We start from the raw sequence: 57,393 nt of genomic DNA on the forward strand, positions 1-57,393 counted from the left end.
AATAAAATAAAATAAAGTGAACCTTTTTCTAAGTGGTACAGTGTACACTGAATAGTATTGCATCAGATTTTTAGGATTTATTTGCTACTTTGTTATGTTAGAATTTCCTGCTCAATTTATCAAAGGGATTATAAATACTGTTGTGATGAGCATTTTGTTGTTTCCGAATATTTTGAGTTATTTTTTTCAGCTTAAATTCTAAGAATTTTAATTCCTGATCAGAGGAGATAAAAATAAGAATTAACAAATAGCTTTATAAAAATCTCACTTATCCCTGTTGCCAGCAATGTTTGAGAATCTCAGTTTCACCATAACCTCACCAGCATTGGGGTTATGATTGTAGATGTTATGGTATTTTAGTACCATATTATGACATTTATTGCTGTAGTTACATTTGGCTGTTAGTATGGGCTGATGAATTGTCTAAGCATTTAAGAATTATATTTACTCTTGTGTGCTTTGCCTGTTTGAATAGTTTGTGTATCTATTGTAGTAGAGACTTTGTGATTAGGTTTGTGTGAACTTTTAATATAATGTGGATATGATGCACCTCTTTGTCACATCACTACAGACACGTCCCTAGTCATGTTCCTATTAGGTGTGCTATTGAGGGAGGAGTTCCTGTCCTGTGGAGAGACTGAGAGTGTGCTTGCCTGGAGGACCTTAGAGATCTCCTCTAACCTGGACGTCCCAGACAGGGCAGCTGCTGACAGAGGGGGGCTGGGGCTGCCCATCTGGGCAGACCGCTCCTTCGCCTCCCACGCTCTGAGCAGGGATGCAGAGGTCGGGCCCAGTGCTTAGGTACCATCAGGGCGTTTGAGAAGAGTGCTGAGTAGGGGCAGACACAGGGCAACCTGGGCCGGTCCCGTCTCCAGTAGACAAACAATAAGCAGTGTGTGAAGGATGAGCTGGGAAGTGCAGGCACGAGTCCGGGCACGAGCTGTGGTGCCCGTGGTGTAGCAGAGCCGGTCCTTCCCAGTGTGCTTGATGACACCCATTCCAGGGACAGGGAGCACATGGGCAGGCCATCTTTGAGGGTTTTATTCCCACCCCAAGGATCGGCCTGTTTACTGGCTGGCAGATATCCTCAGTCTGTAGGCTACAGTGAAGAGCCAGTGAATGCCATCTTAAACTCTGTTGGCTTAGTTTGGAGAAATCCTAATAGTTGTTGCTGATTTTTCATTGACTTGACAAGCATGTATCAGGTGTGTGCTGCATCCCAAGTGTTTAACAGTAAAAGTGGACAGTAGGAAAATGACGCTGGCATAGAAGCCTGAATTCTGCAAGTTTGGAGAGCATTCTCTTTCCAGCTGGCCTGCTTTGTTGGTTGGTTAAGTCTGGGCTGTCATGTGAGGTGGTGAGCCTCCTGTGTTTGTGTTTATATTTCAGATGCCTTAGAGCTGTGTGACGCTGCTGCAGAGGGTTCATCCTTGCAGCTCCCGGGGCACTCACCTGTCCTTGCCGGTGCTCCAGCTGGCCTCTGGCTCCCATTGAAGCACCTGGGAAGCAAATCAGCAGCCTCCCCACCTGGCACCGCCAGCAGCCCAGTCACGCCATGGAGGCCCCGGAAGTGCCTGTGGGGTCGTTGATTGACTTTGGGACTGAGCCACCACCTTCTTCTCCCCTGGAGGCCCTGCCACCACAGCTACAGGACAGGGACAGCTCGCTGGGCGATGGTGCTTCAGAGAGCGAGACCACCGAGTCCGCGGACAGTGAGAACGACATGGACGAGTCACCCTCCCACCCATCCTGGGACCAGTACCGCCGTTCCTCCTCCAATGACTCCTTCTCATCCAATCAGAGTGCCACGGATGAAGAGGCCTTGGAACTCAGAGAGTTCATGTGCAGCTATGTGGAGAAGATCTTCTCCGGAGGGTAAGGACGGTGTGGATGGATGGATGGGCGGCAGACAGAGGCCTGCGCTCTGCTCTGGCTCTGTCCCTGACCGAGTTTCCCAGGGCTTCCACTCCTACCAGTTGATGATCCTCAGCCCCTGCTTCATGCAGAGTTTGGGGGATGAAAATACCAATGCTGGGTGCCACACCAGACCCAGTAAGTCAGAATCTTTAGGGGCAGCACAGCATCCCAAAACATAAAGGCTTCACAGGTGGTTGTGAAGTGCAGCTGGTGGTGGGAACCTCTGGGACGGACATCACAAGGCTTGGCAGCTCCAAGGCCTGTGCCAGCACCGTAGGTGAACTGTCAGTGTTGACTCCAAGTCTGTCTGTGTGTCACCTTCATTCTCATGGAACTGTTTCACCTGTCAGTGATACCTCTACTAGACATCAAGGGGGAGGGAGAAAAACCACCAACTTTATTATATTCGATGTTCTTTTCTCTTATTAACTAAGACTATATATACATACGAGTGTTAGAATCAACTTGATGACACGAAACAACAACAAATACATACTTAAGAGTCCCTGGATGGTGCAAACAATTAATGTGCTCACTGCTAACCGAAAGGTTGGAGATTCGAGCCTACCCAGAGGCACGTTGGAAGAAAGGCCTGGCAATCTACTTTTGAAGAACCAGCCATTGAAAACCCTGTGGAGCACAGTTCTGCTCTGACACATAGGGGTCACCATGAGTTGGGTTGACTCCACAGCACCTTGTGTGTGCATGAGTGTAAACTGTGTGTACTTACTACAAAACATAAAAGCATAAAGAATAAAAAAATAAAGTTCACTTCCAATCCCCAGAGCACTATTAAATTTTTATGTGTGTTACTCCAGAAGTTTGCCTGGCCTTCTGAAGTCAGATGTTTGAAGGAGTTGTCCCTGCTTGCTGTCACCTCTTTTCCCCCTCCTTCACTGCTCTGACCATGCCACTGAAGGCTCTCTTGCCTTGTTATTGCTAAACCCAAGGGCCACTTGTTTTGCTTCTGCAGCACTGGAGAGTTCAAGTTAGCTGCTTGTCGGCCCTCCTTGTTGGGAGTTTTAGTTGGCTGCTGTTGTTGTGGACTGCTGCTGAGTCGATTCCGACTGCTAGCGACCCCTTGGGACAGAGCAGATCTGTCATAGGGTCATTCGATTCCTGGTGACCCCGTGGGACAGAGAAGATCTGCCCCCTAGGGTCTCTAGGCTGTGATCTTTATGGGAGCAGATGGTCGGGTCTTTGTCTCAGGGAACCACTGAGTAGGTTCGAACCACTAACCTTTTGGTTAGCAGCTGAGTGATTAACCATTGCACACCAGGGCTCCTTTTAGTTAGCTAGGAAGCATAATCATGAGCTGAAATTAGATTTGGGGCAATATAAAGTATTATCAGGTTTCAGTTCCCATATTCTTCTTGACACTCATGGGCACATGACCTAAGCAGCTTCTTGGATGGAGAACCATCCTTGAACCCCTTAGTGGCCTTTCTTGTGTGGTTGTTGAAGGGGTAAAGTAAGGAGCTCTGTTTCTGCTGATGAATACCTTAACCAAGGGAGGTGGGCAATACAGAAACCAGATTCACTCAGGTGCTGAATGTCAGCTCCGGTGTTGATGTGTCACTCACAGTGGCATGTTCAAGGCTGAAGCCTGCACTGCTCAGATTGTCATCCCAGCAGCCCCCCTGGGAGCACCTTAGATGTGCAGGGTCTCGGGCCCCACCCAGACCCAGTGAGTCACAGCTTGTATTTTAATCAGGTCTCTAGACAATTTGTAAGCACATGGAAGGTTGAGAAGCCCTGGATCACAGGATAATTTTCCAGTTTCATTAAAACTAAGAATAACTTTTTTTTGCCCGTTCTCATGACCCAGAGAGTGCATTGCTTTCTGCTGTGACTCAGGTCCCTTGTTGTAAGCTGGTGGCAGTAGATTTCTGCCATTAGCAGGTGTGATAGAGTCTATCCTCAGTATTCCATGAGGCTAGAAGAGTGAATTGTTACGGGACAACCCAAATATTTGATTCTTCAAAACTGCATTTGTGTTTGACATTGTATACATTTTGGGGAGAAGTAGACAGGGCTTCCTAGTTACCTTTGCTTGACTAGCCCTGGAACCAGGTAGCTTTCTCTGAGTGCACATTTGCCATAAACCCCAGTCCAGGTTTGTGTCAGCCTGTCGGCAGTATGGACAACAGAGCCAGCTGTACTTTCAGGAGCAATCAGAAAATCATTGCAGGTGGCTGACAGGTTCCCATGCTTCATGTGATGTTGGTGTTTGGAGATCAATAAAACCAAGATATTTCCCCTCCACCTGAAATAAACAAAATTCGCACTAGCCATTTGATCTTCAGCCTCAGCTTCATTTTGAGTCTTTAAATCTGGGGACGAGTAAGTGCAAGTGGGTTGAAACCAGGTGCACCTTCTGCCCACTTGGTGATGGTGACCCCCATGGCTGAAGGTTTCCTGTTTCACCACTCTACCCAGAACAGGAGATGTGCAGAGAGCTAAGTAGTCTGGCTTCTCAGAAGTACAGAGGAAGAAGTCACCCCACCATCCTCCCCATGAGTCCGAGCTTTGTACAGGCACAGTCCTGCCACTGTCTCATCCTCACTGTGTGCTGCCAACATGAACAGATTCAGGCATTCTTGAAGCCACTGAGTGGTCCCCTGCTGACTTCAGTGTCAGGATGAGTGGAGTTTAATGAGCCGAAGAACAAAGCCTTCTTGCGGTGGTGGCACCCTCACCCGTGCTTGGGCCTTGTTGACAGGCAGGGGATGAGGGAGAAAAGAATGGGCTGTGGAGCCAGATAGCCGGATGGCACTCTGGCTCTCCACTCTGTAGCTGAGCGTGATTCGCAGAGCCAGACTCTGCATCTTAACACAGAACTCTGTTTCCACGTAAGTTTGCTGCCCGGGTGAGAGATGGGTGTGATTCCAAGTGTCTACATTTGGCTGGGGTCTGGGGTAATTCCTGTTGGTACCCTCTCTCTTCTCTTCCTCCAAAGCATTAAAAGAGAAAAGAGAGGGCACGACTCAAAATGAGAAGAAACGGCTATATCCATTAATAATCAGAATGTGGAATATGTGAAGTATGAATCTAGGAAAACTAGAAGTTGTAAAAAAAAAAAAAAATGCAATGGAATACATAAAGATCCCTAACCTAGGTGTTGGGAGCTCTGGTAGCATAGTGCCTAAGGCACTTGACTGCTCACCAGAAGGCTGGCGGTTCAAACCCACCAGCCACTCCTCAGAAGGAAGGTTGGGCAATCCTACTTCCGTAGTGATACTGCCTCGGAATCCCAAGGAGGGGTCGCTATGAGTCAGGGCCGACTCGACGGCAAACAACAACAACAACAACAACAACCTAGGTGTTAGTGAGCTGAAATGGACTGGTATTGGCTATTTTGACTCTGACAATCATATGTTTTACCATGCCGATAATGGCAAATTGAAGAGGAATGGTGGTGTGTTGATCATGAAAAAAGAACATTTCAAGATCTATCGTGAAGTACAATGCTGTCAGTGATAGGATAGCATCCATATGCCTGCAAGAAAGTCCAGTTAATAGGACTATTACTCAAATTTAAGCACCAACCACTAAAGCCAAAGATGAAGAAATTAAAGATTTTTATGAACTTATACAGTATGAAATTGACCAAACATGCAATCAAAATGTGTTGATAATTATTGGTGATTGCAAAGTGAAAGTTGGAAACAAAGAAGCATCAGTAGTTGGAAACTACAGCCTTGGTGATAGAAATGATACCAGAGATCACATGATAGAATTTTGCATGATCAACAGTTTATTCATTGCAAATGCCTTTTTACAACGACATAAATAAGACCTATACATGCAGATCTCACCAGATAGAATTCACAGCAATCAGATCAACTACATTTGTGGAAGGAGGCAATGGAGAAGTTCAATATTATCAGTCAGAACAACGCCAGGGCTTGACTATGAAACAGACCATAAATTGAATTGCTCATATGCAAATTTAAATTGAAGTTGAAGAAAATTAAAATAAGTCCACAAGAGCCAAAATATGAATATATCCCACCTGAATTTAGAGGCCATCTGAAAAATAGATTCGATGCATTGAACACCAGTGACTGAAGACCAGATGAGTTGTGTGATGATATCAAGGACATCATACATGAAGAAAGCAAAAGGCCATTAAAAAGACAGGAAAGAAAGAAAAGGCCAAAATGGTTGTCAGAAGAGACTGAAACTCGCTCTTGAATAGAGAGCCGCTAAAGCAAGTGGAAGAAATGATGAAGTAAAAGAGCTAAACAGAAGATTCCCAAGGGCAACTCCAGAAGGCAAAGTAACATATTACAATGAAATGTGCAGAGACCTGGCATTTGAAAATCAGAGGGAAGAACATGTTCAGTATTTCTCAAGCTGAAAGAACTGAAGGAAAAATCAAGCCTTGAGTTGCAATATTGAAGGATTCTATGGGCAAAATATTTAACAATGCAGAAAGCATCAAAAGAAGATGGAAGGAATACACTGAGTCACTGTAGCAAAAAGAATTGGTTGATGTTCACCTATTTTGGGAGGTAGCATATGATCAAGAGTTGATGATTTTGAAGGAAGAACTCCAAGTTGTACTGAAGGAATTGGCTTAAAACACACCTCCAGGAATTGACAGAATACCCACTGAGATGTTTCAATAAGCAGATGTGGCGCTGGAAGCACTCACTTGTTTATCTGAAATCTGAAAGACAGCTACCTGGCCAACTATCTGGAAAAGATCCATATTTTGTGCCCATTCCAAAGAAAAGTGATCCAACAGAATGTGGAAATTATTGAACAATATCGTTAATTTCACACGTAAGTAAAATTTTTCTGAAGATAATTTAAAAAATGGTTGCAGCAATATATTGACAGGGATCTGCCAGAAATTTGAGCCACATTCAGAAGAAGCCATGGAATAAAGGATATCATTGCTGATATCAGCTAGATCTTGGCTGAAAGCAAGGACTGTCAGAAAGATGTTTACCTGAGTTTTATTGACTATGCAAAGGCATTCAACTGTGTGGATCATAACAAATTATGGATAACATTGCAAAGAGTGGGAATTCCAGAACACTTAATTGTACTCATGCAGAACCGGTAAAGAGACCAAGAGGCCATCATTCAAACAGGACAAGGGGATAACTGCATGGTTTAAAATCAGGAAAGATATGTGTCAGGGTTGTATCCTTTTGCCATACTTAATCAATCTGTATGCTACATAAATAATCTGAGAAGCTAGACTATACGAAGAAGAACAGGGCATTAGGATCAGAGACTCATTACTAACCTGTGAGATGCAGATGACACAACCTTGCTTGCTGAAAATGAAGAGGACTTGAAGCACTTACTGATGAAGATCAGAGACTGCAGCCTTCCATATATGGGTTACAACTCAAAATAAAGAAAAGTCCTGACAACTGGACCAATAAGTAACAGCATGATAAATGGAGAAAAGATTGATGTTGTCAGGGATTTCATGTTACTTAGATCCACAATCAGTGCCCATGGAAACAGCAGTCAAGAAATCACAAGATGTATCGCACTGGGGAAATGTGCTGCAAAAGACCTCTTTAAAGTGTTAAAGAGCAAAGATGTCACTTTGAAGACTAAGGTGTACCTCACCCAAGCCATGGAATTTTCAGTTGCCTCATATGCATGTGAGAGCTGGACAACGAATAAAGAAGACTGCAGAAGAATTGATGCATTTGAATTGTGGAGTTGTCAAAGAATATTCAGTGTACCACAGACTGCCAGAAGAACGAACAAATCTTTGTTAGAAGTACAGCCAGAATGCTCCTTAGAAGCAAGAATAGCCAGACTTCGTCTCTTGTACTTTGAGCATGTTATTAAAAGCAACCAATACCTAGAGAAGAGTATCATACTTGGTAAAGTAGAGGGTCAGCGTAAAGGGGGAAGACCCTCGGTGAGATGGATCGACACAGTGGCTGTGACAGTGGACTCAAGCATAGCAACATTGTGAGGATAAGCAGGCAGTGTTTCGTTCTGTTGTGCACAGGGCCATAGGGTCGCTATGAGTCACACCCAACTTGATGGCACGTCACAACAGCAGTGAAAAAGCGTTAAAAAGTGTTTTTTTTTTTTTTTTTCCCCCTTTTGCTCTTTTCTAGGGAGGACTTGGACCAGGAGGAGAAAGCCAAGTTTGGGGAGTATTGCAGCGGCGAGAATGGGAAAGGCCGGGAGTGGTTTGCCCGATACGTGAGTGCCCAGGTGAGGGGACAGTGAGGCAGGAGGAGAGGGCGTTCCCTCACAAGGACTAGGCAATAGGAAACAACTCCCTGTCTCCTTAATTGACCTTGTAATTCTACTCTGGAGAAAACAGTCCAGGGAAATGACTTGAGAGAAAAAGGTATAAAATTTACCCAGAGATGCTGTGAAAAGGACTGTGGAGACGAGTGGGGAATGGAACTGGCTCACCTGGGTGCCAGACTGTCAAAAGGTGAGTGAGCAGGTGGTGGTCTGTCAGCTGATGACAGATGATGACATCTTTGCTCTTTAACACTTTAAAGAGGTCTTTTGCAGTACATTTTCCCAGTACAATATGTCTTGTGATTTTTTGTGATGACCAGGAAATCACTGTTTTAAAGGCAACTATGTGGACTTTGTCCATCCATATCTTTATTAAGTAACCCACAATATTCTATTTCTACAAAAGATAATATATCCGAGACAGCTAATAGCCACGCAGAGGAGTTGTGTACTAACCAAGTGCTGAAGATAGTCCACTTGGGTAAATCTCTTTTTCTGTAAGGTAGCATACGTTCTTGTTTTTAATTAAAATATTTCTCACAAACATAAGTCATTCTTCATAGAAAAATGAGAAAATGGAGACAAGCGTAAAGGAAGAGACAAACCCGCCATCCAGGACTGGCCAGCGTTGTCAGCTTCCGTTTCATCCCTCGTGCTTTTCTAAGTGCAGGAGTGAAGGGAGTTTCCACTGGTTAAAGTGCTGTGCAGATGACCCAGGAGCACGGCTGCTCACATCTGCCGAGTGACTGCACTGTCAGTGTGCCAAGGTGCCTGCAGCCCTGGCGGAAGGGGGCAGTGGCTTTCTGTAGAGAATGCGACAGAATGTGGCTGTCCAGGCCTTTGTCCTAGTTGTGCTCAGAGAGGGTCAGAGTGCTGAGCACACAATGCCAACCCCGCCGAGCTCAGCATGGCCCTCCCGCCGTCCCTGGTGACCGTCTGTCCTCTTTCTGACAGCGCTGCAACTCCAAGTGCGTCTCAGAGCCGACCTTCTACCGCCTGGTGCAGTCGTTTGCGGTGGTGTTGTTTGAGTAAGTATTTCTTTACAGCTTTCCCTGCCCTGTAATAGCGTGGTTGTAAGATTCACACTAGTCCCTGGCAGGCAGCTGCTCCAATGTGTCATCATCGACCTCTGGGACCAGGGTTCCAAGGAGGCAGAATTGGCAGCCTTTACCCAACAGTGAGAACAGGGGGCTGCGCAGCTGGGCGCAGTAGATTCTGCCAGGCTCAGCCCTCAGGGACAGGCAGTGATTACTGCGCTTACCCTGGGCCCTTCCAGCTGGGATCTGAGCTGTTCTTGACTTCCTGTTGTGAAAGACTCAAACTAGGTAACCACCCACCCCACCAGCAGATAAATAAAACCATGTAATCTGACCACATCAGACACCCTGTGAGTATGAATTAGGCACCGCTGGAGCCTTTTCTCGCACAAAGTGCTGTTCGGCAGTGTGGGGTGGTGCAGAGTCGTGGGGCTGCCAGCCAAGCTTGCACCGTCGCTGCTCCTGCGCTATCCTCGTGACCGCCTGTGGATCAGACTGTTGGGATCCAAAGAGTTTTCATCAGCTGATTGGTGGAAGGAGATCACCGGCCTTCCTTGCTAGTCCATCTCAGTCTGGAAGCTCTGCTGAAACTGTTGAGCAGTGCAGCACCATGCAGGCCTCCACGGACAGATGGATCGTGGCTGTGCATGGGTGCCTTGACCAGGGATGGAACCCAGGCCTCCCACATGAAAAGCAGGATCTCTGCCACCAAGCCACCACTGTCCCTTCCATCTTGAAAGAGCCCTCCAAAGCTGTGCTGTGTAGCTGGGAGCTCAGCTGTGAGATTAGAGACCAGGACACAGGACTGACAAACTCCCTTCTCCTCTAACATCCCACCACTTTCTAGGATGACCATCCTAGGCCTTGAGTCAGAGTCAGAGTTGGTGACATGACTTCCAACATATGGAACAGAAGGGATGCTTCTCCGCCTCCACCCTGGCCATACCTGGAGGAAGCTGAGAAGTAGCAGTAATATTCTCGAGTCTCAGCCCAGCAGGTAGAGCAGGATAGGGGCTCTTGTGGGAAGAAAGGAGAGGGGCTCTGTTGGGACAGCAGCTTGGGTTCCACCCACCTGCCCTCTTGTCCCAAAGTGTCTGGGTGCCCCCCTTTGCTTCCCTGTGTCACGGGACCATGTTGTCTTTCCAGGCCTGGACAACTATCCCCTGGTATTTCTTCCCCTTCTTCTCTCTAGAGAAACTGCTGCTTTCTTGGATCTCAGTTGTCCTGTGTCTTCATGTCTCCTTATCTTTCTCTAGTCCGCCTTGAACATGGGTCTAAAACCAAAAAACCAAACTCACTGCTGTTGAGTTGCTTCCAACTCATAGTGACCCCTCCTTGGTTTTCCGAGGCGGTATCTATATGGAAGTAGATTGCCCAGTCTTCCTCCCGAGGAGTGTCTAGTGGGTTTGAACCACCAGCCTTTTGGTTAGCAGTCAGATGCCTTAGGTACTATGTCACTAGAACATGGGTCTAAATGGAGGGAAAAGACCAAAAGAGAGGAGGCTCCCTATTTTTCCTGCAGTTGCTCAGAGTGTTCAAAGCCCAGGATATGCTTCCCATTGGGGAATCAGGGACTCAGAGCCAGCCAGGATGGAGGGACAAGAAACCGTCCACTAACAGCAGTGGTAGGTCCTCTCGTCCTCAGCCTGAAGCACTTTGGGAACTATTTTAAAAGACACTCCCACGTTGTTTTGGATTAAACATTTTTGCCTGCATTTTAAACACCTCAATTTCCAAACATTTGTATCTATAGAAATTTTCATGAACTCATATTTTGCATCATTTGCACCTGTCCCACAGGCCAATATACTTAACCAATTTTCAATTTTTCCTTCAAGAAACAAAACTGAGAGGAAAAATTCAGTTAAGGTTCTGAGCCCACCAAAACAAAAAGTTCCCATTACTTAGTTTGTGAATGTATGTATTTTTGTAGGTTTGGGGGCGGGGAACCAAACCATTCTAATATTTAAAAGCTATTCAATTGGCATAACATACTATACAAAACACTGTTTCACCTCCTACTTTGGCGAGTAACCACTGGGATCTTAAAAGCTAGCAAGCTGCCATCTAGATGCAACGATGGGTTTCTCCTCGTCCAGAGCAAAGAAGAATGAAGAAAACCAAAATTCATGGAAACAATTAGTCCTAGCGACTGGTACACCATCCAATCTACAGCCTATACGACTATGAGACCAGAAGAACTAGATGGTGCCCGGCTACCACTATCACCCACTTGGAAGGGGATCTATGTAGGAGATCCTTGATAGAACAATGTGGAACAAAACTCAAAATCATTTGGAGAAAAAAAAAAGAGGGGGGGACCAGGCTTGCTGGTCCGATAGATCCTGGTGGAACCACTGAGACTATGGCCCCTAGCTGCCCTTCAGGTCTGGAATTGAACCCATATCTGTGGTTTCCAGCCAAACAAAAGACAGGCATATGAGTGGAACATTTACCTCAAGTAGATACACTCCTTGGAGAGAGCAGTCATGGGAGAAAGAAGGGCTGCTTATGCATAGGGAGACAGCTCAGGGGGCAGGAGTGCATGGCGGGATGGACACTGGGAAGAGGTAACTATGGGGAGAAAGTGGGAGGGGAGCTGATGTATTGTGGTAAACTGTGGTCATTGTCATGAGACAAAGTGTATGTGAACTGCTGTATGGAAAGTGAATTTGCTCTGTAAATCTTCACCCAAATCACAATTAAAAAAAAAAAAAAGCTATTGATTTTTAACATACATGAGTTTTATAATTTTTAGTGTATGAGTGTTTTTAGTTTTTACCACTATTCAGTCTTTTATAGTTTTATTAGTAGTTTAGTTCTTTACGTTATTAGTTTTTTAAAAATATAAAAACAATGTGATAAATAAAAATGGCCCATACTCCTACTGTCTGGGTAATTTCTGTTGATTTTTTTTCTTTTACTATTTGTCCAAGGTTGAAAACTAAACAGGAAAGGAAAGTGTAAAAGGGAAAAGTAAAGACAGGGCCATGAGCTGTAGCATGAAAAGGAAAGCCTCTTTCATTGCCCACCCTCTCACTTTTGGCTCATCTCCTCAAGGGTGACTCCCGTTAACCACAAACAGACCAGCGAGTGCGGGATTCTCTTATTCACTGTCATTGGGTTCTCTGTCACTGCCAACACTGAGCTAGCAAAACCTAGCCAGCCTGGTTTGACCTTGGCTGGGAGTGTGTGCGTAGGGTGAGGTGCACATTTTGCGGTTATGAGCATGCCCACAGATGACGGAAGAGCTCTGCGAGCATTGACTGTGGGGTTTTATCAGTAAATTTTACTGAGTAGGCAAGTTTTCAAACCGAATCTATGGATAGTGAGGGTGGACTGCGCGTATGTTTTTCCACAGAAGGCATCCTGTTCGGTTCTGCATTTTTCATGGCTGTGTGCTATTCTGATACACACATGGGCTGTAATTCAGTCTGTTGATTGTTCCTCCTCATTTTCTTTTTTCACTAGCAGTGCTACAGTAGATGTCATCGTGGCCTTTACAACTGTGGTCATTAAATTGTAGTGGAGAAAGACCTTTTTAAACTTTCTCCCTATTTTTGGTTTGCTAAGTCGAATGAATCTATCTGTATATCATAAAATACTAAATATAACACTGTACATTTGTAGAAAACATTTCAATATAAACATGTTTATTTTATCTCATAATTTCATTGGCTTTTACAAGTGGCATAGTGTGGGTTGGCATTTCTATCCCCAGCTTTGTACTACATCTACTCCTCACTTACAAGCTATCTTGCTGTCCAGCATTTTGCATTTATAACAATAGGAAACAGTCTACTGACTGTTTTACACATTAATGATGTGCATGTGGCTGTGATGAATGCCCCAGGACAAGGCAAGAGTAACACCGACTGTGTCGGATGAGGTTATGTGCCAGAGGGGCTGGGCCGTGGTTCTCCATGGTTTGGGAGATATGTAATGATATAATCTGGCAGTTATGTTACGATGTGGTCAGCCTCCATTTTGTTATCTGATGTGGTCAGCCTCCGTTTTTACATAATGCCAATTTTTGCATCACAACCTGGTGTTTGCAGCCTAACCATGTTGATAAGTGAGGAGTGGGTGTATAATGCAGTGGTTCTCGAAGTGTGGTCCCGGGAGCAGCAGCAGCATCAGAAGGGAGATGGGAGGAGAAATACTGATTCTCAGGTCACAGCCCAGACCTCCAGAATCAGAGGTTTCTCCAGGGGATCCAGATGTTGCTCATATCCGAGAGCACCAATGTGAAATTTATCATGTTATTCACTATTCATTCTTGGGAGGTGATGGGGGGCCTCTGGCCTGGTGCCATTGGCAATGGACCGAGACTTGAGCCCAGGCTTCTAGTCCTGTCTCTGCCCTGTGTTGTGTTTCCTGGGCCTTAGCCTTTCCACCTTTAAAATGAAAGAGGGCATGGAAACAGAAGATGAAGCTCCTACCTGCCCAGAATCAGACCCAGGTCCTAGTGTCATAGGAAAGCAAAGGCCTCACCCCATCATGAGGAGCCAGTGGTCACGACAGGCTGAAGCGGGAAAGCCAGAGGCTGATCGATACCCAAGGAGACAGTGAGAACCGCTTCTCCAAAATGCCTGTCTCCCCGAGCTGGGGAAGGGCTAGGGTTTAAAGGGAGTTGAGCTGAGGGGTGGGGGCCTTGGGGAATGCTGATTGTGTTTTCTTCCTGTTGTGGGATGGGTGGCAGTTGTCTTGTGTCCTCCCGGCTCCTCTTCCAGTCAGTGACAGGAGACCGTCCCTGGTCAGGAGAGGTGTTCCTCATGCCTGCCTGGAGAGATTAGCTCCACAGGAGGGGAGAGTGTGGGAGTGGCCCCTCAGGCCTCTCGCTCCACCAGGGACCTCTCCGTTTCTCCTATATCTTGGTTGCTTCAAGGCTCGGTGTCTTCTCTCTCAGGGTCATCTTGTTACAGGCTGTGGTTCTCAGCTGAAACTAGCCGTGGTGGGGTGGTCTATGGTTCAAAGAATACGCAATTGGGAATAGCACATCTAAAGAACTCTGCCTCCGTAGAAAGGGTCTGGCTATTCTGTTTACTTGAAGAAAGTGATAAGGGAAGGAAAAACAAGTTAGTCACTATGATTAAAGTCTGCTTTCGTGATGCCTGCTAGCCTGTGAAAGTTTTATAGTTTTCAGCCTTCTACACCTGTCCATGTCTGTGAGCAATTCACTGACTGGACTAAGGGAGATTGTTTTTGCGGCCTCTTGGGAGTGAAGCACTAATTCACACAAGTATATGAAACATTTTGTTAATTCACAGTGAGGGTATTGGGTGGAGCAGTTTGTTAACCAGCCAGCCTTGCTCCTCATTTCAGGTGTCACCAGATGGATGACTTTGGGCCCGCCAAGAACCTCATGACCATGTGTTTCACCTACTATCACCTCGGTAAGAGTGGGGCTTGTTTTTTTGTGGAGTGCTAGCTTTGACGCATGAGGTTTGCCAACTTACAGTGTGGGGGCAACTGAAGCTTCCCTCTTGATTAAAGGCAATGCCTGTGAACTTCTAGAGCACAAAGGAAGTGGGTATCAGGGAGGGCATGAGCAAAGAGTAAAGCCCCTAAAATGGAAGGAGAAGACGGTCCATTTGTGGGTTGAGGACTCCGTGGTACAAAGGAAATCACCAAGCTCTTAAGAAATGAGAACATCACCACATTAGGCAGGACCTTTGATGCAGGAGGCAGGAGTTGCTGGGTGTGATGATGCCAGTTTTATGTTTTAGCCAAAGACAGCACATGGGTGGCTGTGCAGGGAGGTGGAGAGAAGCAGGTGGGCTCTTAGGCTGGGAAGAGTTCTCAGATTTGTGCTGACGAGGCCCTTGCTAACAGGGCAGGCTTTTCTTTATGCTGAGGCTGTGAAATCTCCTTTGCTCATCCCCAGAATCTTCTGGCACATTAGAGCTTGAGGACTTTCTATCCCCAACTTTGTACTACAAAGTTGTGCAAACCCATGACATGACCCATGTGCCTGCTCCCATGGTGAATCTCCTTCGCTCTGCAAGTCAGCTTCACCCTCTTCTCACCACCAGCAGCCCATCCTCTCCACACCCTCAGCTGTGCAGGCTGCAGCCACCAGACTGCCCCAGCTGTGCCACTGACAGGCAGGTCATTCATGCTGCAGCACTCATAGGCTGCCTTTGGGTTGGGGGGAACCCCAGTATGAACTGTGGCTCCTGGATCTCTGAGAACTACTTGACTGCTTGCCTGAGAAGGGTCTGTGCACAGAACAGCTTCCACTAGTAGAGATCACTTGTCACCTTGATCCACACAGGGCGCCTTGACCCTTAGAGGGTGCCTCGACCCATAGGTCCCATCCAAACCCATTGGCATCAAGTAGATTTCAACTCTTAGTAACCAAGTAGGACAGAGTAGAACTGCCCCGTTGGATTTCAAAGGCTATAATCTTTACAGGAGGAGCTCTGGTAGCATAGTGCCTAAGGCACTTGACTGCTAACCAGAAGGCTGGTGGTTCAAACCCACCAGCCACTCTTTGGAAGGAGGGTTGGGCAATCTACTTCCGTAGTGATACCGCCTCAGAAACCCAAGGAGGGGTTGCTATGAGTCACGTCTGACTCGATGGCACATAACAACAACAACAATCTTTACAGGAACAGACTGCCACATCTTTCTCCCACAGAGTGGCTGGTGGGTTCAAACCGCTGACCTATCAGCAACCAACCACTTAACCACCGCACTACCAGGGTTCCTGTAGGTGCCATGTGCTACCCCAAGAAAGGGACATCCCTTGTGCTGCCTTCGCACATGCTCTCCCTTCTGCCCAGAATGCCGTCCTCTCGCCATCTTCTCACCTCCAGTGTCCTGTTTCCTGGCCAGTCCAGGGGCTGTCTGGCTTGCTCCTATCTTCTGATGACACCGGATTTCCATTACAACACAGAGTGCTGTTTCTTTCACGCTGCAGCTACTTGTGCACTTTCCTCAACTCCCCACCAGACCTTGTGCTGCTGTAGGCCTGGGTCCTTGCCTGGTTCTCTTCTCCCTCATGGTACCTGGCTGACCTCTTTGTATCCAGTAAGTGCTTCATGACTGCTCTTAGAAAAGGAGGGAGCCCCCAGCCTTCATGCCTTTCCTATGCAGCCAGTGAGTCTCTGGCTTCCTACTGGCTTGTGCAGTGGGATCCAGGAAGGAGACATACTAACAAGCGATTCTGTTTGCCACCTGTTTCTCCTGTGCACATATAGTACCCTCTCTTTCTCAAGGTAAGCCACACCTGCTTCCCTCAGAATCCAAGGAGAAGCCTGCAGGGAGCATAGACTCGTACCTGAAATCTGCCAATAGCTGGTTGGCGGAGAAGAAGGACATTGCTGAGCGGCTCCTAAAGAACACCTCAGCAAAGACTGAGAATGTGAAGGGCTTCTTTGGGGGCCTGGAAACCAAGCTGAAGGGGCCCCTGGTGAAGAGAAACGAGTAAGTATTGCCTGTATGTGTCTCTGACTTGGGGAGGGGGCATCACGTAGGTGTAACACACAGAGGTCAGGTTAAAGTCAAGCATGGGGAATGACAAGGACACCACCAGAGGTGGGGAACCTGTCCCTTTCCCACCAGTGCTTGGTGAGTGACAAAGAGGATGCTGGAGAGGGGGGTGAATCTGTCCCTCTCTGCACTTGCATGTGGTAAATGAAAGGAGGGCACTGGAGTGAGGGGAGAATCTGTCCCTTTCTGCAGTCTCTGGACTGTGCAAGGTCAACTATTAAAACAAGTCCAAGAGAGCCAAAATATGATCTAGAATATATCCCTCCTGAATTTAGAGATCATCTAAAGAATAGATTTGATGCATTGAACAACAACGACTGAAAACCAGAAGAATTGTGAGAGGATATCAAGAACATTATCCATGAAGAAAGCAAGAGATCACTACAGAGATGAGAAAAGAAGAGAAGACCAAAATGGATGACAGAAGAGACTCTGAAACTTGCCCTTGAGCGGAGAGCAGCTAAAGCAAATGGAAGAAATGACAAGATAACAGAGCTGAACAGAAGATTTCAAAGAGCAGCTCGAGCAGACAAAACCAATTACTACAATGAAATGTGCAAAGACCTGGAGTTTGAGAACCAAGAGGGAAGAACACGCTCAGCATTTCTCAAGCTGAAAGAACTGAAGAAAAAATTTAAGCCTCAAGTTGAGAGATTCTATGGGCAAAATATTGAATGATGCAGGAAACATCAAGAGAAGATGGCAGGAATGCACAGAATCACTGTACCAAAAAGAACTGGTCAATCTTCATCCATTTCAGGAAGTGGCATATGATCTAGAACCAATGGTACTGAAGGAGGAAGTTGAGGCTGCAATGAGAGAATTGGCAAAAAACAAGGCTCCGGGAATTGACAGAATATCCATTGAGATGTTTCAACAAACAGATGCCCCACTGGAGGCACTCACTCGGCTATGCCAAGAAATTTGGAAGACAGCTACCTGGCCAACTGACTGGAAGAGATCCATATTTGTACCCATTCCAAAGAAAGGTGATCCCATAGAATGTGGAAATTATAGCACAATATCATCAATATTGCACACAAGTGTGATCTTACTGAAGATAATTCAGAAGCGTTTGCAGCAGTATATTGACAGAGAACTTCCAGAGGTGCAAGCTGGATTCAGAAGAGGACGTGGAACAAAGGATATCATAGCTGTTGTCAGATGGATCTTGGCTCAAGGCAAAGAATACCAGAAAGATGTTTACTTGTGTTTTATTGACTATGCAAAGGCATTTGATTGTCTGGATCATGACAAATTATGGATAACATTGAGAAGAATGGGAGGTCCCGAACATTTGATTGTACTCACGAGGAACCTGTACCTTGACCAGGGCTGTTGTTCAAACGGAACAAGAGAACACTATATGGTTTAAAATCAAGAAGGGAGTGTGTCAGGGTTGTATCCTTTCCCCACAGTTATTCAATCTATATGCTGAGCAAATAATCCGAGAAGCTGGGCTGTATAAAGAAAAACGTGGTATCAGGATTGGAGGAAGAATCATTAACAACCTGAGATACGCAGACGATACAACTTTGCTTGCTGAAAGTGAGGATGACTTGAGGCACTTACTGATGAAGGTTGAAGAATACAGTCTGCAGTGTGGATTACATCTCAATATAAAGAAAACAAAAATCCTCACAACTGGACCAATGAGCAGCATCATGATAAATGGAAAGAAGATTGAAGTCGTCAAAGAATTCATGTTGCTTGGTTCTACACTCGATGCCAATGGAAGCAGCAGTCAGGACATTAGATGGCGTGTAGCACTGGGAAGGTCAACCGCGAAGGAACTGTTTCAAGTGCTGAGGAGCAAGGATGTCTCCTTGAGGACTGAGGTGCACCTGACACAAGCCATGATATTTCCAGTTGCCTCTTATGCATGTGAGAGCTGGACAATGAATAAGGAAGACTGAAGAAGAGTTGATGCTTTTGAGTTGTGGTGCTGGCAAAGAATGCTGAAAGTACCATGGACTGCTAACAGAACCAACAGATCTGTTCTGGAGGAAGTGCACCCGAAATGCTCCTTGGAAGCAAGAATGGCCAGACTTCGTCTCACCTACTTTGGTCATGTTGTCAGAAGGGACCATTCCCTGGAGAAGGATGTCATGCTTGGTAACGTGGAGGGTCGACGAAAGAGGGGAAGGCCTTCAGTGAGATGAATTGACACAGTGACTGTGATGATGGGCTCAAGTATAGCAGGGATCTTGGAGCTGGCACGAGATCAGGCAGTGTTCCGTTCTGCTGTGCATGGGGTCGCTATGAGTCGGAAACGACTCGACGGCACCTAACAACAACAATGGTGACATTTTGGCTTATGCCTCCTCTGAGGTGTACAGTATGGATTCAGAGAAAATGGCAGAAGGAAGCCTAAATACCTTAAAGACATGATCCTGAGTGAAATAAGCTAGACACAAAAAGACAAATAGTGTGATTCCACTTACATGGAGTGTCCAAAAGAGGTGAATGCACAGAGATCAAAGTAGATTAGGGGAGAGGGAAATGGGGAGTTATTGCTTGGGGGCCCTGATTTTCTGTTCTAGTTGATGAAAAAATTGAAAATGTATAGCAGTCATGGTTGCACAACATGGTGAGTGTCATTAAAGTCACTGAATTGTACACGTAACAAAGATTAAAATGCTCCCCAAAAAGGCTAAATATCATGTCTGCTCAAATTCTACACTCTGGCCATTGACAGGTGTCAACATTAATCTAGGACAGATTTTTCAGAGAAAACTACATTAAATTTACACATGGCCTATAAGACATGCTATCTCAGAAACGTAAACTGTTCCCTTGGACTTAAGAAAATGTGGTTTGAGCTCATTGGTGTGGGTTAGGCCTGTCATTGCTACGGTTTCTCTCCCTCAGGGAAGATGACGACAAACCCAAGGAGAAGCAGCAGAAGATGGGTAAGTGGGTCTTCACTTACAGATGCCTCCTCCGTGTTCTTGGGGTCCAAAGAGGAGGGGCCTTTGCCGTTCTCTATAGATGACTTGGCAACCACAGCAGAGCCCTCCTTGGTCTTTCTAACCGAGGTCCTCACGGGGCTCTAACCAGCCCACCGTTAAATAGCAGTTGAACCCAAGTCGTGAGTGCCTTTGGGCTTCGCTGTCCTCTGTGGCATGAGGGTGTTGCTTCAGCTGATCCCTGAGTTACTTTCTAGCTCCGGTGGTCTGTATTTGCTCTGTATTTCCATTGAAGAGCCACTTTTCTAGTCAAGCCTTACTGGGGTGGGAGGTCAGACATGCCACAGACCTAACTTGGTCCTAATAAGAAGTCCCTATGAACAGTTGGTGAGCAGCAGCATCCTGTGAGGCAGAGAAGCTGTGTGGATTGCTTCAGATCTTGTTTCATATTATGACCTTTGCTTCGACTGGTAGAAGAAGACATGGCTGCTGGGAGGCTCTGGTGGTGGGCTTTGTTAACGTGCGTGTGCACATCAGAGCCCCTCAGTCTCTTTCCCTCATCCCACAGTGACCGTGTGTGGTCCGGAAGAGGAGAAGAAGGGGGAGAAGATCTACTTGTACACACACCTGAAGCAGCAGCCCATTTGGTAAGCCCTGGCCAGGAGCTGCTCCATCCCTATCTCACCTGTAGGGCAGCAACCGGCTTCCCTTCAGGATCATTTCCTAGCTCTTCTGTTTCCATAAAAATGAAAGTTATTCACACCCACTAGAATGGTTAAGAATAGATGGACGATGACAGGTGTTGATGAGGAGGTGAGAAAGTGGAACTTTCTTACATTGCTGGTGGGATTGCAAAATGGTGCAGCTGCTGTGGAAAACAGTCTGGCAGTTCCTTAAAAGACTAAACAAAGTTACCATATGACCCAGAAATTTTACTCCTAGGTATATATCCAAGAGAAATGAAAACATACATCCACACAAAAACTTGTACAAGAATATTCATAGCAGCATTATTCACAATAGCCTAAAACAGGAACAACCAAAGTATCCATCAACTGATGAATGAAAAAACTATGTATATTCCTATAATGGAACATTATTTGGCCATAAAAAGGAATAAGTTCTGATGCATGCTACAACTCGGTAAATCTTGAAACATTATGTGAGTGAAATAAGCCAGACACCAAAGGCCATGTATTGTATGATTCTATTGATAAGAGATATCAAGAACAGCAAAACCATAGAGACAGAAAGCAGATTAGCAGTTGCCAGGGGGTGGAGGCAGGGGATCGAAGAGTTATAGCTAATGAGAACAGAGTTTTCTTTTGGGGTGATGAGAATGTTCTGGAATTAGCGATAATGGTCATATAATATTGTTAAGGTACTCAAAACCACTGAATTGTATACTTCAAAAGGGTGAATTTTATGGTATATGACCCAGTATTATGTAAGTCAGTATTATGAGAAATTATAATTGTGTCCCCCTAAAATATGTGTGGCCCTAGGGGATGGCCTCAGGCCTCAGGCAGCTACCTGTCACACCCAAGGTTGGCGGTTCAAACCCACCAGCTGCTCCCCACCAGGTAGCCGGGCCACCTCTTAGGGAGCTCTGGTAGTGTAGTGCCTAAGGCACTTGACTGCTAACCAGAAGGCTGGCAGTTCAAACCCACAGGCCACTCCTTGGAAGGAAGATGGGGCAATCTACTTCCATAGTGATACTGCTACAGAAACCCAAGGAGGGGTCGCTATAAGTCGGGTCCAATTTATCAGCTCATTAATAACAACAATAACAACATATGTGTTGTAAATCCTAACCTCTATGCCTTTGGCTATAATCCCATTTGGGAATGGGTTATCTTTGTTATGTTAATGAGACAGGATTAATTTAGGGTGTGTCTTGAGTCCATCTTTTTTGAGATATAAAAGAGAATAAACAAGCGAGAGAAGCAGGGACAGAGGGAGATTGATTCTAAGCCACAGGAAGATCTCCTAGGAGCAGCAGCTCAGCGGAGACAAAGACCTTCCTCCAGAGCCAACGGGAAGAGAAGGCCTTCCCCGGGAGATGGCGCTCTAGCCTCCTAAACTGTGAGAAAGTAAATTTCTGTTTGTAAAAGCCATCACCTGTGCTATTTCTGTTACAATGTTGTTGTTGTTGTTATGTGCCGTCGAGTCAGCCCTGACTCATAGCGACCCCTCCTTGGGTTTCCAAGGCAGTATCACTACGGAAGTAGGATTGCCCCAACCTTCCTTCGAGGAGTGGCTGGTGGGTTTGAACCGCCAGCCTTCTGGTTAGCAGTCAAGTGCCTTAGCCACTATGCTACCAGAGCTCCCTCTGTTACAATAGCACTAGAGAACTAAGATAGAATTTGGTACTGGCAGAGTGGGGTCCTGTTCTAACAAATACCTACAATACGGAATAATTGGTAATGAGTGGAGGCTGAAAGAATTTTAGTAGCATAGTGCCTAAAGCACTTGACTGCTCACCAGAAGGCTGGTGGTTCAAACCCACCAGCCACTCCTTGGAAGGAAGGTTGGGCAATCTACGTCTGTAGTGATATCGCCTCAGAAACCCAAGGAGGGGTTACTGTCAGTTGGATCCAACTTGATGGCAGTAGGTTTAATAGAAAAAGCCTACATTGCCTTGAAGAGACTGTTGGTTGAATTATTGATGTCAGTGGCAATTCTGGTGAGGGCTCAGGAGGAAGTGAGGACAGCTATAGAGAAAGTGTCTCTCCCCTTAGGGAATATGTGTGGTGCCAGAATGCTGCTAGAAATGTGGATGTTAAATGTGCTCCATGTGAGACTTTAAAAGAAAATGATGAACATGTGATTGAACAATGGAAGAAAGGTAATACTTTTCACGCAGTGGCACAGAACTTACCGGAATTATGTTAAATGCTTAGTGGAAGGGAGAAGTTTTAAGTGATGAACTTGAATATCTGGCTGAGGAGATTTCTGAGCAAGATCTTAAAAGGGGCGTGTGGTTTCTCCTTGCCTTTTAGAGTAAAATGTGAGAGGGAAGACAGGGACTTAAAACTGAAATGTGCAAAATGAAAATGGAACTTAAAGATTTGGAAAATTCCATTGTACAAAGTAAGGACGCATGTCCTGGATCACCAAGGATGTGGCTACACATCTTTTGTTATAGAGATTAAGCTTGTAGATCTCACCAAATATCACAGCAGAAAACCCATCAGCTTAGACTGAAGGGGACAGGAAAAGAATGAAAGGAAAGAACACTGTCTGTTGGATTTCTACAGGCAGGAAACAGGCCAAAGGAGCTATTTCTGTTTTCCTCTGAGAAAAGAAGAGAACCTTCCCTGGAGAAACTCAGAGATCAGCAGAGCTCTGATCAGGAAGGAGCCTAGGAAACAGGGTCTTCTCGGTTTCAAAGGGTGGCACCACAGCTTCCTAGGTTTCAAAGAGTCTTTCGCCAACTCAGTTTTGGGGTTTGGGGCTTCCCTTAAGGTGTGCCAAGGGGATGAGGCTGTTATGCAGAGCTGAGGACGTAGGGCTACCATGCCCAAGGGGCAGAAGAATGGAGCCTGCCGGGGCGGAGTGAATGAGTTCACCATTCAGATGGACTAGGAGAATGGGGCTACTGAAGCCAGGGGAGCAGAGTTACCTTCCCCAGGGACTTGGAAGGCAGAGCTGAAGCCCAGGGCCAAGGCGCCTCCACCCAGAATCCAGAGGCTGTGACTAACATCTAGAGTCTTGAGGGTGGGGCCACTGCCTAGATGGTCCCAAAGACAAGAGTACTGTTTTCAAGCCTTGAGAACTAATGTAAACTGTTCTGCTGGGCTTGGGGCCTGCTTGGTGCCTGCCATCCTTCTCTCCTTCCAAGTTCTCCCATTTGTGATGGAAACGTCGACCTTGTGCCAGTTCCACCATTGTACTCTGGAAGCAGATAACTTGTATTTAGATTTCACAGGTTCATAGATGAAGAGGAATTTTGCCCCAGGATGGAATTTGGACTTGGAGTTGACTTAAAACTTGTGGGATGATGTGTTGAGGTGACTGTGTTTTGCATGTGTCAAGGACATGAATTTTTTGGGTGCCAAGGGTAGAATGTTATGGACTAAATCATGTTCCTCAAAAATACGTGTGGTAAATCCTAACCTCTATGCTCGTGTTTATCATTTGAGAATAGGTTGTCTTTGTTATGTTAATGAGGTGGGATTAGTGTTGGGTGTCTCTTGAGTTAGTCTCTTTTTGAGATACAGAAGAGATTAAACTAGCAAGCAAAAGCAGCAGAGGAGGGGGACCATTGATGCTAAGCCCCATGGAGGTCTTCAGGGAACCAGGAACAAGCTGAAGAGACAAAGGCCTTCCTCTAAAGCTGGAGAGAGGGCCTTGCCCGAGAGCCAGTGCCCTGAATGTGGACTTCTAACCTCCTGAACTGTGAGAGAATAAATTCCTGTTTGTTACACCCACCCTATCCCCTTGTGGTATTTCTGTTACAGCAGCAACTAAGACACTCAGTAAAAAAACAACAACAAACCCACTGCCAGCGAGTCAATTCTGACTCATAACAACCCTATAGAACAGAGTTGAACTGCCCCATAGGGTTTCTAGGCCTATAAATCTTTATGGAAGCGGACTGCCTCATCTGTCACCCATGGAACAGCTGGTCGGTTTGAACTGCTAGTGCTTTAACCACTGCACCACAGAACTCTTTACACTCACTTGAGTTATTATATAGATAAATGAAGGTCATGCTGAGGTGAGAGGTCAGTGGGCCGGGGAAGCCTGTGCACTGCCCTGCTCTGCAGGTGATAGCAATGTTTTCCTAACTGCAAAGCTTCCCATCACCACGTTCTAATGTGTTCACTCACAAGTAAGGTGCTGGACCAGCACTGGAGTCCAAGGGGATGTCAGACACACTCCGTGCCTCGAAGGTCCCATATCAGAGAGAGGGCCATGTGAATGGCTTCAGGAGTTCGGGAAGCTGTCAGGAAGACCCTGAGAAGGAGGGAGCACTTGAACCGGGGACCAGCTCAAGCAGAAGCAGAGAGAAGGGAGAAGCCAATCCCGCCCAAGTGTCTACTGATTTAGCCCAGCTTCTCTGGCCCTTGGCTTTGCCTTTGTCTTTTTAGCAGGAACGGGGCTTGCAAACTCTGTAGAGAGCCAGAGAGTACATGTTTCAGGCTTGGAGGGCCATGTGCTCTCTGACACAGCTATGCCACTCTGCCAAAGTGGCCCCAAAGCGGCCCCAGACAGTATGTGCGTGAACGTGCATGGCTGTGTCCTAGTGTTCTTTACAGGCCAGTTTGCCATCCCCTGATCTTGGAGAAGAATTTGTCTTACTTGTGTGTCATTGTAAACTTGCTTGTTCTCTGTGCACAACGTGTGTCCCTGCCAGTCCCACTCATGGTAATAGACCCTGTTGGAAAAGCAGGCCTCTCAGACCCTCTGCTTACTCTTGGGAGTCTCAACCGAACAGAGAGGCAGAACTCACCTCCCTCTGCAGCCTCAGCTCCAGCCCGATAATCCCAAAGTTCACCAGCTCCGTCCTCTTCCTCACAGTGCATTTCAACTTCACTCATGCTTTTCTGTGCCATTTTTTGCCTTCTGTACTAAGGGATATATGCAGATACTAGTAGTGCTCTTGTGCTCGGAACCCCAGGGAGCCTCCTGTATTTCGGGTAAAGCAAGTCACGCAAATGGGGGCTTGAGACCTGTGTCTTTCCTGCCTCTGTCTGTAGGCACACCCTGAGGTTCTGGAATGCCGCCTTCTTTGATGCTGTCCATTGTGAGAGAAGAAAACGGTCTCCCACCACCAGGTAGGAGCCATGTGCCTTACAGCCTGGCCTCAGGAAAGATGACCGGGGAGGGGCTCCACATTCCTGTCCCTGAGGAGGAAGCAGAGCAGCAGCTGCGTCAGTGTGCACCTGTTTCCCTTCACCCCTCCTGCCCTGGCACCCTGCAAGCTGCCCGAGGGTCCTGGGGACGTGCAGCTTTGTGGGCGGGGGAGTCGCTTGCATGAGTGCTTTCTGCCCTGGGCACTGGCATGACTTGGCCTGATCCTCCTGGGAAATGCACAGTCCCACCGAATGAGCCAGCAGGACCCCCAGGAGCCCTGCTTACTCACTGTCAGAACCTTGGGGTGGCAGAACCTGTGGGGGGTGCTGGCAGCCCACCCCAACTTGCTCTCGAGGCAATGCAGTGGAGATCCTGCTGCTCCTTTGAGCTCTTCGGAGTCGTTGCAGCCTCCCCAGCCTCACCGGGGCCCCTTTGGCCGTGTGAGAAGACCCCCTCCTCAGCCTGCTCAGACAGCATATGGTGGCATGGAGGGGTTGGCATTTGAGACCATGGGTGGATGCTTGGCTTTCTCTCTGGCCGTCACAAGGGAAGATGCCCCCACTGTGGCAAGTGGCAGTGAGCACCCAGCAGAGAGAGCCAGGCTGGGCAGGGCCACGCTGGGTCCCCTTCTTGGCCTGGCTTGCCATGTGACTTTGAAGAGTCTCTGAACCTCACAGACCCTCAGTTTCCCCATTAATAAAATGAAGTCGCCGCCCCTCCATCATGGAGATTCCCTCATCTTTCTACCCAGCAGGAGAGAAAGCACATGACTGCCTTTTGCATAAAGACCCCTGGCCACCAGCATTTGGGAGTGTCTTGAGTGAACTCTTTCTTTTGGGGGCAGCTAATGCTGTCACGGGCATGAGGAATTGGGTGGGAAGATGCTGGGATTCTACGGCAGAGGACTCTAGAGACGGGGGGTGCTCTGCAGGGTAAAAAGAAGGTCCTGGGACCGCTCGGGGGCTTCCGGCTGACGGGGTTTGCCGCCGGCTGGGCTCGCCCTCCACAAGGTGAGCTGACTCGGTGCTGTCTCCCTGTCTCTCGCCCTGCCTGTGGTGCTCTCGTCCTCTCAGCTGCTCTCTTTTCCATCCACATATCTTGCATGACTCTGACATGTTCTTTGTTTACCTGTTTCTGCTGCCGCTCCAGAGGGAAGGCTGGAGAGGAGGAGGACAAGAGGTGTGTGTGTCCCCCTGACTTTGTTCCATTGTACAGTGCTGTGGGGTCACTCGAGGGCCACCGAGGGCGGGGGCTGCGTGTGGAGCCGCTGCAGAGGGCAGAGCCCCAGCATGGCATCTAGTCTATCAGAGGCACCAGTGTTCCTGGGGGGCCGTCACAGCTGCAGGTGCGCCCCACGGCGTTGCACCTGGAAATAGTTAGAAATCACATGTGACTCCTGGAGCTCTAACAGGAAGTACAGGGCGACTCAGCCGGGGAGAGGGCATGAGGGTGGGGTCTACTTCAGGTGCCAGCCATTCTGCCCCTCCCAGTCGCCTCACAGCTGGGCCTCAGCCTCTTCGATCTCATAGGTGGTTGGGAGGCCCCAGTCATGGGGCGATGGGGCTGGAAGGAGGACCGCTCGCTGCTCCCTCTCTTCCAGTCACGTGGTAATGTGGGGTCCCTTTCAAGACGAGGCCCTGGAGTCGAGTTCTTTCCTGTGGTCCCACAGTGGGATCTGACTGTCCTGGTGGAGGGGGTAGTGCACCAAGGGCGAGGGCTCTAGAACTGTAGGTGGTGATGCGCTCATCCATGTGGACTAAGTAAACTGTGCAAGCCGTGACTGAAGGGGGAGAACACTGCATGTCCAGGTGTTTTGGAATTGCTAATGTTTAGTGCTGAGGACTTGGTGAGAAATGAGTCAAAGAAGCTGGAAGAACTCGAACTTTATTCAAAATATATGTACATTATAGCATGGCGTTTCATGAAAGCGACTGTCTAACTGCCTCCTTCCCCACCCAGCCCCACACATGCACACAGTCGCTCGGTGGTCTTTGTAAGGCCACAGAACACCGATAGGAACAAGGAAAGACAACTGTCCAAAGGAAATCTTTTCTAAATAGTTCCAGGTTCTGATGTGTTTGTTGGGCAGGTGCCAGCCTACCACATCCCTTTGGTTAATGCTCGTAAGGGGGTGGCTTCTCCCTGTCTAATTTGCTGTTGACACGGGTACCAGGGGCTTCCCCTTCTCAAGTGTCTGTCTCCAAATGGGCCGAAAAATGCTCCCACTGGTCACGAGAATTCTGAGGAAAGAAAAATTCTCTACTGTTGTTAGAGACTCTTAGCTCATCCTCCTAGTTGGTTAAGCTTTGCTTTTGTTAGTTATCCTTTGTAATATATTTTAAGAGTTTAACCAGAACCAAAGCAAACCCACCCCACTGCCACCAAGTCAATCCCAACTCACAGCAACCTAAAGGACGGGGTAGAATTGCACCCTAGTGTCTCCAGGGCTACACATCATCATGGACGCAGGCTACCTCGTCTTTCTCTTGTGGAGTGGCTGGTGGGTTCAAACCACTGACCTTTTAGTTTGCAGCTGAGCACTTTAACCACTGCACCAGCAGGACCTTTTGTTTTTTTGTTTAAGTGTTAAAGATCTACCAATTCAAATTATAATTACTAATAGTCATTTTCCCCCAGTGAAAATTTCATGAACTGTGTCTCCTGTAATCAGTGATGCGTCTGCAGGGCTTACTGCTGATTGCCGCTTCTCAGAGCACTCTGGTGGTGCACTGGTTAACACCTTCAGCCACTAACCTAAAGGTCGGTAGTTCAAACTCAACAGCCACTCCAAGGGAGAAAGATGAGGCAGTCTGCTTCCAGAAAGATTTACAGCCTTTGAAACCCTCTGGGACAGTTCTACTCTGTCCTACAAGGTCACTGTGAGTCGGAGTGGCAAAACTCAATAGCAGTGGGTGATTTTTTTTTTTTGAATTGTTACTTATTAGGTAGCCTCATGATGGTTAAGGTCTTTAACAGAGCATTTAGGTATAATAAATACCTCCTTTTAAAAAAGTTCCTTAAGTCCCCACAGTCTGCTTGGGTGATACCAGGATTAACCAGTCTTCCCAGGAGCAAAGCCTCTTACCACAGCTAGCCTTGGCCCACAGAGGAAGGAGTTTCTCTTCCAAGCTGGAGAATGCTGCTGCCGGAAGGGGAGCTGTCCTGGGCCTGGCCCAGTGGACAGCCAGCCTCCTTGGCCTCATGGGCCTACTCTCTTGAGAGCAAAAGTCATGGAACCACATATGATCCCATGCAGTCTTATCTCTGACCTGCCCCAGACACTCACAGTTACCCCTGAGCCTCAGCCAAAGAGAGGGGCGTGTTCTTGGACACCAGTGGGGGTGGGGTAGGAAAGAGAGAGTGCACCCAGGTCCCCAGGCGAGCTCATGCCTCCGGCATGGTTTCTCTTTTTGCGTAACACCTGCTGACAATAGATGCCATTTCATGAAGTCGCTGTCTGTCAGGCTTCCCTTTCAGCAAGGTGTTGATCACTTCCAAATTTCTTCTTTGGCAAATTAGAGCCACGTTCAGTTACTGTGTGATATTGGACCTCAAGTGGTATTGGGTATTGAACTCAGATCGAAGGAACAGATTTGATTGTAGGCACTGTGGGCTCTGCTAATTGCTAGTGACCTTCCACTTCTTTCTCCAGAGGTCAGGGTAAATGTCTCTGTTGGAATTCTAGCCAAAGCAAGAAAGAGAATTGCCTCCACATCAAGACCTGCAGTGCTGGGGGCCAGGCTCTGCACACCTCTCAGGGTCTGCTCCCCTGTGGTGTGTGTGGGGGGGCAGCACCCAGCCTGCTCAGGTGCACACAGCGGGAGTGTGTGTGCCTGCACAGTCGTAAGGGTGAACATGGGGGAAGAGGGTAGGGAGGGAAAACGGTATGGGACTTAGCAAAGCACCCAGAAGAATATTACATTGTGGGGAATTTTCGTGCGTTACCACGTCATCATCTTGATGACAAAATGGGCAGTGACTCCTCTGATGTCCTGTGTCCCCCTACTAAGCTGCAGCAACCCCAGTGATATCCTGGGGGCCAGGAGTTAAGAATTTGTTCTTTTATTTTGTTTCTCTTTCTCTGGCTTTTCCATTATCCCCAACCCCTCACCCTCTCACACTCTTTGTCTTCACTTTACTTTCATCTGTCTCTTAACCTTTTTTCAGTCAGCCTTACTCATACAGAGTTTTATTTTTAGGGGTGAAATGAGCTAAACTGACATGCACTGTCCGCACTGCTCCTGCACTCAGACATGATGTCATCTGGGTTCCAAGGGGACCTTGGAAGGTGCAGTGTGGGGATGACCCACAGTTCCACCTGGAGTGTCCTACCCTGCCTGTGGGAAGGGAGGCGGCAGCACCGCCTTGGTGCTGCCTCTCTATGTGAGCTGACGGGAGGCGCTGTCATGCTGGGCAGTGGCGTTTCTTCTTGTGGAAATGTGGAGAATTCAGACTGCTCCCTCGAAGCCTGTGAAGGGCACGGGTCCCTCAAGCACCCTCCCCACCCCAGATCCTCTGCTCTGCAGTGTCTCTCCACTGCAAACGTAAAGTCCTGTTGGGGCCTTCAACTGCACCACCCCCCACAGACACCATTCATGTCTCAGTGGGGTTTCAGTGCTCTGTTCTCCAGCCTCCATGGCAGGACTGGTTTTCCTGAGTTGCCAGGCTGGGGCAGCGGGGTGGGCAGGTGGCATCGGTGGAGAAGGCTGTGAGGGCAAGGGCAGTCCTGTGCTTGATAGAAGAGAGATGTGGCCGCAGAGCCCAGCTACCTCCCCTGGCTCCCGAGCCTCCTCAGCCTGCAGCTCAGCCTGAAGATGCCAGATGTGACCACACATGCCGCACCGAAGGGCCAGTGTGGCCTGGAAACACAGGGGCAGGACTGAGAGCCTTCTCCCAGGTTCCGGACCCCCCCAGTCATTGCGTGCACTGGAGGTTCTGCCCCTGGCACATGGGCCCGGGCCCTCGTGTCATCCAACCCCCAGGTAAGGACATGGTGCTGGTGGTACTGTCTCCTAAAGAATGTTTTGGCAACCCCCCAGCACAGGTCCCCAACGCATCAGTGGGGAGTGTTAGCATTGGATCTAGAAAGAAGGAAATAAATGAATCTACACTTGGGCCCTGTGGACAACATGTGGAGACGCAGTACCTGGGTGGAGAGGCTCCACCCCCTTTCTGGCTTGATGTCTTTACATCTGTGAATCTGGCAGGGGGAGTGGGGATGCATTCCCTAAATGCCCCGTCCTGTCGCTCCTGTGCCTGCAGGGAGAAGTGGTGCCACATGACCCAGGAGGAGCGTGACGACAGCCTGCGGTTCAATGAGAACATCACTTTTGGACAGCTGGGGTAAGGGCCAGCGAGGCGGCAGGCAGCCCTGCCCGCCCTCCCAGGCAGGCCCCTGCCGCGCTCAGCATCACGGGTGCCCTGTGCAGTTAGAATTCCGGCAGGCAGCGCTGAGGCACTGCAGTCACCGGCTAGGGTTAGTGGGGAGTGGGACCCCGACGGGATTTCCTGTGTGGCATATGTGGGGGTATGGGAAGCGAGGCCACCCTCCGCCTGCCGCTCTGGCACAGGACTACCACGTGCAGGGAGGTCTCGCTTCATCTGGGCTTTCTGTGTCAGCTGTCCTTGATAATGGGACGCGTTGATGACACGCCAGCAGGTGGTCACAATGTGTGTACTCGGAGGCTGCTCCGAAGTATGTCCTTAATTACATTTGGCCTCGATTCCAGCTCCTAATTAATGCAGCCTCCTCAGATAGCACCTGGGGCGGGTGGTTTCATGCTGAGCACTGTTGACTGGCTAATTAGGTAGCGAGTTATTTTTATTTGTTGCTAACAATCTCAGGCAGCTGCCTGCTGGACAGGCTCCCAGGTGCCCTTTCCCCGGGAGGCAGGAGGGCAGTGGCTCAAGGGTGTTTTCTCCCGCAGTACATTCACGCACAACATGCTGGCTTTCGGGCTGAACAAGAAGCTGTGCAATGACTTTCTGAAGAAGCAGGCTGTGATCGGCAACCTGGATGAAGGTGAGAGCTTCGGGGGGGTGGCCAGTAGCCCCAGTGGTTTCTGGTGGCCCGAGGCGTGTGGGCCAGGATGTCAGGGACTAAATTTTCTGCATATTGGAGCTTCTGGCCTGCTCGAAGGAACGAGCCTGCTTTAACTAGAAATGTAACACGGAGCTATTTGACTGGCCCTGAGGAGGAGGAGCCATTCCCCCTCTCCTTCCTGCCGGTATCACTGTGTTGACTCCAACACATGGTGACCCTGTGTTTGTCAGAGAAGACTCTTCATAGGCTTTCAGTGGCTGACCTTTCAGAAATTGATCACTAGGCCTTTCTTCCTCAGCACCTCTGGGTGACCTTGAACCCCTAAAGCTAACCCCTTTAGCCATTTGTCCCACCCTGGGCCTCCTCTCTTTCCCTACATCCACTGAAACACTTACTCTGTTTGGAAAACCATTTCTGCTAGATGCGGTCTCCCAAGGGTAGGGTAGGGGAGCCTGCTCCCTGCCCTGTTGGTTAAGGCCAAAGGTAAACAAGCAAGGCGCGTCCAGCCCCTGGATTTGTAAGAACTTATGCTCTGGCCGTGAGCTTCCCCCACCTTCTGAACAGCCACCCTTCATTCTTGAAGCACACTGACTTGAAAGCCCTTGTGGAGGAAGAAGGGAGGGGAGGGAGGCAAGATTTTTTACAGTCTCAGGCTTCTTTAATAAAAGAGGGGTCCACTGCTGAGGTCAGCTTCCCAAATCCTTGGAAGCCAACTTTTATGCATCATCCAAAACCAAATCCATGGAAGCCGACCTTTGTGCATTATCCCAAACCAAGCTGGTTGCCCTGTTGGCCCGGACTTCTGGCAACCCCACAGGTGTCAGAGTGGAACTGTACCTCTTAGGGTTTTTTAACAAAAATCATGATGAAAAGACACAAAACCAACATTCACTGATCCCACAGTTTCTACGTGTATAATCGTGTGACTGATTGTATCGTGCATGTTGTGTGACCACCGTCACTACCCTTTTGTGAACTGCTTCACCATCATTAATGACACCTAAATGCCCCTGAGGAGACTGTCCCTCTTTCCCCTCCCTCCAACCTCTGCTAACCATTTTTAATCTTTGGTTGCTAATCTTTGCTTATTCACATAAGTGAGATCATACAGTATTTGTCCTTTAGCGGCTGAATTATTTCGCTTAGCATGGTGCTATCCAGGTTCATTTGTGTTGTGGCAGCATCAGAGCTTCCTTTCTCTTTGTGTCTGAGTGGTATTCCGTTGTTTATCTCTTTTCTGATGATAAACATTTCCATTGTTTCTGCCTTTGGGCTGTTGTGGAAAGTGCCGCAGTGAACCCTCGTGGACAGGTTTCTGTGTGCGTTCCCTAGGACTGGGAAGCTGGCTCATGTGGTAGTTCGATGTTCGACTTTCTGAGGACCCGCCAGCCTGTTTTCCACAGCAGCTGCACCATTTCACCTCCCCACCAGCTGGGGACGAGGGTTCTAGTTCCTCCATAACCTTGCCAGTACCTGTTGGTGTCCTTTTTTTTTTTTTTTTTTTTGAATCATTGCCCTTCTAATGGGGATGCGGCAGTATCTCTTTGTGGTTTGATTTGCATCTCCCTGATGGCTAATGAGGAGCTCTGGTGGCGTAATGCCTAAGGCATTTGACTGCTAATCAGAAAGTTGGTGGTTCAAACCCACCTGCTGCGCCACAGAAGGAAGATGGGGCAGTCTACTTCCGTAAAGATTTACTGCCTTGGAAACCCAATGGGGGTCGCTACAAGTCAGAATCGACTCACTGGCAGTGAGTTTTTTGGTCATGACTAATGACAAACCCTGATGGCACAGTGGTTAAAGCACTCATACGCAAACTGAAAGGTTGGCAGTTCCAACCCATCAGCCCCCCTGTGAGAGAAAGATGTGGCAGTCTGCTTCCATAAACATTTACAGCTTTGGGAAGCGTTGGGGGCAGTTCTGTGGGGTCATTATATGAGTTGAAATGGACTCAGTAGCAGTGGGTGATGGGTAATGTAGCATCATCTGTCTCATCACCTCTATGCAGACATGTGTCCCTGATTCCCAGGAACCCAGTGGACTCAAAGTCCTGTCTCACCCCCATCGTGTTGGTAAACAGGGCTCTGCGTGAACCCAGCATGCTGTGGTTCAGCCCTGCCTGCGATGCTGGACACACAGGGGCCCGTGACTGCTCAGGGAGGCCTGTGAGTGAGTGAGACGACTGCACCCACCACTCCTTGTGAGACCCCTGACTGGCCTCTTCAGAAAAGGAGAATAGACTTGTCCGCTCAGAGATCTTCCCTGGGAGAAGTAACGTTCTTTTCTCTTCCAGAGCAGTACAAGCTGCTCAGTGACCACATTGAGCAGATGGCCACCGAGTAGCCCACAGGAGGCCGCCCCACGGCACTGGCCATGGAGGACTGAGGGCACACGCTGCTCTCCAGGCCCAGCGACTGGCTGTAACTCTCAATAACCCTGCATGACATCAGCAGCTGTAGCCGTTAGAAGAACACTGTGGCCGCCCTCACCTCACCTTTCCCCTCTGCTGTGTCTGCTCCTCATCCATGTGCCAAAGTGCTCCTTGACTGGATGGCTAAAGCCAGCTAACTGCAGCTGAGCATCAACTTTGTGAGATGAGGAGGGGGTGGCGATGCTGCCCCAGCCTCCCGCTGAGCCCCTGGACAGACTGTGTCATAGAGAGGGCCGGTGGGCTCTGGACACAGATGAGGGTGATGCCCGAGAAGGCCAGGTGCTGGCCAGCAGCAGCACTCACCTGGATGCAGGCACTGTCAGTCATGGCTGAAGACCTAGGACACCTTGGGGTGGGGCCGCCTGATCCATGAGGAGGTGGTCCGACCCTGCCAGTGTTGCTCCTTGGCGGTACGTGCTCTCCTGGTGAGGAAGGGACAGGGAGTCACAGGAAGCTGGGGGAGAGAAATACCTTCTGTCTTGGAGAGAGACCGTGGGAGGACACGGCAGCAGGGTCCACATGCATGACAGCCTGGCCCGGGACCCCAGGACCTGCTCGGCATCAGCCCTGTGAGATGTATGCAGCAGCTTCCTGTCAACAGCTGAAAAAGTTCCTCAGCTCCTCAGGAGCCACGTTATCTGTCCCACTCAAGAAACACAGGAAATAGAAGTTTCTTTAGAAGCTGAAAGACAGTGCCCTTCTGAAAACCAGACAGTGCTGCTTTATTTCAAAACGACAGAAAAGTCCACGCTCAGGGTTACACTGACAGGGGCAGAGAGGCAGGGAGAGGCAGAACAAAGTGATTGCCCACGGACCTGCTAACTTTGTCTGGAGCCTGTGCACTGGACGTCTCCACCAGAAGGCTTAGCTGGGGTGGTGACCATGCCCCTCTACTCATCACAGCGCCTGGGGCTTGTCCCAGCCACACCAGACCAGGCTGAGAGGCTGCCGTCCAGGCCACCAGCACCAGGCCCTCCAGCTCCCCAGCCTGTACCTGCCCCCCTCTGCCCGCTGCTCTGCATCCTTCTGACCTTGGAATTGGCCATGGGGCTCTCCAGGCTCTCCCTCCCCACTCCTTCCCTCCTCCCTCCGGTCTCAATCAGATTAAATCATTGTTTCATCTGTGAGCTCTGACAAGTATATGCCAACAGCCCCTCACCCAGCTAGTGCTCAGCATGGAGGAGCAGGGGTGGAGGCACTTGGTGACATAAAGTAGGCTGATCTGAGTGCATGGGTAGAATGCTGCCCGCCAGAGAACCGGGTTAGAGCTTCAGAGATGATGTTCATTTTTGCTGACAGTGCTGTGTGTGAGTGGGTGTGTTTCAGCCTACCTACACTGCTTAGTGAAGCAATGATGGTGGTGTCCTTCTTGTAAGAGGGGCAGATCTCAGAGGGTGGAGCCCCTATGAGGGCCCCCCGGTTGTGACAGTGCCATTAAATGGGTTGTAGAACAATAATAAGTTAATGGGTACATGATCCATGAGGAGATGGTCCTCATGGATCATGATACCTCATGATCATGGTACCTCTGCCATGCCACCCCCTTCGGATGACACATTAAACCCTCCCAGGATGCCCCACGCTAACTTCCCTGCTCTGTAAACTCAAGGGCCAGCTGAGAGCTCCATCAAAGCCTGCAGAGCTGGGAGGGGCTCTCCCCTTGGCTGTCTCATGGTCAGATTAATTGTAGTAGTTACTGAAATACATTAAGACTTCCAGGTGCCCAAAAGACTTATCCTTGTGTATATATGATTTTTGTATATGCCTTTTGATTTGTCTGATTTCTGGAGAGAAAAATAGATCCTGAGACCCTGTCCAGGGGCCCGGAAGCCTCTGGTTCCTGTGCTCTGGGCGGGCTGACCTGGGAAGTGCAGCCTTCCAAGGAAGTACAGCTGTGACTTCTCTTGGCTTTTCCAAACACTTTAAGGAGATTTCTGACCTTCAGATGTGATCTTGACCTACCATTGTTTTGTTTTTCTGTGTAGGACTCTTGGCATAGCAATTTAAAGGGGCAGAAAGGTTTTGTGTGTTTGTTTTCCGCACCCACTCCTTGTTTTTACAGATCCAGCTCCTAAAGGGTGAAGTGGATCTGACCTTTAGAAGTGTTACCAGCCTTGCTTGGCCCCAGGTGGGAAAGCTGCCACAGAGGACCCAGCCCTGTGATGGGGACAGTGAGGCAGGAGGGGATGCTGTCTCCTCTAGGCAGCAGCTGAGCTGAACGACTCACTGTGGGAGTGCCTCTGGCCCCTGTCACCAGGGAGGGTATGATGTCCCTGCAACCTGGTCTCTTCATCCCAGGCGCCACCAGAGCAGACACGAGGGGTCCTTCTGTGGGTGAGCAGGAAGACCCTGGAAACACTCAGGTCTGCGTAGGTCCAGGTGGGCAGAGATTTCCCATCATGTGTCCGTGCAGGGACCCACTGTTGTTAAACAGCCCTTCCTGTCAGTGCAGGAACTTCAGACCCAATGCAGGTATGAAAAGTGGTGGTGCAGGGGTGTCTGACCTCCTGTAACTTCACAAGGGGGAAGAAGAATCGAGATCAACAGCCCAAGGACGATTCCTACCAAGTGGAGGTCCCACATGCCTCACCCTCCAGCCTTTTTACCAGCTGTCCCTCTCTCAGCACTCTCTGCTTCTCTGTTACATTCGATAATTTGTTGCAGTGGCCACACAACTCACAGACCATACTTAAGAGTTACTGTTAGGGAAGTAGCAGGTACAATTCACGATCAGGAACGACTCAGGATACAGTTCTTTGATCAGGACAGCAGCCTCTAAGGCATGCCTGCAGGCAGGCCGCTCTGGTCCTCGGCCTCTTGGCCCCTTAGTCTGGTCTGTGCTATGCTCCAAGGACAAGTGCCAAGCGTTATGAAGCTTGTTTGCCAGTGGGTGCCCAAGGACACCAGGTGGTATCACTAGGGTAGTATGGGGGGTGCAGGTAGCATCAGGTGACGCTGTTCGGGGGTGATACCAAAATGACTATAAATTTGTGTGCTGTTTCAGCAGAAATTGACTACTTTTTATAAAAATATCCGTGTAGTTAGTTACAACCACGACAACGTATCTTGGGAGCCTGGCTTCCAGGTATCAGTACAAAGCTAAGATTCTGTGCTGATTTACTGTTTGAACCTTCTGGTGTGCTCTGGTCAGAGCTGTCATTGCTCCCCAATTACAGTGACGCTTCGAATCCCATCGCTTTGTCTGCACACGCTACTAGCACGCCCTGTTTTCGTTGAGGCTGGTGTTTTTATAGCTGCTGATTTTGTCAAATTTTGTGGTGTTTCAGCTACAATATTATGGTAAGTAGTACTTGTGAATCTATGTCAATAACTTTTTTGAGAGTGAAGTAGTAATTAAAGGGAAAAAAAGGAGAAAAATAATAAAGGCTTTCAGTTACTGATAGTGTTGTAATTAATAATGTTATTCAGTGCAGATTTTATAGAACTCTGTTATTGTTAGTGTTCATAAAATCTAAGAAACAGGACACTTAAGCAGTTTACAACTATCTTCATCACATATTTATAACTGAAACTGATAATAAACTCACGTATCTGTCAACTATTGATTATAAAGCTCTTTGATAACTAAATAGAGAAATTGACAATTTCAAACATTAATGGGGGAAATGCTATGTTTCTTGATACATGTTTAGAAATATAATTTAAATTTTAAATTCAGGGTTTTTTTAATTTTAATCTTTTTTAAATTTTTCTTTAAAAACATCACTGTCTATGTATTTGGTTCGTTATTGATTATGCAAACCCAATCCATTAATGTATCTCATATAATAGTAAAGTTTTATGTTAAAATGAACATAATTTTGATGTAGTTCATAACCATTTTTACTTTGAATTCTATTGTTTTCTTACTGAATTTTCACTTTAACCCCATGAAACTATGTACATGTAAATACATTTAGGCTGTGCACATGATAGGAACTCTGGTGGCATAGCGCCTAAGGCATTTGACTGCTAACCAGAAGGCTCGCGGTTCAAACCCACCAGCCACTCCTTGGAAGGAAGATTAGGCAATCTACTTCTGTAGAGATACTGCCTCAGAAACCCACGGAAGGGTTGCTGTGAGTCGGATCCGACTCAATAGCAGTGAGTTTGGTTGTTTTTTTTGTGCACACGATAAGGTAATTTAAAGGTATACTTTAAATTTTGCTTGTTGTTTATGTATTACTATTGCCATTACTTCCAGTGACAGATGAGAATTATGATTCATGAGTTACGTTAGTGCAAACAACGTTACTAAGGACTGTATATGGTCTGGTGTGGGAGTAGGTCCATGAGGGGTGATACCGTGAGTTACTGCACTAGTGACGCTGCTGGGAGGCACCCCGTTCTACCAGGGAGCCTTGGTCTGTAGGTGCTCAGCTCACTCTTGCTCTGCAGGCTGGGAAGCCAGTCCGCTGTCCTGCACCGTCTCCTGGTTCTGCTGCCGCTGTGTCTCTGCCGCTGTTGCTTGTCACCTTGTGCCGTCTCTGGTGTTACGAGTCTCTCTGTCTCCTGGGTCCAGGAGCTTCTTTAGCACAGGGCCCCCAGGTTGAAAGGACACACTCTATTCCTGGCACTTCTTCTTAATGGTAGTGAGTTCCCCCTTTCTGCTCTGCGATTGGCTCTCTTGTAAGCCTAGTGGGATGACAAGAATGACTGATCTCCTTATTAGGGTTCCACACACCTTATTTGCATGGTCCCACCCAGTCACCATGGAGTTACAAGACTGTGGAGAGAAAGGCCATATAGAAGTGATCCATCACAGCACAATAGGAAAGGTCAGGGGGTATCTAAGAGGAACCTGAAGCTCTAGCAGGCATTGTCCAGAGTCAGGAGCTTTGAAGGCTTGTCCTTTAGTGGTGGCAGTTCAGATTTTCTCCTATCCAACCTTCAGGGCTGTGGGACTCCCAGAGAGTTCAGAAAACTCTCTCAAATAAGCGTCCTGCTTTGAAACGGTACAGTGTTGAGATACAGCTTTGTATGTATTTACCCTTCTTATAGTTTTAGCAATATTGATAGATGTTTAATTAAGAGGGCCATTTTCCTGTGTCCTACCATCCCCTCCACAGTCTGCTTCTGTAAAGATCAGATTTGGAAACCCCGTGGGGCAGCCCTTCCCCGTCCTGAAGGGTCGCTGTGAGTCACAATCAACCCGATGGCGGTGGCTTGTTACTGTCAGGGCTGCAGCTGGCTTGTGTGCATGTGGCTATTTGTGTGCGGAACTAGAGGAGACTGATCTTCCTATTGCAGAACAAACAAACAACCAAAATTACCAAGCACTCTATATGGTCTCGTGTGGGAGGAGGTCCATGAGGGGTGACACTGTGAGTTACTGCACTAGTGACACTGCTAGGAGGCACCCCGTTCTTTCTCTCTATATATATATGGATTGAAGAGCTATGAAATTACAAAAAGGGAGTTTGGAAGATGGGTTCCGTTCCTGAGCTCTGTCCCCAGATTAAAACCTTGGACGTTCAGGTTGATCCAAGGAGCACACACTGGGTTTAGAACCAGCACCATGCCCCAGACAGAGGCAGCTGCCCACCAGCCACACCCACTACCTGGCTTCGCTCCTCCCCTTGACTTGTAGCCAAGTGGTCCTCCGGCTGACTTCTACCGCCCAGTGATTGTGAAGGTCCCGTGATTTGCTTTTCTGTGGACAGTGTCACTTGCTTTTCCGTGGACAGGGTCGATTTATGACACCGAGGGCATCTAGCACTGCTGCTTCCTGGTGTGAGAATGTGCCTAGAGTCCATATCACACAAGAGTTTATGGAAGGTTCTGGTCTAATCCAGTTACCTTAACGAGTTCAGAGCCGTGAGCCACCAGCTTGGCCTTCCTGGGTGTTGTTGTTGTTGTTGTTTGCCATCGAGTCAGCCCTGACTCATAGCGACCCCTCCTTGGGTTTCTGAGGCAGTATCACTATGGAAGTAGGATTGCCCAACCTTCCTTCCGAGGAGTGGCTGGTGGGTTTGAACCGCCAGACTTCTGGTGAGCAGTCCAGTGACAAGAACAATGAGGAGCTTAGGAAAAGAGCTTTTTGAAGGTAGGGGTACGTTGTTGCAGAAGGGAGAAGGGAGGGCCCCCTTTCCAGGACAGGCCGGAGGAGGCGGTGGGTGGTCCGAGCTCTACTCCCAGCTCTGGCTGTGGGCCGGACCCTGGAGTTCTCCTCCCCCACCCACCTGGCCCATTGTCTGCTGGGCTCTTTGTCTGCTGACAAGTGGTCTCACCCATTCTCTTCCTGCAAACAGCTTACTAATCTTCATGACTCTCAGAGACAGTTCAGTTCTGCTGGAGCAGCTTTCAGCTGAGTTTCCAGCGAAGGGGAGACAATTCCCCTTTGATAGAAATGCTCCTAGTTGACGAATGTTCCCTGTCCCAGCTTCAGACAGGTGCAGGGCTTACCCTGAAGCGGCTGTTGCTCCAGGGCATCCTTGTTGCCTGGTGATGGGGAAGAGGGAGGCAGTGCCTCACCTGAGGGTGAGCATTGCCAGCTTGTTCATCCCAGAGGGCCCTCAGCACTGACCTCTTCTGACACGGTTCCGTCTTTGATTGGAAGGCCAGGCCCCTTGCTGTGTCCAGACAGGTGTCCTAGCTCCCTGGGGACCAGGGAGCCACATCCACAGCCGGCCTTGGTGGGTTCTGGCCAGTGTCCCGATTTAGCCAGTCTGTGGAAGCTCCAAAGAGGATGAGGCAGAAAGCTCAGGAGGGGGACCCCACGGACCCACAGTGCTGTTTGGGGAACTCAAATGTCTGTGAAGTTTATGGGGGCCACACTCACATTGGGGCTTTTTAAATCAGGTGACTTTTGCTATTGGTCATGGTCACAGTATTGTGACTGTTACAGGCAGCCCTCAGGTTGCCTGCAACTGTAGTTCATGATGTGTGTTCTATTAAAAAGCTGAGGTATACACAGTGGTTCATAATAACAAACAGATTCTACTTTGGGATGCAATCAAACATTATTATTATTATTACTGTATCATTATGGTCAAGCTGTTTCAGTGAATCTGGAAGCATTTCTGTACCCTATGAACTGTACACTAAGACAAACATTTAACTAACTAACATTGGATATGAACCATACCAAACTGTTCCAACTTGGGTACAAATTAGACTTAAAGACAGACTTAGGAACAGAACTTGTTCATAGTTCAGGGACTGCCTGTATTCTTCCAGTGGTTAATACTGGAAAGGGGAAATCCCATCGCTTCTAGTAGAGAGTAAGAACCCCCCTCAGGTGCATCCACCTCCCCTTACTTCCACATACGCCTGCCCCAGAACACCTGGGCAATTCAGTGAGCACCAGTCTTGGCCCTCCCTGCAGTCACACCTGGAACTGGGGATCTGGGGCGCTTGAGTTGTATGAAAGACCTTTGCACTTTAACTCGAAGGAGGATCTCCTTGTTCCTCCATTGGTATCAAGCTGGAATGGAAGAGGAGGCTGGACCTGGTCCCTCCCACTTCCTAGACACATGGCCTCCTGGGAAAGAGGAAGGGGGAACACACTTTGGGCCACACCCCTACAAGGGATGCTGGGAAGGAAGGAAGGCATCCATTACGGACAAAGAGCTTCGAGTCAGGGATGGGTCCTTTTCCTTGACAAGCAACAGCGTCGCTCAGGGCAGCTACTGGGGAGGAGGCGAGGGTGGGGCCCAGGAAGGTCAAGAGACTGTCCCTTGGAGTCTCCTAGGCGGCCACCTGGAGAAAGGTGAGTCAGACATTTGAAGGCTGGGAGATGCTAGGAATTCAAACAGTATGCGTATCTGCATTGGAATGTGTGCGTGGGCCAGGAAGCAGTCCGTCTGCTACCTGTGTTATCAACCGCAGTTTCTGTGGATGTTGTCCGTGCTGGTTGATGTCTCTGCACCAGGCTTCCTCTCTCTCCTGAGTGTGACTTGGATCTAAACGTGTTGTTGCCTCATCCCAGTACTGCCTTCCTAGCAGTTAGGGAGCACAGCTCATTGATGGCGGCCTGTTATGTGTCACAGCCGTGCCCATTAGTGCCTCAGGCAGGGCTCTACACACTGCATTTTGAGGCCGAGAAAGTTTCAAGGTAGAAGATCCCAAGACAGTTCTAAAATCCAACTCTTTCCTGTGAAAAGGAAAAATAACACAAAAAATATGTATGTCTACTGGGTTGTCAGAAGGTGGGATGGAAATAAATTACCTTTTAAAAAAATCCTGTCTGTTTCCTTTTTGTTTTAACATATCTGGGAGGACTGTCCCAGAACTTGCCAGTTTATCAGCGAGGGTGGTGGTTTCTGAGGAGACATTGCTCTGGGATCAGAGCGTTATTTTCCCCACTTAGCTGAGCACTTGGGTCTTAATGCAGATGTAAGCTTTTGTACCCCGGTGAACACAGGAGGCCATGGGACAGTGTTGCAGCCCAAGGTCTTCAGAGAGGATGGAGGCTTGCTGGAGCCTGAGCGACCCTGAGCGTGGATGCCCCAAATTTAAAATGCTGCGGCCCCTCCCTCCAAAGGAACCTGCGGCCTGAGCAGGGCCCACCAGGCAGAAGGACAGTGAGTGGCCAAGGAACCGGGTGGGAAGAGAAGTCTCTGTTCTGTTCCATGTTGCCCTGGAGGGGTCAGGCCTATTTGGGACTTTCCCTGACCCCCAGTGTCACAGTGAGCATGTGGGCCTCCTCCAGCTGGGACCTGCTGGGACCTCAGTTTGGCATGATCTGTTCAGGGAGCACTATTTTCGAGTGGAGCGTGTCTGCATGTTCAGGCTCATCATGATCTAGAACCTTCCATCTTCCCGGGGGCTGCATGTGGCCTTCGCCCACAGAAAGGCCTTCCCATGGTGCTGTCTGCAGAATTGAATTCCAGGACCCAGGGAGGAGTGGGGAGACAGTGCTGCATTGGGAATTTCCCCTCCAAATGTATCTCCAAGGGCCCAGGCAGGCAGCCAGCCGAGTCCAGTCACCCCTCCCTTGTTCCACACCCCCTCTAGTCTGTAGGTCTGTGATGTGCCCTTGGGTGACCAGGCACCAGATCAGTTGCGATTGCGCTGACTGTGGCTCGTGGTGACCCCGCGTATTGAAGAGCAGACCTGTTCTCCTAGGGTTCTCAAGGTGGTGGTCTTTTGGACACAGGTCGCCGGCCAGGCTTCTGAGGCACCTCTGGGCAGGTTCTAACCAACCTTCCAGCTAGTGGTTAAGCGCTAAACCCTTTGTGCCACCAGGGGCTCCCAACATTAATGCAGGCTAAACACACCAGGCCCCTGGGTCATACGCTTGGAAACAAGACCCGAGCACAATTTAACTGAGATTCTGCATTTATCGAGCACCTGATGTGTACCAGGCACAGGGCTAGGCGTGTGGAGTCCCTGGAGTAGTCTGTGGGGTGAGTGACACTGTCCCCAAGGACATGGGACTTGTCCAGGGTCACACCGCAGAGCCCCTCCAAGAGTCAAGGGCCTCTGACTTCAAGCCGTCCCAGTTCTGGCAGCTGTCATGGGACAGCCTTCTCCTGCTTGTGACGGCCTTGCTCCCGCCCCTGTCCGCTGAGCTCCTCCACCATGTCCTCCTCCATGGAGCCATCCTCACTTGTCCCCTCTTCTTTCCTCTGGCTCTGGACGGTGCTCCGAGCACTCTAAAGAAGAACAGTGACATCAGTGATAGCAAAGATCAGACCCTGTTTGCTGTACGACAGGCACAGTTCTAAGTGCTTCGGGCCTCGTGACGATTTGTCCCTCTAATTCCAGAACCCGTGCTCCCAGAACCCATGCAGAGGTGACAGTTACTAGCCCTGCTTTGCGGGTGAAGAATCTAAGGCACAGGGAGGTTAAGGAGCGTATCCGTTTTGCTCAAAGATGCTATAGAAGAACCCTGATTAAAAGGGGGGAAATCAGAACAGAATTTCCGAGTTTCATGGAATCCAGGCTTTCTGGAGTCATGGAGGCTGGTGAACCCCAGAAACTATCACCCTGAGATAATCTGTAAACCTTAACCCCAAAATATCCCTTGGAGACTTCTTCAAACCAAACAGGGTTCAGCTGAACCAGGGAAGAGTATCTGCCCTGAGCACTGTGTTCCTTTAAGATCTGTCTCCATGGGATCAAACAGACAGCAGCAACCCGAAAGACTAGACAGGACCCTTACAGGAACGGTGAGGGTATGTTAATGGAGGAGAAGCAACTCAGAAAAGAGGGGTGAGGATAGTTCTGCAACTTGCAAACTGTCTTCAGTGTCAGTGAATTGTACACGGAGACGCTGCTGAAAAAGCGTATGTTCTGCCATGTACAGTCCCAACAACAACAAAGTATTTTCTGAAAAAGAAGGAGAGAAACATTCACAATGTCACGCGGCTCGGGAGGGCTTAAACCCAGGCTATTGTGCTGGGGGCGGGTCGTACTTCCTCTGCTGTCTTTAGAGGGAGTTACTCAGAAAGGCATGAGACCCCTGCCCCCCACCCCCACACACGGCTGGACGTGCCCTCGTTCCGTCTTGTTGGGTGGAATGCTCAAAGGCTTCCCTGTAGAAATAGAAATGTGCTTGATTGCAGATGTCGTCCTTAGACCTTGCTGGTGTTGCAACGTAACAGGGAGCATGTATACTTATTACTTTGCTAAAATCTAAATAATTCTGAGACCCGTCACCCCCTGGGTGGGAAGCAAGATGGACCCACAGCCCACTTTTCAAGTGGCAGTACTCCAGGATGCCACTAGGGGGTGCCTGAGACACGGCAGCCACGGGCAGGGACAGCCTGATGAAGTGGTTTTCTTGGGCCTCAGTTCAAGGCAAGGTCCAAGCCAGACTCCAGAACAGCCCTCCCACTCCCACCCGGCTCTCCTCTGTTCTCATGGGCTTCTGTGATCCAGCCTCTCCCTGTCATCTCACTTTGTCGTAGGTCTGGCACCTCTGCACTCTACTTCTGCGCCCCCAGTGCTTACCTGGCTTGTGAGGGCCCACGGGACAGCAGAAGTGTTGGTGTCCGCAAGTGGCCGAGCGTTGTAATGGCCATGTACTCCGCGCATCTTGGTTCTGAAATCCTGCCAGTTGGGAGACACGGGGTGGGGGTGGGGCCGGGCAGGAAAGATGGTGGAGCCAGCAGGCCCAGAGATAGCTAACAGAGATGGGGCCACCACCTGCACAGGTGCTGTCGGGGCTTCCTGCTTGTTGTGTCGCATCATCCTTACAGCAGCCCCAGAGGTGGGCATCATCATCCCACTTTGTAGGTGGGACTGAGCCCCATCGAGGATGAGTGAGCCATCCCCAGTCACCCAGGAAGATAGCGAGATTAGAGGTCACTCTGCCCCTCAAAGAATGTCATAGAGACCTCCACTTAGGGTCATGTGCTGGTTTTACAGTAAGTCCTTAGATCCTCTGACATTTGTCCCTTCAAGAGGTGAAGTTGAATTCTGCTTCCCTTGAATGTGGGCTGGCCTCAGTGATTTGCTTCTAATGAATAAAATACAGTAGAAGTGACACCAAGTGGCTTTTGAGTTTGTCACAGAGGTGATACAGCTGATGCCTGCATTGGGGACATTGGTCCCCTCGCAGCTCAGTCTCGGGAGGCTTGCTGTGGGAAGCAGTCGCCATGTTGTGAGGAAGCTCAGACCACCTGGAATGGCTATGTGGGGGTGTTCCAGATGTCATTGGGCACTCTGGCTTTAGGGGATATGGCCTGTGTAGTCACAGGGCTCCATGCTCAGAAAGGCCCCATGCTCTGCTCTCTGCTCTCTGTCGCCAGCTTGGAATCTTAATTGTTGATCAAGGGGCCCCGCAAGTTCTGTGGCCTGTCTTGTACCCAGATGACAGCCATCATCACCACCAAACGTGAGTGAGGGAACTTTTGAAAGGACTCCAGCCCTAGTCATCTACTGATGGCAACAGTGTGAGTGACCCCAACAAGAACCATCTGGCTGAGCCAGTCAAATCCGACCATGAAAGAGAATAATAAAAGATGATGGTTGTGTGCAGGGCAGTGAATGACTTGGTATGGCTTTTCTAGCCATGGTCTTTGTAACTCCCACCAGATTACTGGGTGGGACCATGCAAATAAAGTGTATAGAACTCTGATGTTGGGATTGGTTAGTTTTGTCACGCTGCCAGGCTTAAAATGAGCCTTCCTAGAAGAAGAAGGGGAAGTCTCCCTGCCACTAAGAGAGACGAGCTGGAGGTAAAGATCCCTGTGCTGGACTGCCTTGGCGGAAGAGATGCCCCGCTGAGACAGATGGCCAGCTGAGAGAGAAGCACCCAGCTGCGAGACGGCAGCAGAGGAACCCAGAGGCAGGAGACCTCAGCGGGCTTTCCGGCCCGTGGAGCAAGAGAGCTGAGTGACCTTGGGCAGGAGGCTTGCTGGCCAACTGAGGTACATAGCGCTGTACCATCGGCAGAGCTGAAAGAGCCCAAGCAGGGCAGAGGCCAGGCCTAGAGGCCGAGGGCCAGAGAGGCGAGCCTGAGGCCATAGAAGAGGGGAGATTGCCCTGATCGAAGAACTGTATCCTGAGAGCGTTCCTGAACCTGAGTTGTAACCTGTTACTTCCCTAATAATGAGTATTGTCTGTGAGTTCTGGGTGGCCACTGCAATGGATTACTGAACCCAGCAGAGAAGCAGTGAGTGCCATGGGAGGGATGGTTAGTGTTAGAACTGGTAAAAAGGCTGGGGGGTGGCAGTAGGTCTGGCCTCATAGGAATCAGCCTTGGGCTGCTGATGGTGATTCTGTCTTCCTCTTGTGAAGTTAGAGGAGGTCAGATGCCGCCTCCATGCCCTTTTAGCATTGTCTCACATCACTGGTCTGAGTAGTGTGTTCAAGGTGACTGGGACAGCTCACTCCTGATTTCAGTCAGATTAGAGGGAATAGTAAACATGTCGCTCACATCAAGATGACAGCAAGGGTCAGCCTGGAAACACACTGTTGTCCGTTTGTCTATGCAAACGCTGATGAGTCTGTGGATATTGCAGATAGACGCATTGGGGGGGCCTTCTCCACCTCTCAGTGTGGTACCCACGGGCAGACACGAAAAAAAGTTCAGCAGAATGAAGTTTCAAAATTGGAAAAATTATAGAATGTTACCAAGAGAAAGTTCTTGCATCAAGACAGAGCCCAAATCAGATATGACTGCACATACCAAGCAGAAAACGGGCGCTTTTTTACCTACCTCTAGATCTCGCTCCAGGTCGTAGTTCTCCAGGGTCCGGAAGGCGCTGGAATACACCTCCACCGCTTTTGCATGGAAGACCATCTCAATGGTTACAAAGTCCAAGAAAATCTTCTAGGGGAGAGAAAACCAAACCGTTTAAGTAATACTGCTTGAAGGACAGTCCTGGGTAACGTCGGGATGGGTAGGTGGGGCTGGCTGGCCTCGTGGGGATGAGTCCTGGAGCAGAACTCCACTGTGTTATTTTCAGTAAGATGTATTTTTGTTTGAGCAGATAACGCATTCACATGTTCAAAAGTCCAGACATGCTGAGGTCCATGCAGAGACATCCTGCTCCCACCCCCGGCCCCTTCTTTCCCCTCTCTCCCCTCTGTTATTGTTGTTGTTATCTGCTGTCGAGTCGGACCGACTCATAACGACCCCTCCTTGGGTGTCCGAGGCAGTATCACTAAGGAAGTAGATTGCCCACCCTTCCTTCCCGAGGAGTGGCTGGTGGGTTTGAACTGCCAGCCTCAGGTTAGCAGTCAAGTGCCTTAGGCACTATGCTACCAAGCTCCCTCTCCCCTCTGTAGGTGGTAACTTCCGGAGGTTTCATGCACACACCTTCACTGTCTCTTTACATGAACACATGTTCCTGTCTCCTCCCTTTCTTTTCTCACTCTGAGCCTAGCTTTTATTTTTCAGTTGACAATAAGTTCTGGCAATCTTTCCTTTTTGTTTGTTTTACATCTGCATAGTGGTGTGAATGTGTGAGTAATTTATTAAACTAGACTAAACTAGTCCCCGGCAGATGGGCACTTGACTTTTTCTTTTTAGTCTTTTGCTACAACAGGCGAAGCAATCATGAAGAACGTTCTGCAAATGTTGTTTCTTTGCTGGACGGGGCGGCTGGCGAGTGAATCCCGCGCATGGAGTTGCTGGGTCACAGGTTAAATGCATTTAACTACTCAGTGCTGACCATTTGCCCTGCACGGGAATTGTACCCAAACATGTGGGCACTGATGCCACAAGGAGTTTCTCATGGGGTTGTCTTCTCAGCTCCGCACCCATCCCTGCAGGCTTTGTGTCAGCCACTCGAAGGATGTGGGCTTACAGGAAGGTGGCTGTGGAACCTCCCACCCCTGTCACCCGTGGACTGTGGTGGTCTTCCCAGAGACAAGGAGGGCAGTTGCTGGTATGTCATTCTGTTCTGCCCAGGGACCCCTCAACCTGACTGGACTCAGCTGGCAAGTGTGATGAGTGATAATGGGGGCAGGATGAAGGCAATTCATGTCAACCCTTCTTGTGAGAAGGGTCCACTTGGCTCAGCGGGCACCACAGAGCTCCTACTGTGAGTTAGGCCCCAGCACATTGTCCTACTGTGTGGGGGCCCAGCCCCGAAGTGGATTTTGAACTTATCTTTAAAACAAGAGAAACCACAGGAGACTGTCAGTCAAGCCCAGGGATGACAAGTGCCATCTTCCCATTAAGAGACCCACGGAGAGCAATATGGAGGCCCTGGACAGTGCGAACTGTTAACATGCACGGCTGCTCACTGAAGGCTGCGGGTTCAAGTCCACTCAGAGGTGGCTATGAGGAACGGCCTGGAGCTCAGCTTCAAAAAGTCAGCCACTGGGAGCACTGCGGAGCGCAGTGTACTCTCAGCCGAGAGTCAGCGTTGACTGCATGGCCGCTGGCCTCTCTGGGCAGCAGTCCGCAGGGTGACTGGGGGCTCGAGAGTGGACGAAGGCTACTGTGAGCAGCTGGGCCTTCAAGACCCTGGCTTTTCAAGGTCCTTGCAAGAGCTGGGCTCTGAGCCTGGGATTCCGGGCTGCGCTGGGAGCTGGCGTGTGGGTAGAAGTGGAACGGCCCAGCTGGCTCCCTGCACCTCCTCATGGTACATTCAGAGAAGGGTCTGGAGCTTCAAGGGTAGAGGACAAAGGCTGGCAGAGCCTGGGGGTTGCAGAGTCTTCCCGGTGGACAGCTTCCGGCAGGACAGCTGTGCCCAGAACAGCTGCCCTGAGCAGCTGGCCTTCTATGCCCTGCAGCCAGGATTAACTGTACTGGCAGCCTGGGTTCCTGAAAGCCGTGTTGGCACAACTCACTCACATATACACGTTTTCACATACATGTGCACATATGCACAGAGTTGCTCACACGTATATGCAGGTACCAAGACATGCACACATGCACACACACATGCCCATTTACATAATGCTCACACCCATGCACACACACTGGCACACATACCAACATACACACTCTTGCATGCATGAATACACACTGCTCACATGAACACATGTGCATACATACAAGCACACACCTGCACAAACATAGGCTCCCTATCACACACACATCCTCATATACACACACATGTGCACACATTGCACACACCCACAAAGGCTCACACATAAACACAGACTCATACACATACGCACTCATGTGAATACACACACCGACACATACAAGGTGGTCAGCACGCAGTGTCCCGACAAGAACCCCTACCTGCAGGTCCTCCAGCTTCTGCTTCTGGAAGGCGTCGATTGTCTCCTCCAGCTGCTGCGTGGTGCGGCTGGCATCCACCGAGGCCCTCTGCACACTGGTCTCTGCCTGGCTTGAAGGAAGCAAGAGGTGGAAGGTGTCAGGCACCTTCTGATCAGCACCTTCTGGATCATTCTCAGTCCCCTCACCTGGGCTCTCTGATTCACCAGAAGAGTGACTGAATAGCGTTGTGGCTAAAGTGATGTATGCTAGGGTTGGACAGCCCTGCATACCAGCTGTGTGACCTCAGGCAGGTCACTTAACCTCTCTGAGCCTCAGTTGCCTTGCTCATAAACTAGGAAGCATAACAAGACCATCCCTGCAGGGTGGTTGTGAGGCCCAGACAGTGGCACCCCTGGGCTTTGACAACAGTGCTTCATGGTCATGGACATGAATTCTTGCCCAGGCAACGTTGTCATTTGTTAGTCAGCTAGTCATCTCTTTGATCAGTGTGAAAGGCCCAGGGCACGAAGAACTGGTACTTTGCAGTCAGACAGCCTCGGATCTAAATTCTGGGTTTGCCGTTTAACTGTGTGACCTTGGACAAGTCACCTTTCTCAGCTTCAGTACCCGCCTCACTGCAGTGGGGCCGTCATTGCAGCCTCACAGTTGTGAAATGCCTGGCCGAGGTGGTTGCAGGGAGCTGGGGCTCAGCATCCAGGAAAAAGCAAAAGCCAGACCATTTGCCATCAGGTCGACTTAGACACATGACAACCCCATATGCGTCAGCAGAACTGCCACACGCGACGGCCTCGGATGTGTCCGAGCAGAACCGCCAGTGGCTTTTTTGGAACTAGATTGCCAGGCCTTTCTTCTGAGGCGCCTCTGGTGGCCTCAAACCCTCACTTTTTTGGCAGCAGCCAAGTACCCAACCATTCATACCGCCTAGGGACTGAACACTGAATAGGTGACAATAAACAAAAGCAACACATAAAACAAAGTAAAATTACAAAAAAGTCAACAAAACAAAAGCAATAAAGCCCTCAGGAAACTGAGGCCCATGGAGTGGACTGACTTGCGTTGTGTTCCCCAGCTGGGTAGTGTCAATGCCAGGACAGACCCAAGTCTCCTGAGTCCCGGGCACCTTTGAACATCCCGTCCTGAGCTCTGGGCCCTGCACACACGTGCTTCTGCCCAGGTGAAAACTCACCTGGCTGTTCCATGAGGTTGTTCACTACCTGAGTGTGACTCCACTTCCCCCAGACAGATGGTGACACTCACCTGGGACTGAAGTGGCCACCGTTAAGGATCCAGGATAAGCCAGGCAGCCCCTTGGGGGACCCACCCCTCAGCCCCTGCCATGGGCCCAGATGGAGAAGACCACGAGTGTCCTGGTGAGAGCTGGGAAGGATACAATCATCTGCCGATCTGAGGGTGACTTCTGCCTCAGTTTCTCCAGCTTTTCCAGTTGCTTGATCTCATGGTTTCGGATACCTTTGAACTTCTTGATCTCAGCCTAAAAGGAGAGGAGGACTGACCCCTGGGATGGTGGGGAGACCCAGTGCTGCCACTCTTCAGTGCCCTGGGATGATGGGGAGACCAAGTACTGCCACCCTGCCTTTTTTCCTGGGACCGGGCACTGGGAGACCCAGTGCTGCCTGCCCTGCAGTGCCCTGGGATGGTGGGGAAACCCAGTACTGCCCCTCTGCAGTGCCCTGGGACCAGGGACAGGGAGACCCAGTGCTGCCTGCCCTGCAGTGGCCCGCACTTACCCGGGTCTGCTTTATCTGTGCCCCGTAGAGTTTCAGAGGGTTGACGACCTTGGTCTCCAGCCTCTCAACCTGGAGGAGCAGGGACAGGGAGAGAGAATCAGAGCAGAGGGACACAGGGTGCTAGCTGGCCTCTGTGGGGCCAGGCTCAACACCCAGCCCCAACCAGCATTTGTAAGCGCCGTCTGCATCCCCCGAGCTGTGCGTCTAGCCCGGGGAGGGCAGGGCAGCAACAGACGCCCCGCCACCAGGCCTGGGCTCAGTGCACGTGTCTTCCGCCCCCGAGCTTGGGCAGCAGCACGTTGGATGTCCTTCACCTCATTCTGCCTCGCTTCCTCCCCTGTACACCGGGCCTGACTGTGGCCATGTGACAATTCACTGGGACTGTACAACCCTAACAGAGCCTGAGGAGCTCAGTGGTTAAGCACCTGGCTGCTAACCAGAAGGTTGGTGATTCAAACCCAAAGACTGACAGCCTTGGAAAGCCCTGGGGCAGTTCTACTCTGTCCTGCAAGGTTGCTAAGTCAGATTTGACTCAATGACAGTGGGTTTGATTCTGGTTTTTCTGGTACAAATCTTAGAAAGACAGCACCGGGCACCAAATCCATCTTGGTGGGCTCATTACCGGGCAGGACTAGGGGAGGAAACGAGCAGCGCTGTTGCTCTCCTAACAACCGCCCTGGGCTGATGAGAACAACCTGGGCTTCGGGGCGGGGCTCGCATTGAGAGTCACAGCAGGGCAGAGGCGGGACACCCAGGCGCCTGGTTTCATTGCGCTTGTTTGGTTGCGCTTTGCAGATACTGCGTTCTTTACAAATTGAAGGTTTGCGGCAACCCTGCGTCAAATAAGTCTGTTGGCGCTGTTTTTCCCACGGCCTGTGCTCCCTTCATGTCTGTGTTGCGCTTTGGTCACTCTCACAGTTTTGCAAACTTTTGATCATGCTGTTGCACACTTCACAGACTATAGTCCACTGTACACATACGTTTGATGTGTACTGGGAAACCAAAAATGCATGGGACTCGTTGTACTGCAATATTCACTTATATTTGCTTTCTTGAGGTGTCAGTTGAGGTGGGCAGCTTCCCAGCCTCCCAGGATTTCTTCCTCTTCCCTGGAATTCTGGGAAGCCTGCAGGGTGTCCTGGCCTGAGTCACCCCTCATCCCACTCAGGAAGCCCCTGGACGCTCAGAAACGACTGCCGACCGTGAGACAGTACAGTAGGAGCCCAGGCCACCCACCTCGGCCTGACGGTAGTCCTGCACTTTGGCCAGGTCCTCGGCGAAGTTCCTCATGGTGGCCCGCAGCTCGGGGTTCTCAGTGTTGGCAAAGTCGATGAGCTGTTTGACCAACTGGTCGGCCTTGTCCCGCAGCCGGGCCGTCTTGCGGGTGTAGGCGGCCAGCAGCGAGCAGAATTGGCTGAAGTACTTCTCGGCACTGGTCACTGTGTTCTCCATCACCCTCACCTGGCTGTCCCTGCGGAGGCAGGTCCTGAATGGGCCTCTGGGCAGGGACCCCGGGCAGTGCAAGAGCAGCTGACCGTCACAAGCACCCCCCAGCCACCGCTGACGGTGGGACGCACACTCTGTCTGTACCCAGGACAGAGCCCTTCATGCGTGTTGGGGTGTCGTCCACCACTTCCCGCAACTCTGCTCCTCGTGCCCTTAGCCCTCGGGGAGGGGCCTGCGGGGTCCAGCAGACCTTTCGGAGACGAACGGGGGAGCGCGTGGCCTGGCCAGGCAGCACAGGCGTCGGCTCCCTCCGCGTGCACCCAACCTTCTCCTGACACCCTCCCTCCCAGGCTCACCCCCTGCACTCCCAGCTGCCCTCTGGACATAGCCCTCACCTGGAAACTCCCTGGGGAGCAGCCCTGTGTCCCCCTGATGAACCCTGCCCTGTGTGCCGCCTCAGCTTTGGCAAAATCCAAGCCGCTGCCGGAGTCGCCGGGCTATGCAAACGTACTGCTGCGAAAAACCGTTGTTGGTTCTGAACCTACCGAGAGGGACCTTGGCAGAAAGGCCTGCCAATGTACTTGGAGCCATTGGAGCCCTGGCACATGCTCACCACGGGTCACAGCAGGCTCCACGGCAGTGGGCCGTTTAATTTGGGGGTTAAGCTATCAGTGCTGTCCATTTTAAGATGAATGAGCGAGGCCCAGAGACATGAAGCATCTTGCTAAAGGTCACACAGCTGGCGCAACCTCTACTCCTGGTGGGTGGGGTGGTGGCAAGCTTCAGGGGGAATTGCAGATTCTCTGGCCTCAGCCCACTGCTGTGAACCAGTGGCTGAGTGAGGCCCAGGAAGCTGCGTGTTTAGGAAGCACAGTAGGTGAGGTGAGGTAGCCTGGAGCCTGGGACCTCTGAGGAGGCAGCCTGTGAGTGAGCAGCAGGGGAGGGTGCGCATGAGAGAGTGGGGACAGAGGTGGGGGCCCCGCAGGGGCAGTGCTGCGCGCTGAAGGGTTGGGGCGCCAACAGGGCTTCGCAGGTAGAGGCAAGCAAGGGAAGGACGGAAGGGACCCAGAGTAGAGAAGCAGGCAGAGGCCAGATTGCAGAAGCTTCCTTTGACCCTGAGATGGGCGTGCTGTGGGAGGGAGACCCCTTGTGTCCCCAGAGCCAGTCCTAGGCTGCATTAGACCCTTGACAGCCACACCCTGTCCCCTCCCCAGCAGCCTGGGCCATGCAAAGCGACTTGACTCACCGGGTAAGGATGATGTTCATTGTGACCAGAGGCACCAGCTGTCCTGGTCTCTGGGAGTCAGGCTAGGGCCCCAGGGGTCCCACAGGCCCAGGAGAGGCCAGGCAGGGCTAGGCGCAGCTGTGTGGCCCAGGCTCAGCGGGAGGGAAGCGCCACCTGGTTGCCAGGCAACTTTTCACCCACAGCAGGCCCTGGGAGGAGCCCTGGCTGGTCGCCTGGCAACCCTCCCCAAGGCTGGCCTTGCCCAGCCTTCCTTCCACTCAGGGAGTTGGGGGCCCAGAGAAGGGTCTCCAAGAAGCCCCAGTCTCTCTTTGAGATGGAGTTCTTCCAGACCCATGGTTGGGGTCCTCAGGAAGTGGCAGGAAGAAGCGAGAGGGTGGCCCTGGCATGAGCCATGTTTGTGATCCCTGCACACCAGGGCTCCTGCCTGGAGGAGGCTGCTCTCCCCCAGCCGGCTGCCCAGCTAGCCGGCCAGCGTCAGGAGGGCAGGAGCCAGGAGACCTGACTGGGCAGCAGGACAGGGGGAGTGAAAAGCACAGAGAAAATGGTGGGGGACAGAGTCTAGCCCCCAATGGTGCTCTGTGGTTGAATGAGGGGGAGTATCTCCAAGTCGTGTCTTTCAAATCCCTGCCATGATTTCATTGTGCCCCATCTCCTCTGCTCATTGTAGAAAAGTAAGAAAATAAAGATAACACAGGAAGAAGAACTGTAAAAGCACAGGCAAGTCAGTTTAAAATGCATACAGTTCACCTACAAAAGGGCCATAGAAGTGGCTATAACAGCAGTATGTAGCCGTTGGGATGGGAGGGGAGTGGGGTCCAGACAAGCCACGGCCAGGTGTTGCCGACTTGTGCTGCTGGGGGGTGCGTGTTTCAGCATACTCTTGGCAGTGATGTCACTAGGGTTGGTGTCACGCCCTCCACGGACACCTCCCGGAGCCTACCACACAGTATCTTTAGTAATGTTTACTGTCGGTTTTGGCCGTAGAACGATATGTGATAAACATAGTTGTAAATTGCCTAGATGTAATATTTCTTCTTAGATTATATGAATAATAACCACGGCATTGTTTGTAAAGTCTTTCTACATGGAGTTACAGCGTTATTCGTGAGTGAGCGGAGGCCTGTTCTGATTTTTCTCCCTTTCCTTGAATTACTCCTTCATTCTCAAAGAAGAGACTGACAGGTTCCCACATGCTAAGGACCACAGCATTGTAGCCGAAATGCCAGAAAAGGTGACTAATCAGTGACTACAAAACCCCAGGGAGCCCTGGTGGTACAGTGGCTAAAGTTCTTGGATGTGACCCAGAAGTTCTGCTGCTAACCCAGCGATCACTCCGCAGGAGAAAGATGTGGCAGTCGGCCTCCATGAATACTTAAACCAGACAACCAAACTCACTGCCGTCGAGTGGGACCCCTCCTTGGGCTTCCCAGGCGGTATCACTATGGAAGTTGATTGCCCAACCTGCCTCAGAACAACCCCTCCTGAGGTTTCCAAGGTGGTATCACTGCGGAAGTAGATTGCCCAACCTTCCTTCCGAGGAGTGGCTGGTGGGTTTGAACCACCAGCCTTCTGGTTAGCAGTCAGATGCCTTAGGCACTCAAAACCAAACTCACTGCCGTAGAGTGCCATCTGATTCATAACATGCCCTCCTCAGGGTTCTGAGGCAGTATCACTGTGGAAGTAGATTGCCCAGTCTCTGAGGAGCGGCTGGTGGGTTTGAACTGCCACCCTTCTGGTTAGCAGTCAAATGCTTTAGGCACTATGCCACCATACATACTTCCAAAAAACCAAAAGCAAAGCCACTGCCATCCAGTCGGATCTGAGTCATAGTGACCCCTCCTTGAGTTTCCAAAACAGTATCACTGCGGAAGTAGATTGCCCAACCTTCCTTCTGAGGAGTGGTTGGTGGGTTTGAACCGCCAGTCTTCTGGTTATCAGTCAGAAGCCTTAGGCACTAGCCAGCAGAGTTCCCCCATAAATACTTAGAACCTTGGAAACCCTGTGAGGCAGTCCCACTCTGTCCTCCGGAGGTGCTGGGAGTCAATCGCCTCCATGGCAGTAGGTGTGGTTTTTGGTATAAAAACACCAGCAGCAAGGGAACAACAGTGCAGGCCTGTGGTGCACTCAGACAAAACTGCGTGATCGGAAGCCCCGTTGTAATTGGGTGATAATGGTGGCTCGGACCAGAGAGCATGAGAAGGTTCAGAGAGTAAATTAGCACAGAGTCCTAGCCTTGGAGATGGATTGACACACATGAGCTGGGCTTCAGAAAAATGGCTTTGTAGTTGTAACTAACTGCCCCCACTTCCATCAAGTCCACAGCAACCCTTGGAGTCATAGCAGCCCTTTAGGACAGAGTAAAACTGTGCTTTAGAGTTTCCAAGGCTGTCAGCCTTTAGGGAAGCTGACTGCCTCATCTTTCTCCCGTGGAAGAAGTTGGTGGGGTCGAACCACTGACCTTTTGTTAGCAACCAAATGCTTTAACTACTGTGCCCCCAGAGTTCCCTTATAACTAACTATAAGGATATTTTTATTTAAAAAAATAAAAAATCCTTGCTGAAACACTGCACACACATCTTTTCCAAGCCTTGCCCCCCCCCCTTTTCCTGCCTTCCCCTTCACCCACGTTAACGTGTCTACCTCTGGTGGTGCACTGCCTAACTGTACTCTCCAGTTAGTGGCTGACCCCTCCCCCACCCAGCCCTGGAACCATCACAGATTTCTTTTTTGTGAGACCCTTCTGACTTTTTACTATACTAGTCTCATACAATATCTGTCCTACACAAAAATTTAAAGACAGTCATTTTGGTGTCACCCCTTCTAACAGTGCCACCATATGGTCGGCACCCGCACACCTTCCTAGTGACGCTAGACCTCCTTTGAGGCAGTTAAACACAGGTCTAAATCACAGATCCCAGCCCTGCTGTGTGATCTTGGGCAAGTCACCTAACTTCTTTGTTTTACGAAAATTTCATGATTCGAGACATGAACTTTCCCTTTAAAATCCAGTCTCTTCAGGACAGGGAGAGAATGCAAAGCCATTTGAGGTTTCTGGGACTCTCAGTAGGGAGTGGGGATGTCTGTGTTATGGCTAGTGGCCACCAGAGGGCAGCAGAGACCCTTGTACTGAGGAGTTCCTGAGCCTGGAGGGTGAAGTGGGCGGGGCGACCTTCAGGAAACAGCCAGAGAGGAAGCAAGTTTGAGCAGAAAAAGTCTTAACACAAGGTGGACCAAAGAAGAGAGGGTCAGAGGGAACGACATAGGTGTAATTCACCATCTTAGGAACTTTTTTTTTTTTTTTTTTTATTAGGATTTGGGTGAAGATTTACAGAGTAAATTCACTTTTCATACAGCAGTTCACATATAGTATGTCTCATGTCATTGACCAAAATTTACAATGCAGCAGCTTCCCTCCCACTTCCTCCCCATAGTTACCTCCTCCCAGTGTCCATCCCTTCATACTCTTCGAGAGGCCCATT

At 49.7% G+C, this 57,393-nt stretch overlaps 2 protein-coding genes across 2 annotated transcripts; one reads left to right on the plus strand and one right to left on the minus strand.

Annotated features, from left to right (window-relative positions):
• The first annotated feature begins 1,555 nt into the window (after window positions 1-1,555).
• On the plus strand, window positions 1,556-33,791 carry KIAA0513 (KIAA0513 ortholog). The gene is made up of 12 exons (XM_007939141.1): window positions 1,556-1,875; window positions 8,022-8,121; window positions 9,115-9,188; window positions 14,523-14,593; window positions 16,421-16,628; window positions 19,566-19,606; window positions 20,172-20,250; window positions 25,309-25,386; window positions 26,555-26,584; window positions 30,668-30,748; window positions 31,333-31,427; window positions 33,742-33,791. Exons 1-12 carry the CDS (start codon window positions 1,556-1,558, stop codon window positions 33,789-33,791), a joined length of 1,227 nt encoding a protein of 408 aa, XP_007937332.1.
• Window positions 33,792-43,337: 9,546 nt separating this feature from the next.
• Window positions 43,338-53,275, minus strand: CIBAR2 (CBY1 interacting BAR domain containing 2). The gene is made up of 9 exons (XM_007939211.1): window positions 53,214-53,275; window positions 52,459-52,693; window positions 51,223-51,291; window positions 50,865-50,966; window positions 50,732-50,805; window positions 49,475-49,583; window positions 46,991-47,104; window positions 44,779-44,877; window positions 43,338-43,478 (listed from the first exon to the last, which is right to left on the minus strand). Exons 1-9 carry the CDS (start codon window positions 53,273-53,275, stop codon window positions 43,338-43,340), a joined length of 1,005 nt encoding a protein of 334 aa, XP_007937402.1.
• Window positions 53,276-57,393: the final 4,118 nt, after the last annotated feature.

This window comes from Orycteropus afer, unplaced genomic scaffold (genome assembly GCF_000298275.1).
Source record: "Orycteropus afer afer isolate SDZICR_OR568_19922 unplaced genomic scaffold, OryAfe1.0 scaffold00057, whole genome shotgun sequence".
Classification (NCBI taxonomy): Eukaryota; Metazoa; Chordata; class Mammalia; order Tubulidentata; family Orycteropodidae; genus Orycteropus; species Orycteropus afer.

What these genes read in the sequence shown, in the direction of transcription:
- KIAA0513 (XM_007939141.1), top strand. Translation starts at nt 1,556, where the DNA reads ATGGAGGCCCCGGAAGTGCCTGTGGGGTCGTTGATTGACTTTGGGACT. An exon ending in TTTGCGGTGGTGTTGTTTGA is followed by an intron (nt 9,189 to 14,522) that starts GTAAGTATTTCT and finishes TCCTCATTTCAG; the next exon opens with GTGTCACCAGATGGATGACT. An exon ending in CTGAAGCAGCAGCCCATTTG is followed by an intron (nt 20,251 to 25,308) that starts GTAAGCCCTGGC and finishes CTCTGTCTGTAG; the next exon opens with GCACACCCTGAGGTTCTGGA.
- CIBAR2 (XM_007939211.1), bottom strand. Translation starts at nt 53,275, where the DNA reads ATGTGCCAGGGCTCCAATGGCTCCAAGTACATTGGCAGGCCTTTCTGC. An exon ending in CACAGATAAAGCAGACCCGG is followed by an intron (nt 50,967 to 51,222) that starts GTAAGTGCGGGC and finishes CTCTCCTTTTAG; the next exon opens with GCTGAGATCAAGAAGTTCAA. An exon ending in AGAAGCTGGAGGACCTGCAG is followed by an intron (nt 47,105 to 49,474) that starts GTAGGGGTTCTT and finishes TCTCTCCCCTAG; the next exon opens with AAGATTTTCTTGGACTTTGT.